This window comes from Fulmarus glacialis, unplaced genomic scaffold, assembly GCF_000690835.1.
Source record: "Fulmarus glacialis isolate BGI_N327 unplaced genomic scaffold, ASM69083v1 scaffold6653, whole genome shotgun sequence".
NCBI classification, from domain to species: domain Eukaryota; kingdom Metazoa; phylum Chordata; class Aves; order Procellariiformes; family Procellariidae; genus Fulmarus; species Fulmarus glacialis.
This window is the reverse complement of record NW_009202194.1, coordinates 1-55,351: the sequence shown is the minus strand read 5'-3', so window position 1 is coordinate 55,351 and position 55,351 is coordinate 1. Positions and strand designations below refer to the sequence as shown.

Sequence of the window (55,351 nt, the reverse complement as noted above, 5' to 3'; positions counted from 1 at the left end):
TGTGACACCCCGTTAGCGGGCCGGGGAGGGCTGGGCCGCGCCGTGCTCCGCGAGGAGGAGGAGGAGGGCCAGGCAGCGCCTTCTCGCCGAGCTCCCTAAATCTCTCCTGAAACTGGAGGGTGTGGGCTGCCGGCTCCTCCTCAGAGACGCCCTGGTAGTACCCCTCCCGCCCAGCCCCAGGCAAGAAAGGAGAGGGGGGTAGTGCAACAGGTACGTTCGTTGTGCTGCTGGGAATGAAACCGTGACAGTAGTGGGGTCCCAGGACTCCCCACAAGAATTTTAACTCACTCAAGATTTTGCGAAATTAAAGGGAGAAAAGCCAAGACTAAAAACCAGGTTTGCCTAAGGATGTTACTGTTGATTTTACACAGATGTTCAGCTATCACAGTTGCTGTATGGACTAAACCTCGTACAGTTAAGAGGCACCCATTTTAGCTCGGCTTACGTACAAGCATTACCATGGAACAGAAGGCGTTTCCATTCCTCCCTCTTTGCTCTTTCTGCAGCTGCAAAGGGTCTCTGGAAATGTTGGGCATGTGTTGTTCAGTACCTACATATTTTCTCACCTTTCTGTAAGAAAGAAGGATTTGAGAATGTTGCTGGATTAACATTTGTATGCATGTAAACATTTTTACTGCCATATTTGGAAAACAGTAATTGAATGGACTTTATCTTCATCATAAATACTTTAAAGTAAATTAATAAGTCTCTCAAAGCATCCTATAGCTACATATTTTAAGAATCTTGAAGGCAGTTCTTTTCATCACAGACGAAAAGTCTTTATAGCAAGCTGCACAGTCACACAATTGTGTAAGTGTAAAGCACAGTAGTTGTTTAAACTGGTTTAGGATAGATATTTATAAGATGCTTTTGTTTATGTTATATACTGTAAGGCACCAACAAGGAGCCATCAGCAGAAAAATTTTTAGCAGAGAAGGCATTCCAGGAAAACTGGTCCTGAACAGTAAATGGGATTGAGTCTTAGTTCTGTGCAAGTCCTGTATCATTTATGTGTATTTACACTGTTGGGTCGTGATACATGTAATCTTTGCATATGGAGGTACAGCACTTGATTCGTGATGGAAACTCTTGAGGCAGTACAGATAATAACGGTAAATAAGAGTTGTAAATATCATAATGCTTCTGTTGCTATTTATAAATTTTTAAATTAGTAAAACGTTTTCCAATCTATGATCTCAACATGGAAGTATAAAGACAACTGCATTTCTACTGTGTGCTGAAGCTCAAGTATAAAATTGTTTTGTTACACCTGGCAACTCCAGACTTCTGTGGGGCTGTTTCCAGTAGCACTGGGGAGCTTCTTGATGACATCTGCAACTGACAGAAGTGGGGTAAGGAATAGAAGTATACAAGGCTGGGGAAAAATGTTTAGGAGGAAAATAACAAAACAGCAATGAGAGGATGTAGATCTCATTTGGTTTTCCTTCTTTCTTTCAAATATTGACCACACATGCTGCAAACATTTAAGTATATAAATGAAATTGTTTTCTTAGATAAAGCTACGCATTCTCCTTAGAGAACCAGGACCTTACATACCAGCAATATGAGAGTTTTTCCAAATACTATATAAAGTTGGGACAAACAGTTGATCACTTAATTTAATCTTTGAAATGATCACACCAGCCCATAAGCTTCATCTTCTATAAGAATGAAAGAGTGAAAACATTTAAGATAATTATACTTTGAGAAATAGTGGAGGATGGGGATATGAATGGTGTCTGTACTACATCAAATCACAAGCTCTTAGAATAGGACCTATATGAAGTCTGAATTTAAGATCAAGTTCATCAGTGTTTTGAAAAGACTTCCGGGTTGTGGTTGTCTGCAAAGGACAGAACTTTATAACTTTAGTATGTTCGTTTCAGAACTATATTCCTGTTCACAGTTTTATGTGAAAAAGGTACTGTTCATCAGCAGCATATTTCAAACCTACCTGAAAGTTTAGATGGAAGAGAAATGTCTTTGCTTTCTGTAGAGGCAAACTTGAAATATGGTTAGTTTGGCTCTTGCCCCGTATAATCTTGAGGAATCCTTATTAAAAGCTCTTTTTAAGCAGGAATTAATGACTTCTAAAAATATTTAGAAATATACATAGTTTAGCTTCGAAAATGTCATTCTTCCTCTTTAACATTTTAAAAGTGCATGGAATGATGTTTCGGTCTTTCTCTGAAAAGAGATTTCATAGAGCAATGTTCGAGTAAAGCACATCGCAAGTTTGCAGACACCAGCAAGTGGATTTTACTCTATATAAGTACTTTATGTAAGTGGAGTAACAGTTTAGAGGTGTTTTTTAAAAATAAAATAAACGGAGAGGTGGTTATTAAGTGGCAATTCATCATGTTTCTTCAGAAGGATCGTGGAGTATACTGTACTTCATGGTGTATAATCTAATGGCTGCAAAGCTTTCTTCCATCATTCCTCTGTTAGTCCAGACAAAGAGCACAGCTCCTGACAGGAGAAGGTGTAGCATTATTTATACCATCTGTTTATTTTGGTACAGCAGGTTGGAGAAACCAGAATATCGGTTAAATAACTTTCAAGCCTGCAACTTGATCCAAATTCAAACCAACTCAACATATAAAATCTTACACGTGAAATCTCTTCAAGTAAAACATTTTCTAATTATCTAGTTAAAATATAGCTTTAACATTCGTGGCAGACTTAACATGGAATGGCATTTCTCTTCTTCAGTCAGCTGTGCTCATGATGTTTTAGATTTTACACTTTTTACTGTAATCAACACAAAATCTTAATATTTACTGGTTATCTGTCCACGTAAGCCTGTATTTCATTATTCTGCTTCTCATTTGTAAAGCCTTGCAGGTCTTTTCCCTAGCTATGTTGTTGCACTTTCAGCTCATTACTTTCTAACACTTGCTGCTTTCAGGTACCAATCTGTCACGTTTGCCCTGCTAGACTTCAGACATAAAGTAAAGGAAATAGTAACATGCCTAAAGAATGTGTTTTGTATGTAGTTGAAACCTTAGAAACTATTTTGAACCTACTTAATATGACAGAATGAAAAAGCAAATCATGTTTATGTATTGCAGCATGTATAATTTGCATTTAACAGAGCCGTTGTTTTTATAAAACCTTTGAAAGATACTAAACTCCAAGGCTAAACACTGAGGTAATTAGAACTCAAATAAGTGACATACATTACTTAAGTCTCCTGGCTTGCCTAGTCTAATACTATTTTACATTATTCTGTATTTATTCTAATGGTAGCATATCAGTCTGTAGTTGTGAATACTAGAAAAGTGATATGATTACTTTTTTTTTTTAACATTAATTAAGAATCCAAGACTATTCTCAGGCAGATTGGCTGTTGATCCCTGAGGTCTGTGTTACTTTTGAAGGTGGCGTGTTAACGAAATCAGTAGTTCCTAAATATTTTGACTGAACTTTATTTCTGTCTTCTTCAGCCACCTACCAGAAAATGGTGCTGTCATCCATCTGTGTGAATTACTTTAGTAGTATTTTAGTATAACCTGGAGAAATATCTAAAATTAAGTATGTGTCATTTTTGGTACCTAACCCAATATGTGTGGTTTATTATGCTTAAAAAACACATAGCAATTCTAAAACATTTAATGGTCAAACCGTTAATGGGAGCACTTTTGCAAATCAGGCCCAAGATATGTCATGTGGGCACCAGGAAATCAAACAGACAAATGACAACACTTACGGAAAGTGTGGATTAAGTGAGCTGCTGTGCAGCACAAGGGAATACTCAACTGCTGTGATCACCGTGCTGGCTGTTCTCATCCTCTTGTCCCATATTCTGCTAAGCGTGTGCGCCTCAACCTCTGCAACCAGGGAAAGAAGGATCTTACAAGAACAATAACCGTTCACTTCTTTGAACAGCATGCATTATGGTATGGTATAAACCAAGCCACAGGAGATGGTATCCTTTAAAGAGATGCTCAGGAATGGTTGAGTTAAACTGTGACTGTTACAGGTCAGAACTTTTTCATGCTCAGACAACTAGCCTTCTCCCTTCTAAGACATGTAATGTAACAATAAGTAAGTAAAGGAAGAGACTAACAGTGCATAATCTGAAAGTGTTTTCATGCCTGAAAGAGATGACCTTGCTTGTCTGAAAGCCTGTCCATTTTTCCCAGGTGTCAGCTGGTCTGCTAAATGATAGCACCGCTCCTGCTCCATTGCATCTGCAACACTGTCACAAAACTATGGGCAGCTGAAATCAGCTTTCTACAATAGTTTTAAAAGTAGGCATTTTTGCCAATCACACTTACAAATGTAATAAGAAATTTTCTTGACTGGTATATCTTGATATATCTCTTAATTTACCACTCCCTGTACATATAGTTTAGTATTCAGAATATGTTTTTATCACAAGTATAATGATATTTAAGAAGTTCTCCTTTAAGAACATGGTAAAAGATGATTTGAAGGTCTCAAAAATAAGTTTACTGATGATCCAACCCATAGTTACATGTACACAAATTTAGAAGCTATCTTAATTGGTGTAGAACTCTCTTTGAACTCTGTCACCAGATGCAGTAAGCCCTAGGAGGTTTTTAAGGTATGGTGTTGACCTTTTAGCCAACTGAGCGCGAATCAGGAATTTTCTTATGTAGCAGTATCAAATGCTATGCTATTATAAACTTGAATTCTTAAAGAACACATCAGTGAAATCAAAACATTTTAAAATCCATTATGTTTTCCTGAAGAATTCCTAATGAATAAAATGTGCTGAACGTGTTGATAGAAGAATAATTAGCTGCTACTGAGTTAGACTTTATGCAAGACTGAAATATTTTTTTCTATAAATTGTCCTGTGCATTTCTTCATTTAAGAATTAGGAATATAAATTTTATTGATGGAATTTACTTCTATGCTAACAATCTTAGGATAGATACAAGCTATATTTTCTATGACTAGCATTTAGGCATACAAACACATAAAGCACTGATGTTCAGTTTAATTATTTCCTATTGTAAACAAACAGGCGTTGTCTTCTATGTTTATAGTAATAGCATGACCTAGAGCAAATACAGTCCAGGGTTGTCTCTGTTGATCATCCTGATTAGTTACCTAATCTGATTACTCTTCTTTGTGTTCCATATGTCAGATTCAAGGCAATAACCAGCACCCATGTATGAGGCCTGCTGTAGTTTAACAATTAAAAAAAAAATTGCCTAATGTAATTAATAGACATACAGTGGGTGTCCTGCCTTTAACTTGATTAATCGTCTACTATGAGGATTTGCTTTTGTTCATTCGTCCTTTCTTCTCCCACGGTGAACTTTCAGCTACTGTTACTTGCATACTGTTTTTTGTAAGGTCATAATAAAGTTATCACGGATATGTTTATGTACATGGAACTTGATTTGAAAAAGCATCTTCAACTGAAATCAGTTATTGGTTCAAGAGGCTGTAATTATTAAGTTTATGCATAAAAATTAATGATACATACAGTGAAGTCATTGTTCCTGGGTAATGTTTTTTCTGTGTTTCTGCTCTTAATCATTTGAAGAGCATTTTCAGAATATACTAATTTTAATATTCTGCATGTATTAAATCATACTCACCTGAAATTAATTGTAGAATGAAGCTTTATTAAAATATAAGGTATGTAATCTTGTTTCATTCCCTCTTCTAGGCTATAAGCATCAGAAGACTTAATTTTTCTAAGTATTTTCGGTCTTCAAATAAACTGACTTTATACATTAACTTTAATTTTAAAATGCCCTCAGTGGATTTAGAGATCTGGGTTAAATCCTTCCTTCATTGCTTTTACAATCTTATTAATTTCAAAGGAGCTTTATATGTGTAAATGAAGAATAAATTTGACCTTTTGTTTTGAGATACAAGCTTACAGGGCAATGCTATTTGTTAATCCTCTCAAAGAAATCTTTATTCGGAATCTAGTTCCAGTGGATTACTTGCCTGAGTAGCAACTGCTGGATCCACCCATGTTAAAATATATTATATTTTAATGCTAGTTTTTGTTGTTCCAGACTTGTGTTTAATGGGAGGGTTCTATCACCTGCTTGAAGGTTATTTAAAATCTTAAGTTTACTTCTAGTCAAAAACTGAAACAATATATTAGAATGTATGAACAATGCATACTATCAGCTACCATTATGAGAGAGCAATGTTTTTAGTAGGTATTATTGGTTAACTCTACTTTTTTCCAAAGTGATGAGGGATGTAATTTCTGAATTTTTTAGTAATGTGAATGCCCCTACATAAGCAAATTTGTTTCATTTTTAAATTATTTTTTAAACTAATGAACAGTGCCTAAAGTAAGATACACATCTGTAACATCAAGGCATTTTTGAGTTAGTGTTGACACAATATTCCTAACCTTGTTCTCATTAGTTACTGTAGCACATATGGTATGGAAGATCACCTACTGCTCTTAAACCATTTTCTAGTACACCATATGTGCTATAACACTCGGACACAATGGGGTGAATAAAATGCAAGCTGAAAGACCTCCGTGTCTTTTTCTTTATTATTTAGAAAGTTAGAACAGTTTATTTTTTAGAAGACGAGTACTATAAATAAAACAACATATTAAAAGAACTTGGAGTTCATTTAATCATACATCTAAAATATAAAGGCAGTTTCAGTGCCTTAGCCAAGCCCAGGTACATCTCAGACAGCTGAGATTAATCCCTCAATTTACATTTAGTTCCATAGAATACTCAAGTTATAAGCTGTGTTATGCATTCTAACACTGGTGAACAAGTTTGAACAATCCTTAAAAGGCCACAGAGATTCCAGTACACTACAGAAGGAAGATGCAAGAGCTTCACCAGTCTTCCAGGTTCCTGCTGTCATGGAATTTACTAAGTAAAAATGCTCAAATTGAAAGAAGTAGACCATGTCTTATACTACAGAGGAAAAGAGCGAGCTTGACCTTGCCATTCTTTTGGTGAAACACGAGCCAGCAGTGTGTGCTGGCTGCAAAGGAAGCTAACAGTGTGCTGGGCAGCTTGGAGGAGACATGGGTGTGATCTAATAGCAGCCTTCTAATACATAGAAGGAGGTTATCAAGAAGATGGAGCTAGGCCCCTCACGGTGGTGCATGGAGTGAGAGCCAGCAAACATAAATTGAAATGAAGGCGGCTTTGGCTTGATATAAGGAAAAACATTTCTCTGTAAGGACAGTCAGGCAGTGAAACAGATTGCACAGGGGCATTATGCGGTTTCCATCCGTGGAAGTTTTCAAGACCCAACTGGACAAAGCTCTGAGCAACCTCAACTGACCTCATAGCTGACCTTGCTTTGAGCAGGGCTTTCGGCTAGAGACCTACTGAAGTCCCTTTCTAGTCGGAATGACTCTAAGGTTCTGTATTCAATCTAATATAGCTAGCTTAACTGTGATAGATTACACAAGGCCAGATATGTAAGAAATTTTCCACTCCTCTAGGAGCAGAAATGATCTGACTCTACAAAAGACTAATAGTGATTTAGAGAAAGTAACATCTACCCCCTAAAGCTAAGTAATACGTTAGGGAGGAAAAATTCCTCCCCAGTCCCTGGGGAGCTGGAGTTGAGCAGCAGAAGCCCTGAAGGATAGTTTAAATGTTATATAAACATGGTAATTACACAACAAATTATGATAAACCTACATTTCCTGTTGTTAGTATTTACTCAATTTTACCTCAAGTTTTCAAGCAGATGCAAGTTCCTGCTTTTTGGCTTGTAGTAACCTTCATCTGGTAGTTTTCCTTTTGTTTATTGGATGGTGCAATAAGCCATTAGTTTGACGTTTATTCCACTTACAGCATTACTGTCCAGAATACAATAAATACATAATTTCCATCATAAAAGTACAAAAATAAATTCAACGTATGCAGAAATTTCTTTTATGTACTTCAGCGGTATCAGTGTGATCACCATCAGCAGCTAACAAAATTGCACAAAGATTAATTTTATTACATAGGCATTCTAAAGCCTGTGGCCTAATAATCTGGTTAACTTTTGAGAAATTGCTTACATCTTTCAAGTTTTTCTTTTTTTTTTTTTTTTTTAAAGGTACCATTTTTCAGTTTAATAATTCTGTAATGTTAATCTAAGATCTGGCCAACATGATCCAGCAGAAGCAAGAAAGCAAAAGGTATCTGAAAAATGTACTTACTGCAAATCTGCTTTCATTGTGTAAAACATAATGTGTGTAAGTTGAGATAATGTAATAAAATGGAAGTTTGGATATATGTGTCAGAGAGAAAATGTTTGTGCAAAATGAGGTGGTCACAGAGTGTAATTCCATTTTTTGTTGTTCTTTTTATTGTTTGGCATTTCCATTCCTCAATTTCTGTTTCCTCTTTTTTCAGGAGCCTGATTCTGAATACACCGTGTTTCAGGTAAAATTCTTTTCATAAATACAATTATTAGATACAATCATTAGGAAGAATTTCTCATACACTGAATAATACTTGTTTTGTTAAATCCTTAACGGCGTAAATTTGTTTTTCATCATTGGTAAGGCAGTACATTTGATAAGGGGTATTTTAAATAGGCAGCTTTTATATTTGATAGAAGTTTATTTCGCTCATATATTTCCTATAGGTTTATTCAGCAGTTCAGTAGCTTAGTGCCTTCTAAAAGCTAAATGGAATCTATTGTGAACTGACTGACCTTCATCTGCTGATGAGATTAGGAAAAAGCCAGTGTGTATTTCACAGACAGAACAACGTTTATGCTCTTAGGGCTCACTTTCATGTTTCATTTAATGCGGTGTAATGGTGGACTGTTACCCATGCCCTTCCTGATCCTACAGCTCGTTCCCACTGCCTACCTTGTGTAGAGTCTGGTAGTCTTGAAGCTGCACCATGATGCTTTGCACAAGTGGTGGAAGACTGAGAGTAATTGATTAGTTTTCACTCTGTTCACATTAGCACTAGATTACTGCAATGGGAAGAATAGTAATGTGCAGGTGGTGGCATCTTTTGGCTACAGCCCACAGTCAAATTCTCTATAGAAAGTCAGCAAGAGTTGAAATTACTGTTAAGAAAATCTTTGAACCTTGCATGAGTTTTACGTCTTATGTGATAAAAGACACCTTTGCCTTATGAACAAAAAAAAAACCAATCAAAATTTCTTGGGAAGGGTCTGTTTTAACAGAGAAATGTACATCTCTCAGGTTTTCTTTTAAAAAGTAAGACAATAGCCATATGCCATAGTTCTAATAAAGTCAGATGTGACTTTTTATGAATAAGTAGCAATATTTTTTATGAATGAAAAGGGTGTCAGAAATTTAATTCAATTCTTTTGAAAAAAAAAATTTTTTTCCTATATCTCCCTTTGTATTTGTGTGTCAGTATACATTTCTAATTCCTTTTCCCACGCCTTGATTTTTCAGATATTCAGCATAACTGTGTGCATGCATAGAACTGATACTTTTGTTTCATATGTGTCTTGTAACTAGTGGTTAAGAATTTTGAATTGTCTTCTTGTCTCTCAAGGTAAAGGTCATCTTTCTATAGTTTAAGTAACGAATTTGACATTTTTCTCTCTCTTGCTGGTTTGATCAGAAGTCCTGCAACAAACGTCGCTGCAGGCAATACTCTAATCTACAGACTCATGTTTGATTAAGCAATAATATGTGATATTTGAATTTTTAGTTGGCAGTCAAGCCTCAGACTAGGAACTTAAGACTGGAAGAGCAGCCTAAGGAAGCTATTTTTTATAACAGTCAAAGAGACATGTTTCTCTTAATAACAAATTATCTCATGTTTGTTATTGGAAAAATCACAATGATATACTTATGTCTATGTTAAGAACTGGCCCCAGTTTTAGCAATTAGTGTGGAGAAGTTGCTACTTTCAATTCCCAGGAAAGGTCATTACTATGGGCAGCTTTTCTTATCCCTACTAGGAAATTAGCCTGTGTTTGGCTATATTGAGAGCTCTGATTTCATCATATTCCCAATATAGACATGGTTATGTTGACTTCAGACATACATGTCTTTGAAAAAAGCAGAGTACCGTCAAGGTGTTAAAAATTCAACAAACTAAATACTTATATAGAATAATGAAAAACAGTTAAGGGTGTTGAACATCTAACTGCAAATCTCAATGCTAATTAAAGGTTGTCACCCTACTACACAAGAAGAAACTAAAAGATAATAAAGCAGATCTGGATTAGATCTGTCTGGCCTAGATTCAAATCATCCTGCCCTGTTCCTTTCTCTTCTTGAACAAAGGTTTCTAATTGTAGTTGAACTGGCTGGCTAAATGCCTCCTTTACTTCTGTTAAAAGAAAACACTTTTAGAAACGGGAGTTAAATATTTCAACATTTTTAGATATACTTTTTTTTTGATAGACAGTTATAAAGTTGCATAGAAATATGAAGGAAGTGTAGAGGATGGGATGGTCTGAGACACAATGAATGAGAAGCGTCCCATTAAATGATTGCTTAAATTATTAAACAAGCCTGAGGTCCAGATCTTCTCCTACCTCTGATTTAAAGAGCAAATGTTTCCATGTGTTTCACCTTTAGTTCTATTAAGAGTAGCATCAGTCTGTTTCTATTTTGAAATGTCTCCTTAGCAAATATTAACCATGCTTTTCCATCAGACTGCTGTACCCCCTGTCAGAAAAGAAACAAATCTGATTGTTGCGGCAGTGATTTTTACTGTGGAAAATTTATGATGATCTGTTCAATATCTGAAGGAAGACAAGTGATTGGTCTTGTGGCTCCCTTTATCATGCCAGCTCTATTAGTACATTACAGGCATATTAAGTTATCAAAGTGATTGGATCTACACTTATTTTATTGGTACTTCTGTATGGCTGCAGCTGGTTTTTCTTCTCCCCATTGATTTGGTGTCTCTACAGTCTACACAAAGCTTGTCACATAATCTAGGATTATGCTTACCTTTCCACACTGCTCATATAATCCTCCAAGACATTTAATGTAGTAATTTGTCAGTTCAGTTCACTAACAAGTACTCCAGTAATCTCACAATCTGAGATGCTTAATCTATGCATTTACACAATTTTTACAGCTGATGCTTTGAACAAAAGAGTTCTAGATTATCTTTCTAAAGACTGTCGCTTGTGGATAGTAATGTACTGTATCTTTAACTGCTGGTTAAAAGCTCTTCCTTCTTTCTCTACAGATGCCTGGGAAGGGCATTACTTTGCATTACAGTGGTTTACTTACCTTCCTCTCCCATCCCAATTTAAATAAGGTGTCTGCCAGTGGTGGGTTTTGAATGGCACTGGTAGCTGGGGATTTCTTCAAAAGCACAAGATCTCAGACAGTAGCCTGTGACCTAAATTAGTCATAACGTTTCTTGAGGCATGAAATTCTGTCCTCCAAACTCAGTGACTATAGCTATTCAACTCCAAAAGGGTTGTCTAAAGTCTTGGTCCCCTTTCCACCTCCATCAGGCAACTGATGGATATACCTAGCTGTTAAGTCAATACCTTATTCAAGCCTACTAAAACTGTAAAGGGAATAATAATAAAAATATGGCAAAATTGCTGATTAGATTATTTACTTGGTGTCTTGAACATATTTTACTTTTTATTTTATCCTTATTCAGGCTGCCTGGAGCCTGAAAACACGAGCTTTGACAGAAATGGTGTACGTGGATGAAATCGATATGGATCAAGAAGGAATCGCAGAGATGATGCTAGATGAAAATGCCATTGCTCAAGTCGCACGTAAGAATGACTTTCACTTAATACATTGAAGCAACAAGAGCTCTTTTAGTCAGGATTCTCATCTAGCATAAAATAGTACATACTGAGGTGACCTAATATGGCTTTCAGCTCTTGATACAAAGAGAGTTTTAGATTGTTTTCTGGTCGCTTGGCAATGCTGAGATACACCATATGTAGTGCATAGGCCTGTCAAATGGGGGTTCGGACAAACAGTGTTTTGTCAGCTTTTCTTCTACATCTGTCTACTCACTAGCTCTTTTCCATCAGTGCATTGATTTCTTTTACTTCTTTCTGGATTCTTTAGGCACTGTGGGAAACTAGAGAAAAATATATGCCCTTGATGTACTGTGAATCCCATCCGTATGCCTGTGCTGTAGGCAACAGTGTGGCCAAATCTGACATCAGCTTTTTGTATCATTTCCCACAAACATTTTCTGAACTGATTTTCTTTCTTCTGCTTTTCTCTACTTCTTTCTCTCTCCCTTCCCAGGGCAGTTATTTGACCCTGTCATTGTTTCTTGTATGCAGCTCTTTTCAGCTTCATCAGTTCCCTTCTAAGTGGGAAGTAATTAGTAGTTGTCCACTTTTTGGCATTATTTCTATTTTGCTCTGTTTCTCTAATACAGTCCACATGGGAATTTTTATGTATCTTATTAGATGTGGCTCTCGACCACCTACCATGTCAAGGAATTCAAGGAAAGAACTAGACGTAGATCAGAACTAATATTTGAAGCATTAAAAGCTTTTCTCATCTGGATAGATTAGGCAATTGCATATCTATCTGATTACATTTTTAAAAATTATCATTGCATGCTTGGTCACATAAAACAGTCAAGCAGTACTCAAATTGTGTTTACACATTATGATAATCTAATTACATGTATCTGTCTTAAAACAGCATAATCATATAATTTAGACCTTTATTTGATTTTATGTCCCCTGTGGTAGACACCAGCTGCCAAGAAAAATAATTTGATGAATATTATTGAGAATTAGGGCATTCTGGAAAAATACATTCATACTATATTTAAACTAAAAAAAGGTGACTTTCTGGATAGCGTGTCACAGATTTCAAAGCCAAAGAAAATCATTATGATAGCGCAGCCTGCGCTCCTAAATCATTGAGATGATACTTTGCTGTTCATGCTTCAAATCCACTAGATGTGCCTGAGCTAGTATATAGTTTTTCAGAAAGTATAAGAACTTTCCAGAAAGAACCCCCTTCAGTCTTTAGCAAATTATTAAATTTGCTAGCTTCTATCAGTGTATGCCATATCTTTAGTGGGAATTATCAACTATAGCTCCAGCTGTTGCTTCTTTGTGTACATTTTATGCCTGATATAAAGTCTTTATTTTCAAAGGTCTGTTTCCAAAGTAAATAGTTAAAACTGTCATTAAGTCATCCAGTGATCTTTTCTTTGATAAGTTAAATAATCTTCTCATTCTGAGATACATCTTTTAATTTTTGAGTTCGCCTTGAAACTCTCTTCTTGACCCTTTCTAATTTATCCGTATGCTTTTTCAGCTGTAGTCACCAAACCAGACAACAGTTCACTGACACATAGAAAATACATTTTTCTTCTACAGCTTGATTTTGCTTTCTTTATACATCTAAATGTTTTTCTGTTACACTTTTATATAAAAGGTAAGCACAAATATCACTAGGGAGGGTGCAAAGAGGATGGAGCCAGTCTCTTTTCAGTGGTGCCCAGTGACAGGACCAGAGGCAGTGGGCACAAACTGAAACACAGGAGGCTCTGAACACCAGGAAACACTTTTTTTTACTGTGAGGGTGACTGAGCACTGGCACACGTTGCCCAGGGAGGTTGTGGATTCTCCCTCCTTAGAGATATTCAGAAATCGTCTAGACAGGGTCCTGGGCAACTGGCTTTAGGTGGCCCTCCTTGAGCCTGGTTGGACCAGATGACCTCCAGAGATCCCTTCCAACCTCAACCATTCTGTGATTCTGTGATCACTTCCACTTTTACACACGATTTAATAAAAATGGGTGCTTGCTGTCTGGGCTCCTTCTTTTGCTGTTAAAGTGTGTTAGCCATAGTTGGTCTTGACTCAGGGTCTTTTACTGTGGCAAATCTTCCAGGATATCCTCCCCCACTATAATTACAGCTTACAAACTTAAAAATGTGACTTAAAAAGTCATGCCTCCCATATTACAGCTGATATTGTCTGTACTTTGCTTACTAAGCAGTTCAAATTCTTTTGCATCAGTTGCATGTCCATTTCAATTCTGCATTTGTCCTTATCTTAGTTTCCAGATTAAACTATCTAAATAATGATTTTGCTCTCAGTCTTGCATTATTAAATAATTACTAAATTTTATCGGGTCCACTGGAAACGGCTACTTTTCTGTGGTTCCTCTATACACATATATAATGAAATCTGTCTTCCACCAGTTTTTAAATTTTTATAATTTTGCTGTGTTAATTTTCTGTCAGTCTTGTTTATTAATAAAAATGTCCTGTAGCATCATTTTACAGAAAATTCCCAGTAGGTTACCTTTGGACTCTTAACACAATCAATTTTATCAGCTAAGGTTGTAATCTTGTTTAAAAGTGTTATCTTGAAAACATATTTTTCAGAAACTCATACTAACTGGCATTATGGATAATCACAGCTATTTCATTAACTAGGGAGTTAAAGGAGTCATCTGCAGTTATCACTAACTGCTGAAATTACACTCTTAAATTCTGTCGCTATTAGTGGCCACATGCACTGCTGTGGCCTCTTGATGCCTGTTCATAGCCAGTTCAGTTGGGATTCTCAAAGTAAGGACTGAGTTGCCTGGGGTGAGATCAGGGGAACTAAATCATGTAAGCGTTCTCCCAGTACACCAAAAGCACAAAAAAAATCATAGTTATTAAAAAACATGTCTGGAAATTTTAGTGTCCTGCCTTTTTTATATTATTGTGCTAGACAAAAAAAAATGCTCAGAAAGTGGAAGTCTAGTTCATTGTCTGCTAGCCTGAAAAGTTGAAAGCCACTTTCTCCATTTCTCAGAAGAGTGCCCTAGTTATCATGTTAGAAATTCTGCTGGGTGGACTGTCCACCCTTTTTCTTGTGGAGTAAAAAATTCAAGATTCACAGGACTATACAGAGCAAGTAAGCAACGGAGATTCTAAGTGCGGCCAGCCAGAAGAGAGAGAATCCTGAGTTTTGGTCCTTATTTCAACATCACTTACATATTTAGTTGGTTTTACCAAGGAGATCATGGTTAATACCTTTTTTTGTATTATTTAACTTTAAATACAGCTGCAGCCAGGTGGCTACTATAATTGGAGTCAGAGGTGCTTGATATCAGTATGGATTAAAAAAGCTAGAAGGTATTTAGGTAGAGTTAGAAGTTACCAATTTGGACAAGTCTGCTAAACTTGCTTAAACAATGGACTTGTATCTCAGAGGTAATTACAGCTTGAGGGCAGGAGAGAGAGAAAACTGAAAAAGGGCAAACTTGGGGTTTATCTTGGGGAAAAAAAGAAGGAAGGAAATTATCTACCTATCAGTGTAACTTTAGTTCTTGGAAACATTTGGAATAAAAGCAGTTCATAAGTATCTAGAAAGTCAGTGGATAATAGTGATTCGTCAAGAACTGGCTGTGTCAACTTAAATCTCATTTCTTTCTGTACGTGGTAACAAGCAGTGAACAGACCAGAAGGTATAGATGTCGTATCTTGCTTTTAACCAAGTTTTTAAAACCATCTCTTAAACATTCACTTAGGAGGTTAGAAAAACTGACTATAATCAAAGTCAGTGAAGGTGATGGAAAATCTACGTGCAGGAACTAAGTAATTCTTAATGATCCACAGTCAAAACAGAAATATGTGAAAAGGGGGACCCTACACCACCTGGGCTCAAGCCAATTCAGTGTTTTCATTGATGACCTTTGGATATGGATGAGTTCGAACTTTACTATGCCCTAAATTGTGGGTGGGGTCCTACCTGAGTATAATGACATGAGATGCCATTCTCCATCTGCCCTGTAGCTGAAGGTTTCGGTTTACTTACTCAAGTCTGGGTGCTATTTTAATCCCAGATAGAAAATGTACCATTTCAAATTAGCATGATCTCATTGTTCCAATAACCTTTCTTACTTAAATGCTATCTGTTGCTCCTAAGATGTCCCTGAGAATTGCCCTGGTAGGCAGCTAAGCCCCACATAGCCACTCGCTCACTCCCCTGCAGTGGGATGAGGGAGAGAATGGGAAGGATAAAAGTGAGAAAACCATGTTCATTGTGGCAGATTTCTTGCAATAGTCTGACAATTTATCAGTTGTACAGTGCAATATTCGTTTCTTGTCTTCTTCGTCTAGTGCTATGTCCTCTCAGTTTGAACAAAGAAATTTCCAGTTTATTGTAAGACACAGTAATTTTTTTAAGTCCCCTGGACAAGGGTGTAGTATCTCATTGTGAAGAGAGAAATTCTCTTATTTTATAGGACCAGGAACATCTTTGAAACTCCCTGGAACTAGCCAAGGTGGAGGCCCCAGCCCAGCTGTTAGGTATGTGATAGTTTATTTTTTTTAAATCTGACTAGTTACAAATAAGTAAATCCTAAATTTAACTTCTAAAAATGAAATGCTTCAGATATAAGTGTTTAAATTCTCTATCAATAAATGCCACTCAACATAAGGATAATGTGCTTAACATCTTCAGGCCAGTAACTCAATCAGGAAGACCTATTACAGGATTTGTGAGACCCAGCACGCAAGGTGGACGGCCAAGTACTATGGAACAGGCTATAAAAACACCTCGAACAGCTCTCACAGCTCGTCCAATTACTAGTGCTTCTGGGAAATATGTCAGGCTAGGAACGGTAAGTTGTTTGACCCTGTTCTCAGAACAATGGCTTTCTTGGTCATAGTATCTGGTACAGTGACATTGTAGTTGACTTAAAAGCTGCATCTATACTCAAGTTTGAAGGAGGTGAGCGTTTTTAGTTTTTTTGTTTAAATTGTTTTCAAAGTAGAGTTTGAAAATGTCACTTCTTGTTAGTTTGCTAGTCTGTTTATATAAAAAATGTGCATAAATTCACAAGTTCACAAAGATTCACATAAATTCCAAATTCACAAATTCTGAGAGACTCAATTTGTTTACTGAAGGCCATGAAAAGACTATGACATGATTTCACCATAAGTATGTTGAAACCTTTTCCAAGTTTTTCAGTTTACTACAAAACAATTACTAATCTTTCAGTGACTGTCACTTCAGAAGATTAGGAATATAAACTACACTAGTTTTATACCGATCTATTGGCAAAATCAATAAACTGCAACTGGCACGAATATGTAATACAGATTAACATCACATTAATGGCAAAACGTTTTATCTTGTCAGTATTGCAGGTATGGACTGATCTTCCTAAATCTTTCTTGAAGATTTTTTTTGTTACGTATTCCAAGTATCTTCAGTCCATCTAATAGTTAGTCCAAGCTACGTGCTTAGGCACATTATGAAAATAGTAGAGAGAGGGAAGAAAAAGGTAGTTCCAGAAGGTAATTCATTTTATTTCATTTCAGGGACTGTATGGGAGTAGGAGAAATTCCTTGCTTTCAGGAAAGATGAAATTCAGTAAGAAGAGTCTGTACTGCACAGTAGAGCAATGCATCTACAAATGCTTTCTTTGTGGGTTTTTTTTGTATACTACTAATATTTTGAAAATTTTCAGGAAAAGTGTAGGGGATCTTCCCACTTAAAAACTTTATTCTCCCCTTCAGGCTTCAATGCTAACAAATCCAGATGGCCCTTTCATAAACCTGTCTCGACTGAATTTACCAAAATATGCTCAAAAACCCAAACTGGCAAAGGTATGTAACTATCTTGGTTAATGTTGTGATATCTTTTTCTTATTTTTGGGCATCATTCTAATGTAACTCTACATGGGATTGGAGATATAAACAATGATGAACTGTGTTGTAGATGTAAAGTTCAGAAAAATAGTGTTATTTATCTTTTGACAGTGGTTACCAGACTTGAAATTGAAAATATGTTTGAAGAAGTTATGTTGAAAGTATAACCTAGGAAAAACATTTGTATAGAATAAAATATTCCATTGGTAAATAACTTTGAACTGTGCATATAGGAGTGATGAAGGGCAACTAAAAAAAAACAAATAGGAGGAAAAAAACCAGCAGAACGCTCCTGAGTGTCTGGAAACACAGTTTTGTGTACAAATAGATGGCAATCCTGACCTAAAAATGTTCAAATCGTTTGGATTTTTCCCTTTGACTTTATGGCATGAGTTAACACTTTTTATATAAAAAGATTTCATCTTTTTGTTCAGAATTCTTTTTAATTTTCGGTTAAGATCTTATGATTGACAACCATTGAAACTGAGACTATGTGCCAATAGAACAGGTTTACCCAGGTTATCTGCCCAACTTACGGGTTTCAGCTCTGAGTGGAAGGGACCTAAAAGTTGTGTAATGATTTATCACACTGTGGCCTTTCACTTGAATCTTTCCCCAACACAACCAGTTAGTTGTATAGATGAAAATATTTTCTGTGCATACTTTGTTCACAAAAAACAACTGTTGGGCTGAGACCAATGACTCATTTTGCACAAGGTGTCAAATGACTATCAGACACACTCTCAGGAGCTGTATTTGGCTTGCAATCTAGAGTTGAAAGAACCCATATGTATTCAGTCTATTTTGAGAAATGTAGTGGTGAACGCTGTTAGAAGACTAGCAGTACCTAATAATCTGCTGGTGGAAATTAGCTCCTCCAGTCCAAAACTTCAGTTAATAATTTTTCATAAACTATTAGCAAATTCCTTTGCTTTTTAAAACCTGATCTAGACTGATGTAGGGCATTTTTTCAATGTGTTTTTCAACAGAAATAAGTTTTGTGTGATTGCACTGTGTTCTTCACCTGCTCCTTACATCTCCATCCCTTGGCATCTTAACCAAATTAGGCAGAAGAATAGATATCAAATATAGTAAATTCTAGCCTGGCGAGATAATGAAAGACTTCCAAACTATCATCTGAGGGCAGTTACGAGCCAGTTCTTTATCAGTTCTGAAAAAACTGCACGCCTTTTGTCCAATTATGTCCTTGCCAGCAATCAGCCAGCACACACATTATTCTAAATCCATCACAGTCTGTAAAACAGGAAGAATGTAAGAAACTTGGGTAGGATTAAGAAACACAAGACACATCCATAAGAAACTAGGCTTAGTTCTTCTGCTTGAAGACAGCTAGCTTTTAATTGTGTTTGGTAACTCCATATACTATTTAAGTAGTAGGTTAGCTTTCAGATGAAATATTTATTCTCAGCAACAGCTCTCAGGAATGAGAAACGTACTTTTTTTAACAATTTTGGTTTTTAATTAGCATTTTCTGGGACAATGGGGTAGCTCTGTCTTCTTTCGGTTTCATATGAAAAGAGGCTTAAGCCAAAAAATGTAAAGCAACAGTCATAGAAACATCCATAGGCAGCAAGTGTACTTGTCAGTATTGTGAAGCTAATACATTATGACATTAACATTTCACACAGAATGTAAGATCTAAGTTTAAATTTGGAGCTATATGGATTTATAACTTTTTTTAAAACAAGACAGCGTTAAGGCTAAAGCCAAAGCAGGAGGTGAGACTGCAGACTGCACTCTCTGTTAAGAATCATTGATTAAAGTTTTAAAACTCTTTGGGCTGTCACCTCTCCCAGGTGGGAAAAGATGATAAATCTTGAAACTATTCAATTTACATAATGAGCCTATGTATTCCTGTTGGTATATACTCCTCCTGTGTACTTCCTTATGTGTTTGCAAAGTATACTCATCACATCTTTTCTTAAGTTAGATTATCTATCTTTTCATTGCTTGACTAGGTCTTGTGGTGTTTTGAAGTATACAGCAATGTGGCTTCTCTCTGACTAGCATCAGCCATGTTAAGGACTATTGCAGGAAACCCCATAGTAGACATATGAGGTGTCACCTATTGCCAGAGAAAGCCTCAGTTAGCAACTGGTTTATGGCATGAAACAAGAAGTTTTATCTTTTTTAGCTTGTGGATTTTTAATAGATTAAGACAACTCTAGATATTTTTATCCAAGTGAATGTTCAGTCATTTAAATCCTTTTGAAGGTCAGAGCCTATAGATAACAGCAGTAAATTCATCGTGCCAGCCATGCAAGGAAATGTACTCACTTTTACTGAATGCTTCCCTGGTATTGAACTAGAGGAGGGAATGTTCCGCTACTTCTTTATTTTCTATTCTTTTGTTATCCACCTATTCTAATCTCCCTATAAATGTGTTTTTATTTATAATTCTTTAATGTCTTTTATTCATCTGTTCAGAGTCTTTTCTGACCAAAAGTAGAAGAAAAGTAGGTTGTGGTTTACTTTCCTCACCAGACATGACAATTCATTAGTAATTCTCTAGTTTCCTTAAGGTAAATCTTTTAAGAATTTTGTCTAAGAAAAGCTGGCAGAAGAGTCACGGAAGCCCTTAGAAGACTGCTGTCTCATTCTTTATTTCTTTCCTCATGGGGCAATATTATCTTTTAGTTTTTTGTAATGAATAATAAGAATTTAGAAAAACATTCTGTTCTTTTGAAGCAATTAAGACCTGGGATTTAGATGCAGAAAAAGATCAAGGTTCAACTCACTTGTGTTACTAGCATCCATACTACATTTCTGGGAATAGAGGCTTCCAGCCTCCGTTTAGTTATCTAGTGTCTTTCAACATCATTTTATTCACTTAAAATACCACCCCCATTACCTATATACTCTTCTATATTCTAGTGCAGAACAGCTACAAGGTAGTATGACTCGCTTAGCTTTATGCAGGAGTAAACAAAGATGCAGTTATATTGCCGTGCAATTGTCGTGGGCTTATGAGCAGTTACTACAGCACAGCTGATGCATGTATCTTCTTTAAGCTTTGGTATTCTGATGGTGTGTTTGAGTTTCACAAGTGCAATATTGTTAGCATTTATCATTTACAAATAAAAAAGAAGTTTTTCCTTTACAAATCCCAAAATTCTGTAGGGTTTTTCCCTAAGGCAAAATTTGCTCAGCTTACATTCTTAATAAACCTATGTTTAATTTAAGTAGATTTTGCACTACATAAGCACCTAACTATACGTTGCAAAAAGTATTTGTTAGATCACTTGCTGATTTTACAGTTAAAAAGTCATGAAAATGGTATCAGGTTTTCAAATCTATATTCACTTTCAAATTATAGCTGCCTTTTTTTTTTAAGTGACTTTAAGGACCAAAGAAAAGAGATAATTCCACTAAACTCTTGCAACAAGTTAAGAATTAAAATGCTTTCCTGTCATGACAATGTAGCACATCTATAGTTTTTGTCTATTCAAGTCTTAATTAAATGTAAATGTCAGCAATTGTGATGTGTGAATGTGATTGCTTTCATAAAGAATTAATTTCTGCCTAATATAATCAAGATTCTGTATTCCTCTAAAATAATATTATCAATTTTATCTTCAGATATGACAATGTTTTAAATATTCTTCTGACAGGCATTGTTTGAATATATTTTTCACCATGAAAACGACGTAAAAAATGTAAGTAATTAATATAATCCATTTTCAGTTTTTATTAAGTATCATTCAGTATTTTGCTACACTAATAATCCAGGTAGTACATCACATCTGAGTACGGAAGTGAAGCATTAAGAGTTGTTTAAGAGAGAGAAGTCCTTTCTTATAGGCGTTACAATCAGGGATGATAATTTGCAAATACCAAGATACGGATTGCTCTTTTTTTTGAGAAGCAAAACATTCTAATGCTTAAAACTAGGTCCCTCCTCTATCAACATGATAAGATCCCTGTATGGAATGATTTCATGCTAGCAGAATTTACTGGAGCCTGAGCAGTAGCTGAAACTATATGTCAAGTAGCTGAACTGCCTAGAAAGTTCAGAGTTCCTGAGGCTTGAGAGTAAGCAATAAGTTATGGAAGACTGTCCGTTAAAAGAAGGTGGTGAAAATTTCTGATAAAATAGTTAGTGATTGAATTGAACATAATTTGACATTTTAAACTACTGAGATTATTGTTTATGCATTTGGGTGATTAGAAAGGAAAGGTATTTGGTGAAGCTGCAGAAAAATGAAATATCAGTAGGACTTTGGACACTTTTTCTAGAAATTTAATTCCATAGTGCTGAGGTGTCTTGTGGCCTCAAGAGAAAGATTATATTGTCCATATGATTGTCTATAACATTTATTCTTGAAAAGTTTTCCTAATTATACAGTTTCCCTCTTACCCTATCCAAGATTTTTCTTCTGTGGTTCTTCATACGTTACTGCACTGAATGGGTAAGATGAAGTTTGGGTACATACTTTTTAACGTTTCAGAAATAGGTAAAGGTTGCAGAACTTTTTTGGCAGTTCACCCAGGGAAATAATTAATTTGTTCAATGAATAAAGTCTCAAAATATTTCATTACTATGTTAGATATATGCACCCAGTTGAAATGGAATGAAAATTTCTGCTTGAAGTTTGTTTGAAAGAACTGTTGGTGTCAATAATGCATAGCTGACTAAACAGTGACTGAATTTTCTGCAATACTACTAACTGGTGTGTGATTAGATCTGAAGTTAAACTCTTCAGTTAATCAATAACACACAAAAAATATTTTTTTGTTGTTGACATAGATCAGAACCGTTACCAAATGTACTGCCATGAAGCATTTTAATCCATTATCAAATGATTATAGTTGTACACTGTCAATTTATTGCATAGCATTTTTTTAAGAGGATTGAATTGCAATGCACTATTAATCCAAAATGGTTGAAACAGTAAGTGCAAGTGTCAGAAATGTCAGAGAGAAGTAGCAATTAACATTTACATATTCTGATACTGAATATGAAGAAAGTGCCTGGGTGCACTGAGTATGAAGAAAGTGCCACTAATAGTTAAAATTTATGTTGTTTGTTACTGAGAACTCAGTTCACTAAAAGGGTCACTTAATAAGATGCCACACGTGCCTGTGACCTACACTTTAAGGACATGCAGGATCTCTAAGCTAGACAGATAATTTCATATAATGCAAGGAATTTTCCAAGCATCCAGAAGAAAATTGTAAGGTGTTTTTACACTGTACTGCATGTATTTTTAAATCCTTACTGAGAATCCCGAGTCACTGTCTTGCAGGGAAAGTTTTGCCTATGGTTTTTTATGCACCCTAGCCATTTGAATAAATATCCGTAAGCAAAGAAGTGTCAGCTTAGTCACCACTAATGAAATCAACATGTTTGGTTAATGATAGCATCTTGTAGGAAAAAAAAATTGCATCACACTTCACAGTACAAGATGTCTTTATAATGTAATGTGTATCTCTGAAGAGATTTTTTTTTTTTAACTGTTCAGTTTGCTTTCTCTTGTTCACTTTCATTCCTCTTTTCTTCGGCACTTTCTACACCATTTTCAATACAATTCCATTCTCCGAACTGACCTTCCTTCCTTTTAAACCTCATCTGCATTAATTTTTCTTAAACAAAAAAAGAAATACTTCAACTTCTGCTTAAACTTGGCTGCATCGCTGTTTATTCACCTCTCCTACCAATGGCATTTCACTAGTTCATTTTCTTGCTTCTCCCTGAAAAGAATTTGGTCACTTAGGATTCAGCAGAGAAATAGCACGTATGTTAACTGTTTAAAAGTGTATCTGGATCTTGCTTTATCACCCATTAGAACATTCACTGACATCTCTTGCATCTTTGTATTACCTGCTACTGTGTGATGTTGCACATTCTTAAAAAAACAAAACACTTCTGCATGAAATGAGATGAAAGAGCTCGGAAGGCTTAGAAACCTGGGAAATTGGCTTAAGTTTGTGACTGTATAGACTGAAAAGCCTCTACTTGTGGACTTTCTGCATGGGTAGAATTGGAAGACCAGTTCATGCAGTTTTGCGAATAAAACACAAAAGTAGTAGTGGCAATATCCGTCCTTTGTCACTGTGCTGGTCTGGAACAGCCTGTACTGTTCTCAACTGCATTATTATTTAAGAAGCAAAGGCAGTTTTATTATTTATCTTCTGTTTAGTATTCAGCCAGTATATAGAAAGGAAAAAAAAAAAGCCTCAGCAATTTCAGCTGAGAAATACCATTAATCAGTGTGCATTCAACTGGACAAATAATGCTAGGAACTCAGTTCAAATTAAAAGTAAATACATCTGTAATCTATCAGTTATCAGAAATGTGGGGATGCAGGAAGAAGAGAGAAGCACGTTTTCAGCACTTGAAAATGTGTTCAAAAGTCTTTCACCTTATTTAATGAAAAATTAAACACTTCTCTGATGAAATTACTATTACCCCGACTTGTTTCCTTTTGAACACATATACTTAATAACTGACTTTCTGTACCCCTTGAGCTATTTCTAAAAGCCATTTTATAGGCTAAATGCTGTAAGAGCAGGGCAGTTTAAAAGACTTGTCCAGAAATAGTTCAGCTGCTACTTTTTTCAGCAATAGACTGTGACTTCGTGTTCTGCCATTATTCACAGGTGGGTAATGACAACAAGTCATGACCTCTGATATTTCCTTAGCTCTTCCTAATACTCTGAAGTTTATACTTTCTGATGGAAATCTATTTATAATGGAATTATGTTAGATTTATAAACTATAGAAATCTGGAAGACACTCGCCAAAAGAAATTGTGTTAAATTGACTATGGCTAATGTCATTTACTCAGCTATCTTATAAAGTATCCTGTGTTGATTTGTCTACAGATAAGACTTTAGTCAATAACTGTTGCTGGAAAAATGACTGCCATTCAACAGCACATGAAAGAAGCAGCAGACGCTTGCTGTTGTTTCCATCTATCTAATTTCTTGGTGCACAGAATGCTATGTATGAAATTACTAAGTTTCAAACAAATGTACATTTACCAATTTAATTTTGCAATACAACAGTAAATTAACACAACCCTACAAGCTGTTTTATACTGAGTTACAGCTGGTAGACAATTTGGAAGTCTTAGTTATAATACAGTTTAGCCAAGGAAAGTAATGGTAAAAAAATGAATCATGGTTACAATTCAGTTACAATGTAACTGAATACAGTTACAATTAAAGAATCTACATTCTTTTTCATTTAAAAACAGCTGTGATTCATTCTTTAAGAAAATTTTTTTTTTTTAAGAACAGAAAACCCACTAAGTATTAGGGGGGTTTATTATTTTTATTTGCACAAATATAAGAACTGAGAATAAAATAAATTTGTTCTGAAAAGCTTCCCAGGGCTAAGACTGTTCTTGAAATGGACTCCTGCATACATGAGTAACTATGCTAAGTGCTCTGTAGAGTAACAATTTCAGCTGACCAGCATTTCCAGATGATGAGTTATATACTAAAGTTTATTAAAACTTTTGGGACAATCAGTGTGAGTTTTTTTCTGATATGTACCTTAGAAGCAAAAATTCTTGAAAGGACATACAAGTATCTGCCAATCCACAATCTGTGCTGGTTTTCCCTTCTAGTTATTAATATGACTGCACTAACATTCAGCAATGCACGGGAGTGCAGGACAGGCATAATACTTACTACTGCTACTATAGATTGGTTTTAAATTAACATACTGTGCAGAATAAACATTGATTTGTACCTAAACTGTGCAATTAAAAAAAAAAGTTTGCAGCAAACTGAAATATGCTAGCAGTTGCTATTGACATGGCAAGGTGAAGGCTTTGACTTTTAAAAAGTCTATTTTAATCAATTTACTAACATTTCAAAGGCGACATTGTCAAAAGATTTTGTTGTAATACCAGCAGAAAGTCTTAACTACTAGCATGCAAAAAGCTGACATTGATATGCACAAAGCCTTTTCAGGCAAACACTTTTTAGAAAAGTTGGTAACATTTGTAGTATTTTTGGATTAAAGTTTTTGTGATCGCTTGTAAAGTATCAGAAACAGGATTTTCCTATTCCTTTCCTACCTCCTTAACAGGAAAGTACAAAAACAGGACTTAATTTCAGAAACTAACTTCAAAATGAAGTCATGCTTTGTTTCTTAATGTTAGTAATAAGATCCCAGTAAGAGTGCAGGATCTGCACTGGCAGATAAACTGCTGATGTTAGTGTCTGCTAAGCCTGAAGCAGTCTTAATTCCCACTTTCCAATAGCAGCCAGAATTGTTAGCCTTGCATAAAATAGTTATCAAAAGTAATTAGGGTATCAGAAAGCAACCTGAATGTGTAGCTACAGAAGGGATCGTTTTTTGAAACTCAGTCCTTCTGCTTGAATACTTGTCATCGGAGCACTCTAAGGAAAGCACGTTGAAGCCCGTTATTTGCAGTATGATCCTTACTCTTTTTAAGTGGCTGCTCATGCTGCATTAGAAGCAGGTGTGGTATTTGACAGACACACGCATTGTTTATACATTTTTAAACGCAACAAAAGTAACCGGTGTTTTAACATCAACTACTTTCCCAAATTTTCCCGGTACTGGGACAAAATTGCTTATATACCTTCAGATGAAGGAAAGTATTTGTCTGGAAGGGAAACCGATAATTTCTGTCTTGAAGCAAGCTTCTTCCCCATTGTAGCTGTAGCCTCCAGAGGCTCTGTTGTGCAATTTGCAAAGCCATTAAGAAACAAAGCGCAACCAAGATAAGAGCTGCCATCTGAGGTCTTCAAGGATTCCACCTAACTGGAAGAAATAGTGACTTCGGAGTTGTAAGCTTTCCTCAGTTTTCTCTTTTCTGTCGCAGAGGCAGGGAATGACAACTGTCTCTTTCTCTTCGAGGATAGCATCAGTGCAACTCCTTAGCCTGAATTGCTACAGAAAACAAATTATTCTTTCTCACAGAGCCAAAAGAGAGCAACTTGTCTAACTTGTCATAGCTCTGCTGATTTTGCTGTACTGTGTCAAAGCTACACCCATTGATTACCTGCAGCCTCATTTTGCTATCGGGAAAAACAGGAATCAAACCCAGAGGGAGATGTCACTAAATTAGACTCTTTCTAGTATTTCAAGTATTCAGATTATGTTTTTCCTGGAAATTACTGGTTCCTTTGCTACTGAGTGGCCGGTGCATGGAACTTTTCCATATTGTTCCTAATATGGAGCTAGTTTCTGATTTCTACGGTCTGCAAAATGTTTATGAAAACAAAAAAAAAATGTCAGTTCTTTGTTATAAAAATACTTCATCAAATCTTTTTAGATTATTTCTGATGGTATCCCTAAAATATAAGTAACAAACGTAGCATGGCTTTGATATGTTCTGGGACAAAATGGAATTTTAAAAAAAGGAACACTAACAATTGCTTCTTTGGTAGGTTTTAGTACAGAACACACATCTATTTGTTTTAACAGATATGTTGAAATTATAGCTAAAATATGAAAAGCCATAGATTCTGTCTGTGGTGGCTGATGGTAGCACATCGATTAGCATATCTACTTTTCCAATACACCAGATAAAAGAGATTTTAGACCTCCACCCTCTTCAATAGCTGTCTATTTCTTAGAATATTTATCTATTTTTCCTATCTGTCATAAAATAATTACTTATGTCATAGACTTTTTAAAGGAAGAAGTATTTCTTGCTGTACAAATCTGAGAGTTCCCAGAAGTGGAGGCAGCCTGATATTAGCAATGCGATGACAATTTTTACAGTACTTAAAACTGGCTGAACTGATTTCTTTATTCTTTATTTCTATATTTTTTCTTGTTTTTAACAACTTTTAGTGAACAAGGATGGGAAGCTTAGAAAAAGTGTGTCGGCTTACACAAATATTCTATATATTCCGAAGCAGCACTTCAGGAGTCTGATCAAATTAATTTTATATTTTCTCTTTGAATTTCTAGAAGCTATTTGGATTACGTATTCTTATAGGGACAAATTATCCTTTCAGCTACTTAATGCATGAAGCTATAAAAATAGTAAACATAAAGAGTGCCCCCACCTCAAGTTTACCAGGACTTTTTGTTCAGAATTTTCTCTTTACAAAAATCTTTACATTTTTCACTTCGTGTTCTTTTTCTTTGTGGAAACATTGAAGCTATTAATGTTAAGATGATGGGTTTGTTTTGGAAGGCTCTAGATTTGGCAGCCCTTGCCACTGAGCACGCACAATTCAAGGACTGGTGGTGGAAAGTCCAAATTGGGAAGTGCTACTATAGGTAAGCCATTGTTCATTTCTTCTGTGATCGGGAGTATGAGTGCAGGACCTGAACTGCTGGGTGTATTGCGCAATGCTGAACACTGCGAAATAGTTCTGTAAATGTTTAGTTGGAGAGCACTGTGCTTACAGTTAAATCTCCTTTAATATACAAAGAGATTATGTTCAACTGCTTAAGGTAAAGGCATCAAAATTGAGTACCTTTAAGTAACTGAATTAGTTGCATCTTCACCTTTGTTAATGTGTTTCAAAGTCATTGTTTGAAAAGTCAGTAAATAAAGGCAAAAAACTATTGTTAAAACAGACCACACAAAATGAATATTACAATATTAGCTTGAGAAATTAACTGTCAATGAGGGCTTCAGATTGATGAAATAATAAAAAATTAAATATTCACGTTAAGACACTTTCTGCCAGAGGTACATTGCCCGAGAAGTACCAGTTCTAAAGATGCCCAGGCCTCAGGGCTGGCACCCGCACCCAAGCATCTGATACAAATGACTCAGGAGTACCCCGACACTGGGCAGCAATGTGCCTCTTTTGGCAACAGCGGGGAGTTGCAAGCCATTTAGAGTGGTTGCTGAGGATCTAGAACTTGTAATAGCCAGTTCTACCAAATCAGGTGAAACTCCTCCTGATACAACCCTGCTTCTCATAATTCAAACAAGTACTGAGGCAGCTCCCCATTTCATTCTTTACAGCGTGTTTGTCCCATGAATGTAAAACGTGGATAACGTATTGGTTGTTAAAAAACTGAAGCATCATCTGCAGTCTTTACAATTCTATAAGCAATTCTTGCATGAGCAAGCTGATAATACAAAGCAGGTAGCCCTTTAAAATTCCATGTTGTATCTTGGCTTGAAACTGTTGCTTCTTTTTAGATGCCCAAACAAATGAAATTCTTCACTATCCTTAACCTTTATTTGACATTCTTTAGAAGATTAGACTGATTTTTTTTTTTTTTTTGAGCTTAGAGGGTCATTCATCATTTTCAGGATTTTTATGAATAGTGTTATAGAGACTAAAGTATCCAAGCAGGCACATGTACTTCCAGGATCCAAAATTACCTGATGTCCCCATTGGCTGTGTTTCTTTGTTTTGGCTGGCTTGTTCTGGCTGTGTTTTGTGCTTCTTCACCAAGTGCTCTTTGGCTGAAGGAAAGAAATATGAGAAGGTGTACCTTTTTGCTGTTGCTGAAATGGTACAATCCTCTTAATTTTGTAGTCTATATAGCATTTATAGATTACTGCAAAATATTCTATGGTAATACTGCAAAACAAATGCTTTTGAGATGAAACAGACTTCTGTCAGGTTCATGTGCCATATAATGCCCCCTCCCAAGTCGGGGCTTGGACTGTCTTAAGCTGTTTACAATGCAGCATGTTTTCAACACACAGTTGAAGATTTTTAATATCAGCAACAGAAGTTTCACCATTTCCCATATAAGGCTAGGAGAAAGTGTTTTATAGATGATTAAGCATTCCCTAAACTTTATAGTGGAGAGTATGATATTTGCCATGAGTGAGGAAATTGTACTCCAAAACCATGTGGGTAGAGGTTGAGGCATGACTTTAATTGCTCATTTTCTACTGTCCATTCTGTACAAAGAGCAGGAAGGGGACCTATGAAAACAAGTACATCATCCTTCAATTAGCACCAGAAGGGTACATGTACATGTGCATGTACAAAAGGGGGCTAAATTTAATGAATTTGCCTTTTTCATAGTTTTGAATGGTTGTCTTTGTAACCTTAATATATTTAACAGCATGTTTTTTGTTAACATGCGCACAAATATGTGACCTTAAAGTATGCTTTTGGGCAGTTCGTGTTTGGTGTGCACTGCTTCATTATTTAATAAACTTAAAAAAAAAAACACAACAGCAAACAAATACTTTCTATATTTATCTGTTGTCTCTTTAGGTTAGGATTATATCGTGAAGCCGAAAAACAATTTAAGTCAGCTCTCAAGCAACAGGACATGGTGGATACAATCTTGTATTTGGCAAAAGTAAGTCATAGATTTGCTTGTTTAAGAATAAAGTGAAATGCCAGACTATCTCTGAGAAGTCCATACACCAGAATAGCTGAGTATTGAGCTTGATACACCATTACATTTAATAGCGTGTGATCTCCATGTAGACCTGAGGCAATACATGCGAACAGTCAAAATTGAAGTCTATAGTTTACAAAAAGATTTTGGAGCTTCCAGATTTCACACACACACAAAAAAAATCTCCTACGTTACTGTATTCTTTGCTCTAAGCTCCAATGAGGATTATGCAGCTAAAGAATTATTGGAGTTCCAGTATGAAGAACAATGTAGCTATATATGGTCTCCTAGGAAACTAATGCAATAAATCAGTAAGTGAAGAGTGAAGCTCAAAATCCTAGTTTCACAAGCAAAATCAAAACAAAGTGAGCTTAAAGAAAGCAGTCAGAGACCTTGAAACAGAGAATGTTCTGTCAAAATAAAGACATTAAAAGTTTTAAAAGAACAAGTGGCACGGCTAAGCCTCAGAATTACTTGTTTACCAGGGTACACATCAGATTCTAAACATTTTCCAAGACGTTAAAGAAAAGGTGGCCTGTGAGAAACTAAAACTGCATTTCTCTTCCTCTTGTCCTAGAAAGAGATGAAATCAGTTGCTCTTTATCAGCTCCCTTTAAGCCAGCTGTCACACGCCTACCCAAAAGTCATCACTACTAGTGGATAATTCAGATATTCATATTATGATACTAGCTTTACCTTTACATTTCTTGAGCAATTTACATTTTGTATTTAAATGATCATCATTGCTATCTGGAGACTTGTCTTCAATGCAGCAGTTGGAGTTAGTTTATGCAATTGAGCTTAGTAGTTTTAGATTTCTGTCACTATCAGGAGTCATTCTGCAAAACACATGAGCTACACAGAGTGATTAAATTGACAGAGTAATTGGATTAACGAACAGTGATTCGTTATGGGAGATATGCATCCCCCTACATCATTACTAGTTCAATTAGGAGCTGCATTTGAACTTCCACCTCCCACTCCATAGACCAGCTCGCTCAAGTATAAAGCATTGCACAACGTGATTTAGTGACTGTGGGTGGACAGGCAATAGAGTAGGGCACTGACATATAGCTCAATCTGACAGTACTGAAAAGATAAGACCTGAGTTAAGCAGCCATTAAAAAAATAAGAGGATTGCGTCAAGTTCTGTGCAAACAGACCGATACTACAGTACCAATTAGTTTTCTGTTTATATTGATTATTACAGCAGCTATCTATTTTTTTAAAAATATTTTCCTGAAAGCTAACTCTCCCTTGAAATGTAATTTATGAAAAGATGAAAGACCAAAAGAAAACTAAAAAAATAAAGAGTCTTTAAAGAATTTGGGGCTGCTGAGAACTTACAAAGTATTTCATGACCGAGAAGAGCTGGAAATGGGATATTTTTACCAGAGGTAAGAGAGATACCAAGAAGAAACTTGAGCCATTCCGCGTTTAGCATCTAAAACTTAATGACTATAGCTGTAGTACTCTTAAATAGCAGGTCTCCCCAAAGCAGCTGCGAGGAGGTGGAAGTTGTCCCACCTATCTTTTAATTTCTTTTGCCACTCATCTGGACAGACGCTCCACAGTATGCAGAGATGTTGGACAGTGTGATATGCCACTGGATATGGGAATTACATAGTAGAGTAGGGTGGCTGTATTGCCTTAGCGTACTATTTGCACAGAGGATCTGTAGCGAGTGCAGCTTTGGAGTGAACCTCCAGATGAAGCAATAGACCAGACTTGAGTCATAATGCTCAGAAAACATACTTCGTAAACAAACATAAAAAGATAAAAAAGGAGCAGATCTAGTGGAGTTTCCTGTCCTCCATTTTTTACATTTTTTGCCCTAAGAATATGAAGATATCTGTGCTTCATAGCTAGATCAGGTCAAAAAACAAGTAAGCAAACAAAACAAAAAACCAGCTAATTAAAATTTTCTCTCAGTTCAAACAAAGAAAATATGAAATTATTTGTTGGTATGGCAGTGTGCACTGGCTTACTACACATATTTAGGATAAATTGTACAAGCCACTCACATAGGTGATACTTGGGAGTAAAACAACCAGCCAAGGTGCTTCTTAATTAAGAAGTCATACCCAGCTGTCGTGTATTCTCTTTCATCTGTGTACTTTGCACTGAAAATCTTTACAGAGTAATTTAGTTGTAGAAGACTGTTGCTAGAAGAAAATAAGGAGCATGACAGTCACAATGGAGACAATTATTTAAAGTTTAAAATTTAATGCAGACATAAAATTCATCAGAAACTGCTGCATGGTTTATAAATGAAAAACTATAGCAAATTACTTGAAGTCTGTTTTAGATACAGCAACATACCCAGATAGAGTGCTTTAGGAATAAATTGTTGATTTAAAGCATATTGATTGATGGTGTCATTAGTGCAGTCCTAGTCTACCAAGTACCACGCCACCAAAAAAACCCAAACCCCTCACTCTTCTATTGCTTTTCAATAGAAGGAATTAGTTTTCTAGCTTAATACAGGAAATGCAAGTGACATTAGCAAAATGACTGGAAAAAAATTCCTGTTTTTTTTTTCTTTTTGCCGGTGATCAACTTGAAATGGCAGTCCCTTTACTAGGAAGGCACTCACAGTGAACAGCTCTGACAATTAAGAATGTCACTTGGGTGGTCATAGGAAAGAATTCTTTGCAAATCCCTACAGCGGTATATGTCTATAGGGATGCAAATAAAGAACTTATGACTTTAACTTGTATTTTGATTGTTGGCACTCAAAAGTCCATAAAGCTCAAGGGCAGAAGCAGAAAATGTGTCTAGAGGTTTTTCAGGTGTTCAGTTAACGTTGATATTTTTCTTACATTGCATCACAAAATGTTTGTGTCAGGATACCAGTCACAGATTCTTTCCCTTTTTTAGTCATATCAAGTATTAGCACTATTTAATGTAATATTTCTCCAACAGAAGCACTCAAAACACTTTTCCACTCAGTGGGAGACAGATTAATCACTCTAGCCATCTAGTTTCCCAAGGTAGGTGTGCGGGGTTTTTTTCCTTTGCTGTAGCTCTATTTACTGTACCCCACAACAGGAGGGCTTTACAGTTGTACACTTAGGCATCTGCAGAGGTGGTCTTTAGCAACACATTGATGTCCTCTATCCAATTCTCACACAACGTTAACCACATCACGCATTGTCATAATCAACACAGAAGCCAAAATCACAGAGACCAAACTGCCCTCTTTCTGTTATGGGATTTTATTGTTTGTGACAGGGGAGGTTGGCAGAGCAGTAAGGAAATTTGAAAGTGTCACTGCTCTGTGCAGTGCAGTCTTATTTGACTAAGTAAAATATTTTGGTATTCCAGCACTATCAACCTGAAGATGCAGTTCTTTCAAGCCTAAACATAAGTTTTTTAAAATACGTTAAACAGGAAAATATTCAAGGTGATACCTTCACCTCAGTGTCAAAGTATATTATTTTGATATGATTATAAATAAAAAGATACTTTTTTGGTTTATTAGTAATGTCTAGATGATATGCATGCAAATTTAATTATCTTAATTAGCCTATTTTATCTTCATTACAGAGATTTATTCAGTATTCACTCCATTATTTTCCCAGTATTATTCACCATCTCAGCTAATGGTTTACTGCATAAAAGGAGGTGTCATCCCTTTTATTTATCTCCCTTGTTAAACAGCAGTAGAAGTATAAAAGTCAGACATTTTACATTTATATACACTTTTTATTTGCTTAAGGTGTATTTGCGCTTGGATCAGCCTGTAACAGCTTTGAACCTTTTCAAGCAAGGGTTAGATCAATTTCCTGGAGAAGTGACTCTTATTTGTGGAATTGCCAGAATCTATGAGGTATGCATCCACTACGCAATCCTTACTGTGGCCACGGTTAGCTGCCTAGGCAATTAAAAAGAGCCAATAGTTGAATATTGAACTGTAAGGTCATCAAAAATTAACTATGCTGATTTTCAGTATCACTAATGCAAAACAGGTAACATTACACAAAGATACCAAAGTGATATCAGGGGAGCCTTGCAGGCTTATTTGTTTAAATGGTTAATCACACTAGTGAGATCCTGTTTACCCTTGACACACAGAAGCAAGTCCACGTTAAGTCAAGTGGTCCAGATGTTGTCCATGTAGCTAAGTCTAGTTTATATATGTTTCATCGTACTAAAACTGCTCAAGTCACCAACAGCCTGCTAGCAGGATTAAACAGCAAAATAGTCCACTCGTCAATGTTGTCTTTATTAGCACTATGTGTTACTGTTAGTTTCTTAAGCCAGTGAGAACAGTTGGAATGTGAATGTTTCTTAGTTTAGGAAGTAGATGTTATTTTAAGTAGGATTAGTTTTTAAGTAGGATTAGTTTTAAAGTAGTTTCATTTTAGCTTGGTAACCATGTATTTTGTATTTTAAAAGTGTGTATTTTCATGTCAAACGGTGGACTTAATACTGTTTTTCACTGAAAGTTGGTAATGATGCTATTCCAGAACAAATGTTTTAAACAAAGTCATGATTTTTTTTTTTTGTCTACATTCATACTTGGCATTCTTTCCTGTTCTCATCATTCTCATCTAACCCCTAAGCATTAATCCATTTTCATATTAAATCCTTTTTGTCCTTCAGCAAGGAAGAAAACAGCTGCATAATTTTTGGAGGCTTTTCTTTCTGAATTGTTAAACAGTTTTTAATATGGGTATTATTTTGCAGAACCATATATAACATTGCATAACCCTTTAAGGAATTATTAAAGAGCAGCATATAGTTGACAGGATCTAGTTTTGCACTGACTGCACTGAGTGCAGGATTATAACTTCATTAGCAAAGATTTGTACTGCAGGACAGGGCTGTTCTCATTACATAGACTCACAAGTGGAATATATGCATCAGGCATCTTAATCAGAGCTTTTCTTCTCTGTCACTACCTTTTGACAGTAGGAAGAGTTGTAGACCTTTTTTAGTTTAAAAAAACACATTATTTTTAAAGGGACTGCTTTAGTACTATTTCCTTTAATCACAGGAAATACATTTTTTCATAGCTAAATACACTGCGGAGGTTAAATAAAAGCTTATTCTTTAGTCACATTGAGAGTACAGTGTATCTACAGCACACAGGTAGAAATTACTCCTCTCTAAACACAGAAATGTGTTTTGATCTTTCAATTTATTTTCTTCTGATATGGGGTGGAGTCCTCTGGTGACTTGCACTCCTCAAGTGTGACGTTGTTTACAGCAATGAGTTCATCCTAATTCATCTTCCAAGTAGCATACATCCAACCATATATTTTCATACAATATAGTTCTCTTAACTGGCATATCCTAGCTAGTACAAGTTTTGGTAATAAATCCATGATTCCTGTTTTCAAAGGCATGTAATAATTCTTCATATGCAATTATATTCTCATTTGTGTTCAGAGCAATTCATGAGTTGACTTACAAAGTTGAGACATTGAGACATTGACTGGGGAAATAAGTCCACTTTATGTTACCATACTGGGAAATCGACTGCACACTACTGTGTATCACAAGTAGCAAATGCCTATTGCACATGCTAAGCTTCTGACCAATCGCTTTTTCTAAAAAATAAAAACCAAATAAGTCTTTTTTTTGTAGCTATGGCATAAAGTTAATGACAGGTAGAGCTAGCACTGATAAATTAATGTGCATTCTTCTTGTGGATGTGTGTGTCGCTTGTGAAGATGCCAATTGGTGATGTTGCATTGTACAATCAGAGGACTGTAAAAGCATACATAATTAATCTCAGTTAAGTACTGTACAGGGCATAGATAAAGCACTCAGTAGATTGACATTTTAATAAGTTTTATGATAAAAATCGGTGATAAAAAGTAGAATTAATCTGAATTTTTTCCAATTGTATAGGAAATGAACAACATCTCCTCGGCTGCAGAGTACTATAAAGACGTCTTAAAACAAGACAATACTCATGTGGAAGCCATTGCATGCATTGGCAGTAACCATTTTTATTCAGACCAGCCCGAGATAGCTCTGCGGTTTTATAGGTATCTACACTTGTGGGGAGGGAGGGGGAACTGAACACGTGGGAGGGTAATATAAAGGCTTGATTTTTGTAATGCTGATAGCAAAAAAAGAACATTAGGAGATTGGCATGGGAAGATGATTGAGCATTTGGACAAATATCACCATAAAATCAGCATACCAACTTACTCATCTTCTCGGCCAGTGATAATTACACCTCTCTCTTAAATAAAACTTGTCATCATTACATGTGGATTATGTAGAAGTATCAACAAATATTATCAAAACCGTTATTATTTGATTAATAAGCAAGAAATGATCTTTCACAGCATGAGGCAGTTTGAGAACACTGGACCTTACTCTCAACATCAGTTGCATTCAGAAGGCACATGGACTTCCTATTTAGCCCTGTGAAAAAGAGTGGTCTTTGAAAAACTCCACCTGAAGTCACGAGCAGTTGTGACCACAAAATCCCTTACTTGAACGTGGGCTGGGGTTCCCCCATGTTTTAACTGAAAGCAATAAAAAGATAGTTGTTAAACGATGCTGCTTGCTTTTTATTTCATTACAGTCAGAGTGCAAAGGAGCCTGACTCATGTTCTTAAGTCTAAGAGCAGATTAAGTCAATATAAGCAGTACCATCTCATTTCTGATGGACCTGAGCTCTTTTATGCTTTAGGTTTAGAAACTCACAGTTGTGCTGCAGACAGCAGCCCTCTTTTTCACTGGCCTCTTAGTGTATCTGTTTTTCCTATAAATATCAATAAACAGAATTTTTATAAAACATCTCCATTCTAAAAGACGCATTAAACAACACAATTTGAATCAAAATCTGAGTTATGCTTCAAATGTAAGATTAATGTAGATTCACATACTAGATGTACTAGTACTGATTAGAGCAGTGCTGAAGGGCAGGAATCAAGCAAAAAATTGAAGTCTGAAAAGTTATAAAAGGTAACTGCAACAAATTACAGCTTGATAGAGGTTGAGGGATTGGAAAGAGGAAAAGGAGAAAGTCTGCATACAACTCTGTCTTACAGTAAAGTCGGATCACGCGGCACAGTCAAAAAGACAGAAGTTACCTAATTTACACGAAGACTGTTTTGCACAGCTTTGATTCTACTTATCAAAAATGCCCTGCACTGCCCTTCATGAAACCTTTACCAAATGTAAGACTGTAACACTTGGTTATTACACCCTCTCAGAATAGGGAGAAAGGAGGAGAGAACTTTGTCATTTAGAATAGAACTCTTATTTGAAATTAATCTAAAAAAAAAAAGTGAAACAAATATTTTCTTTCAATCTAGACGGCTCCTGCAGATGGGTGTTTATAACTGCCAACTTTTTAACAATGTGGGCCTCTGTTGCTTCTATGCCCAGCAATATGATATGACGCTATCTTCATTTGAACGTGCACTGTTTTTGGCTGAAAATGAGGAGGAGACAGCAGATGTGTGGTACAACTTGGGACACGTGGCTGTGGTATGAAAAATTTAACAACCTTTCTGAATAAATACAATTTTACAAAAACTGGGAAAAGAATAACTAGGAAGGAGTCATTGCCCTACTTTGAAATATGAAATCCAGTAGTGTACAGGATAAAGTGCAGTACAGATTAAAGGTTTGTTTGCACTGCAGTAGAGAGGAAGGGGCAAAAGAAAAAAGTTCTGTACATCTTCACAGAATGTGGCTTTCTCCTGCTAAAAGATGCTCCCTCCCCACCGTCTTTAACCTTCCCTTCTTTCTAAAAAAATTGCAACACATACCAGCCCTTGAAGGCCTTTGCTGCAATACAATCTAATCTGACAAAAAATTTGTATTCAAGATATTTTTGTCTGAGCTGTTATTTGTGTTACGTGGAGCATTAGACTGATTCTGTTGTCATAAAAATATGTATTCAGCAGCATGTAGCAGACACTAAAGCACCATGTATGTCATAGCTGAGAAGGCACGTTTCTCTGTCTTATAGGCAGCTATAGAAATATCGTGTAATTGTACGATAAAGTTTGTTAAATTTGTTAAATTGTTTGTTAAATATCTACACTAATTTGCAGATATTCTTCCAGAAGTTGTGTTGGATTTCTGTTTAGCTGCATGCCCAGAATAAGGTTACTGAATAAAGTTTTTGACAGCTTTCTAATATGAGTTGTTTTCAAATGCTGATTATGATTTAACTTAAGCCAGAGAGAAACTCAACTGTTCATCTTGATTGTACTGCAACTAGGAAAAACACATAAATTTATAGTGCCTAAAACATTGAAATTTGAACTGATGTGCCTATATTTTTCAGCATTTGTCACTTTTAATGTTTAACCTGATGCTGTATCAGTGTTGGTCATAATTCTAGAGCATTAAAGAGTAGTCAACTGCTCCATACAAAGAAATTCATCTCACTTATTTTTATCTTCTAAAAACTAGGCTCTCCACACATATTTTTTTTAATCTGTGTAGAGACAGAGAGGCAAGATGACTTCCCCTCTGGAGACATCTCTGTTTTTCTTACCCTGCTATAGACAGTAGCAGATAGTGTAGTCTTTAGATGACACTTTAGTAATCTAAAAGTTAAATTAGATGAAGTGAATATCACTTGGAGCATGGAAGTTTGTGCTAGAGAGAAACGATTCTGTCTGGAGGAAGAATAAGAAGCAAATGAGAGGGTCTGGGAAGAAAGCACATATGGTTCTAATCAGCATGTTTTTATTGTAATTTGTATTCCATGGTAGTACATATGGGTGAAAAGATACTCCAGACAACAAAACAGATGCATGTTGTTTCCAATCTTCTCACAAATTAAAATACAATCTTACTTTTAGGGGATAGGAGACCTGAATCTGGCTTACCAGTGTTTCAAGCTAACGTTAGTCAACAATAATGACTATGCAGAAGCTTACAACAACTTGGCTGTGCTGGAAATGCGAAAAGGTCACATTGAACAGGTTGGTGTTGAATCTCAGCCTAAACAGAATGCTTCCTTTGGCCCTTTTGTAGTTAAGAAACATCTCATTTCCCTGAGGTGGAGGCATCGTATGAATGTCTACCTTACTATTACAGGCAGAAAACATGGATAACTTCTGTGCATGTTTCAGTGTAACCTCCACGTTGTCGTGCCATCTCCCATTAAACTGCTCATTCTTAGGCGTATCCGAATGGTTCATCAAAGACAAACAAGGTTTACAGTGGCTTTGCAGTTGTTGAGATCTTTTTTCTAAATTGATACCCAAAACAAAACCCATCACTCTGTAATCGTCACTTAAATTACAACTTTGACTACATATTCAGTTTATAAATGTAGATAATACACTTCTGTTGGGTGGCAGAAGACAGCAATCAGATCAGCTCTTAAAAGACTTTTTTCAACAAGGAGATTGCTTTAGAGTTTTGTCGCAAAGCTGTAGGTTCTTGATAAATACTTTTGCATCAGTAAGCTTGGTGGTTCGTCTTACCTAATGTGAGTGTACTAAGTTGTATTGCGCTTAGATGTATAATTGACATGCACAGTGGATTAAATGCATTCATTTTTTATACACATGCAGGGAAAATTAATATGCGTTTGTTGGACAGTTTGAACTACTGTGGGCTTGTTTAAATCCTTATGGGAGCAAGCCTATTTTGATGGATTCATGTAGAGAGCTACAATATGATATAAAGACTTGTAAATACCTTTTATAAGAGCAAATTCTCGAAGTTAACTTTATTCAGATAACCTAGCAATTACCATGGAAACACTGGAATGAACTCAGCACTGGATGTTTCCAGTGACAAATAAACTTTAGATTTAGTTTCAGTTTCATAATCGGGAAATTTATAGACATTTAATTCCCAGGTGGAACTTAGGTCCAGTTCTGGAGGTTGTGATTGCTAATAATTAGCAATGCAGAGCCTTTCCATTATAATTGATTGTTTCCTGTCTATTTTAGTTTTTAGCTTAAGATTTTCTATTTTCTTCTTGTAACACATGTATAATTAAAAATCAGGATCATCATGGCAATAAAATTATGCACAGAAGAATAAAAAATGTGAAGATATTTTGCTTATCTTGGATTTTATTTTACAATGTTCTTTCGTAAGTACTGTTGCATATGCTCAGAGATGTCAGATTTAGGGAGTTGTAATAAGTTCTTAACTCTGCCTTCCCAACCCGTTTACAGATACTTTTGTTTTTAAAAGATCAGATTTTTTCCCCAAAAGTTCTCAATTTTTTAGTAAAAGCATTCAAAAGTTGACCTTAATTACAGCATGAAAATGCACACTGTGATACTTAATTTTTCATTAGTTTAAAATGCTACTATTTTGCTAGTCAGAAAAAAAGAGTTAATTTTATTAAAATTTTTGAGTGTGAAAACTGTCATTTTTATTATAAAATTTAGGTTTTCAGGGATGTTTAAGTCAGTGCTGTCAGAGACAACAGATAAATACAGTGGGGTGGGACTTAATACTTTTTTTTTTAATTAATATATTCTGTTCAGTGTTTAGAACTGAATTGCTTAATTGGATAAGTCCCAACATGTTTTTTCTGACTCAACCAAGAGTCTTTTTCATTTCAATGCTATTAAACTGTATTATACCTAAATGTACTATTGGTATAACTCATACATAGCTGAAGATGGCTTTCTTAGTAAAGGCCTAGTAAGAAAGAAAACACAAGATGATTTCTTTTAAGAATTATGAAAATTGCATTAGATTCTTGTTACACTCCCTCCCTCACAGATTTCGGGTTTTTTTTTTTTCTTTCTCTACATAGGCAAGAGCTTTGCTGCAGACTGCTTCATCTTTAGCACCTCATATGTATGAGCCCCATTTCAATTTTGCAATACTCTCAGAGAAGGTAATGCACTATGCTGTTCTTGTAATCTAAAAATTGAGCCTTGGTGGGGCAGTTGGGGTTTTATTGTTATTACTGAGAATTCCAAATAGATAAGACAAAAGAATGCAGGTTGCATAAACTCAAGGAAAACTAAAGTTACGTTTTCATTTTAATACCCAGAAGCTTTGTGTGTAAAAGTAGTCATTCCAATGTTTGCATTTGAGAATAAGTGAGGCCAACTAGCTATAAAGTACTTTGTAATTTTCCAAATGCCCAGAGATGGAACAATCCGTTAACAATTCCATCTACAGTCTTTACAGTCGTTGGCTTTTTCAGAATGTGAAGTGAAATAGTATAATATGATTTATCAGTAATTATAGAAAGAATATAATTTATTCATCCCGTGATCTTACTGATCTCGAAAGGTAAGTCTTCTTCAGCTTTACAACCTTTGAATTTTGTGTGTTAATAATTTCTTTCATACAGAGTGTCTCAGACACTGAATTAACTGTGTCCAACATTCCTGTTAATAAGGAGAAACTTGTACAAGTCCTTATATTTTTCACAAGAAAAAATTGCTCCTTTGCTTGTGCCTACACCTTCAAGATTCTGTTACGAGTCTGTGTTGTGTGGGCAGCCCAACTCCTACAGATACTAAAGTACATGCGTCAAGGAGAGAACAACCCATTAATTTGTAAGCATATCCTCTCCATTGTGAAACATAAAATGGTTTTGAATAATTGCATTCTGTACTTACCGATTAAGGAGTAAATCCTAGTCTGCAAATGTATTGTTACGTAGCTTTTTCACAAAGAACCTGTATAGGTTGTGGGAGAAGACAGATAGCCAGATCAGCTAGCTGTTGATGCAGCATGGTAATGCAATCCTTAGATTTGGTGTAAGGCCATGGTTTACAAAACATAACTTCTCTAGCCAGGGCTCTGGTTTCTTCCCCTTCAGAGAATTCTTGCTGCATGGAAGCTCTGTGTTGACTGAGGTGCAGGCAACAGAGGCCTCCTACTGACACTTTCCATAGCTTCTTCCTTTCCACCCAGGAGCTATCAGTTTTACTAGATGTGTTTCCAAGCATTCGGGTTCTTTTTTGCTGAACCCACTTTCTGAGATGCTCACTTTACATACGCTTCCTCCTTCCAAAAGATGATGGCTATTTAGGAAAAAATAAAGTTCCCTAAGTAGGGAACAATGTGGAAACATAATTCTAAAAGCAGCAGAGGAGCAACATCAGCTCTCCAACACTGTTGTGCCTCTCTGTGAGGAAGCAGGAAATCACATGGGGTTGCAGCTTTTACAGAGACCTGATTGAATGTGTTTTGCATGTATATACAACAGCACTTCTATGGAGTTTAAAAACAAATCTTCCATTTTTTATTCCTCCTCACTTCAAGCACTGGGCATGGTGTACCTTGTTGTCCATTCTCCAAGAAGTCAGGTGGAATGGGATATAAAGTTACTGTCTTGAAGCATCCTTCCCACTAAAATCACATTTCTATCTTTTTCTTCTCATCCCGTGATGTAAGGGGGACATAACCCTGAGTTCAAAAGCCTCCATACTGACTCTATTTTATTTGTTCACTCTCAGGACCAGCTATGTTTAAACATTTGTGAGCATCAGAAATGTACTGCACAGAATACACAATGCAAATACTGCAGTGCTTGGATTTACAAAATTAGTTTGTGTGTTTCTTACAGGTTGGAGATCTTCAGAGGAGTTACACAGCTGCCCAGAAGTCAGAAGAAGCATTTCCAGGCCATGTTGATACACAACAGCTCATTAAACAGTTAAAAGATCACTTTGCTATGCTCTGATGAGCATATTTTTTATTATGTAAAAACAGTTAGCCAGAGCGACTATCCCATACATCTTTTTGAAAATACTAGCTCAAAGTGGATAAACTATACTTAATGCATTCCTGTGGCAAAGCCTGTGTTACTTTGAGTAGCAGGAAAGGTGTGAGAGGCCTAATTAGTTTCTGCCATCTTAAAACATACCACTTACTAAAATGTAGCTAGAACATATGTTGTAACTACATACACGAGAGATTACAGGAATGGCGGGATACTGCCAGTATGACAACTTGGAAATAGTTGTCTGGTATATGAACAAGTAAATCTCCATTTAATATTAATGAACATTTTAAAGGATTTTTTTCTGACTTTTCTGCAGAAAAAACTGCTTCAGACTTGGCTTTTGATAGTACACTTTCTTACTGAATGTTAAGTTTTAAAACTAAAATACCTAAAAATAATTTAAAATACATATGTAAAGCAGAAGTTCTTATATTCCTTGTTGTACTGTATGAATTAAATAAATTCCAGTTTGTATGGTTTGTCTCGTTTGTTTATGTAAGTTAAAACTACACCCTTATTGCCATGAAAATTAGAGTCAGCAATCTTAACGTATTTTGAAATACTCCACAAAACTGGTACAAAATAGCATGAATATGTGTGTTCCTCTCTACCCAAGAGAGAGTTTATTCTTGATCTCAGTGAGAGAAAAGGATATTAGAAGCTTGCAGAGTTAAGTACTAATAGTTGAGAACAAGGCATTGATTGGGTGGTTACCTGTGCTACCACATAAGCACTGTTGCTAAATAAATATTTGGATCATCCTAACTACAACAATACTACTAATAGCAACAAAGACAGACTTTTTCTCTGTCATGTATCTTTGTGTTCTAACTAAAAGGGATAAATTTGCATGATTTCCCAGCTTGACCTTTTTAAAAGACTTTTAAGAAATGTGGGATGTTAAGGCACTCTGAAATGGCACATCCTGAAACAGGCCTTTAAAATCTTTTCATGTTTCTCTGATATATTAAGGGATTATCTTGGTTTAGGGAGCAACCCTAAACATGCTTATGAATATTATGTCTTCCTTTTTACTATTCGTTACTTCCCCACCCTCATCTTTGTATGACTGTTGTAGCTAGTGAAGACAGATGCTGGGGAGCTTAGAGAAGTGTATGCACAGGCTCCCCCACAGAGCAGTCTGTAGGGGACAGAAACACTATCATTAACTGGTGTCACATCATGTTGTGAAATGCAAAAAAAAGCATTATTGGCTGAATAGATGCATCTTTAATGGCAATTTTGTTTTTTCCACATTGATCTTTATATTGTCAGAAATTTGTCACAAACTAATAAAGAGAGAACCTTAGTTATCAGTAATTTTCATTACCTAAATAAGATTTTACTTTCTGCTAAAAAGGGAGAATTTATAGGGAAGTTCCATCCTTTGATCTACTGTACTTACGTCTTTCCAGTTGACAGTGCTAAACTTAGGAAGCTACCAGAAAAGAAAATGTTTGTCTTAGCAGTTTAAACACAACTGTTCAGAAGTTTTGAATGTCATATTATTAACTCAAAGTATTTTTAAAATTGCATAGTAAGTAAGATTATTTCTACATGAACTGGAACAGAAATTAGTAATACAACTTCAGTTTTTAATCCAGTGTGGCAGCTCAATAGTTCCTCATAGGTGCTTAAAAGATCCCACTTACTGTGGTCACTGCTCAAGTTAATGATCTGAATAACTCTTCTTTAGCAAACAGTACTCCTTAGAACATACATGTGACATGATTATTCTTTTAATATTGGGCGATGTGTGGAGATTGAAAGGAAAAGGCTCACGTATGGTAAGGAATCCTTTACACAAGATGCTTGTGCAAATTAATTATAACAAAAAAACCCACCCCACGCACAAAAAGTTCTAAATAAGGATTAAAACCTTTTTAGCTCCCTAATGTGCAGCATCTGCAAGCATTCCAAATTTATCTTACATGGTGTATTTTGATTGCCCCAAAAGGCAGCAGCCATTTGCTTTGTTGACCTTTCATGCCCCAAAGCAAGGGTATGACTATTTTTTTCACGACTAGCACACGTACAAATTAAATCAAATGTGGTAATGAGAACAGCACCACAATGAAACAACAGATGAATGAGCAGGCTGTTTGTTGTGGAAGAATCTGTTGATTTTGTTGTATGTTAATTCGGTGCGAGCTCCAGCAAACCGATGAATCGTCAGGCCCTGAGGCAAACCGCCTTCAGTTAATGGCGAACGACATAGCACAACACAATGCATCAGAATGTGTATTCATCTCTGCGGTAGGATCGTGTTAGGACGGTGTGACCTTAATAGTGCAAGCAGCATTTCTGTTACATAGAAATCATTTTTCCTCTAACCTGTAGCACAGCTCCAGCTATGTCCAGCCAGCATTTATTCTACTCCCCCTTGGGAGCAGAAAATAAAATACAATGAAAAAACAACACAAACAATTTTTTAATCTATAGGGGAGATGGTGTCCACAACAGTGCTGCCTGGAAGCAAGCTCAAAGCAGATTGCTGGGAGGTCTTGAAGTTTCTACGTCCCTGCAGGAAAGGTACAGTTTATGGCTGTTACCACCAATTCCAGCCTGTCTTTTGACCAGCCCTCTTGCTGGGGTCTTTCTGATGGATGAATCCATTTAAAAGTTGATAGTGAAGAGTTAGGTTATTAACGGATTTTGATTGTTTTGCAAGATGTTATAGCAACAGCACCAGCCACAAAACTGTGGCTGAAATTAATCAGAATTCACAGTTAAGGGTTGTGGACCATTTTGGCTGCAAAAAGCGTCCTCAGAGGTCGTTGGGCAGGACAGGAGCAGTTTGCCATTAGGTGCCAGTTCAGTCACTGTAAGACTTCGGATAATGATCCTATTGTTGTTGCTGGTGGTGGTGGTTTTTTTCTTTGATTGCTTCCTATCTTTGTAGGCTAGAGAGAGATATTTTGGGGTCATTCAGTCTGATCTCTGATGTGATGTAGGCTGAGCATTTTAAGCCAGGAGCTCTTTTTAATGAACCTAGTTTGTGCTTGACTAGCAATTACCTGCCAGAGCAGCAGCAAGTTTCCGTACAAAAAAGCTACAGCATCTTCTGTGAAAGATTTTGTATTTAGTCACTCTCACTGCACGTTTGTCTTCTTTCTGATGGATGATTTCAAGCTCATTCGTGTCCTCCCCTTCACCTGCCCCCCAACCAGTGGGTACTCATTATACCCCAGCACCAGCAGCTGAACCGTCATTAGGATCTGCCACAGCTGAGTAGGACCATGGCCATTTTGCCTCCTTTAGGCAATACCTAATTTGCCTCTGTCACCAGAGCTGTCACTGGCACCCGTGATGGTTATTTTTGACCAAACGCACTGTTTCCCTACCATAGAAAGCATGAAGTAGAAAGCTTAGAAGAATCCTTCGCACCCAGCCACTTGTCTGAACTAGGACAGGCCGTTTTACTCCAAACAGCAAGAAGCAGTTGCTGTGAAAACTTGCTGGCAGATATCAGCTATGCCCCTTCAGAAAGGACAGAACTCAACTGTCTGAAATGCAGGTAAAAAATTGGTTCAAGCTGAGTGTAGGGGGAAAGCAGCTGCCTACCAGGAAACTAAATAAGCTGAGTAAAAGGCTTGGTGGGATCCCATCCTGTTCCTCGCCTACTCCAGAGGAAGTCTCAGAATTGCCATTTTAGCATGTTTCCAGGTGAGAAACATTTTATATTGCACACAGCAATATAAAATGTGAGGCATGAAGCCGCTGTTTCTTTCAGACTCAAAGAAAGGGTGAGCTTTCATCAGAGGGCCAGGACAAGAGGCAGCTTGCACAATTTTCTCTGCTTATTGGAATTTACTTAAGGTCTAGGGCTGCTGCAAACTTCCAGTTCCCAGCAGTTGCCTGTATGTACATACATTGTAATTTTGCACCGCCAAGCTCTGCCGGCCACAGAGTAGTATGTTACTGGTACCCCAGCCATCACTGGGAACGAGCGAGCAGATGGCGGATATAGAATGCAAAATGCCCTTTCTCTATAAATAAAAACTAGGTTTCTCTTTGTGCCTTAGAAGATGAATGAGGCAAAAGCCAAGAACCCTAATATTCAAGTTGTAGACAGACTTGTATCTCCAGTCACTTCTCCAACAGCATTTGAATGCCTGCGCCGGTAAGATAGTCATGTTACTAATTTCCCTATTCACATTTTCAGAGTTTAGGAGTGCTCAGGAGCTGCAAATGCTCAGAAGCATCTGTAAGCAGTTAAATCTGGGAGATAGGTCACCAGAGAAAGCAGGTTTTATTGCAAAACTATTTTTTATTGCAAAGTAAACATACCCTGAATTATGCCAAATGATCTGTACGAGTACTATATTTACCTCCTTCTTTCTGTTGGGGTGTTACAGCAATTGCTTAGTGCACAGCCTTCTCCCTTATGTTTAGTTTACAAAAGGGTCATAAAGGTTTAGGTGAAAAAGATTTCCTAGTTAGGTACTAGATCTGTATAGAATATGTCAAAAAAAAAAAAAAAAGCTCAAATCAATGAGTTTATAGTAAGAAGCTCTCTTCCCAACACATAATGAATCATGTTTAATTGTGTATGTGAATATATCACATGTGGGTTTTTTCCCCATTTCCTGTTTGCTTTTTGACAGGTATTGCCAGTGAAACCAATTATATTGCTTCAAAGATAAGTCTTGAAGCCATTAGAAATGCGATGCAAGAAAAAACAGCAGGATGCAAACCTTGTTCAGCACTATGGAAAGGGCAAACTCATTAAGAGCCAGGAAAGTTGGTGCCAGCAAGTGGACCACCCCAGCAATTTCATGTCATTTTCAGCTTGTTCAGCTTATATAGCCATAAAGTAATTGCCAAGATTTTACATTTTAGCTTTGGTATTATTTTATACTACTATCAGTTCCATATTTTGCCAAGTCTATATCCTATAATAATGCCTAGGACCTTTAAAGCTATTACACATGTTAACTAATTAATCCTTACATACAATAAATTTAGATCATCCTAACCAAGGGTCATAAAACCTCCAATGAAGAGACTCTGGTCTATTTGTATATGAGATACCACACAAAAGCTAATTTAGGAACATAACCCTAGACTATTTTTATTCCTGTGAATTACCGTAAGCCAACAGTTCAGGGTTCAGATAAACCCACAATCTTCTAAAATATATGGTCACTGATTTTTTTTTTTTTTTTAATTTGGTAGAACAAAACCAGATGCATGTATCTGTCCTAGCTTTTAAGGATGTAGTTGTTGGTTCTTCCAGATGCGGCAGGCCCAGTAGAAAAACTTTAAAAGCTTCTGACTTCTGCCTGCGATCCTGCAATGTCTAAGGGATAGGCTTAAAATGCTGTGCCATTACCAAGTATTTATTTATTATGGTATTAAATGGTAGCTACTTGGATGAATGCAAGATTTGAAATTCAACATAAATCCTGGGAAGGCAGGCTAATAAGCAGAGGACCACAAGCCATGCCAAGGTCATATACCAAAAATCTCTGCAGTGTAATACAGGGATATCATTACTACATACGTGCCAGACATCCGACAAATAGCCTGTATCTTTAAATCAGGCAGTAGCTGTAGACAGTGAAGTAAATAACTCTCCAAGAGTTCGTTAGACCCCAGTCTAACTGAACACTGGGAAAGGTGGGTGGAATGGGAGATCCTGTTTTGCAGGGGTATATGTATATTTGCAAAATACAGAAAATTAATGGTAAATAATCATAATGTGGCTACTTATAAATGACTGAGGTCATTTATACTTTGCAGCCACACCTATGACAATCTTTATTATCTTTATTAGCAGATGTGTATGTATTTATCAAACGGATTCATTTTTAAGCAATTACAAGCAAAGCTCAGAAACTTTCAAACCCCTGGCATTATGTGACAAGTCTCATACTGTCTACCTGAATACAACATCATCTTTAAAGAAAAAGTTAGACATGCTCAGCAATCTCGGAAAGTGGTTCTAATTCAGCTGAAGCTTCATATGCTCCAAGGCCTTTAAAAACAAAAAAACCACCACCAGAACAGGTGCCTTTTCTGTTGGATCAAAACTTAAAAAAACTTGAAACAAAGCCTGAGTAATGACAGATATTTGATTTTGAGAGGGAGGGAGAGTTGTTTCTTGGCGTAGCCCATGACTCATGTCACATCATCACCTGTAACTTCATATCATGTTATCTTGGTGGACCACACTGTGCTGCAACATAAGCCAATGACACGATGTAAAGTAACATACATTGTAAGCAAATTCCTTTCTGGCTAAATACCTGTCTTTTCTGGGCAAACAAGGTAATTCAGGCACAAATCTCTTGAACAAGAGAGAGTAAGAGAAAACCTGCAAAGTGTTACTTGGATTGGAAACAATATTCTCATGTTATACGAAGAGGCACCTCTGGGTCTCTTGGAGATTTTCACCTAGCAACATAGCTGACTTTTCCAAGGTTGAGTTCTGTTGCAGCACAGTAACATTTATAACCACGTGCAAACAGAGACAAACTTTACCCATGCAAGTCTATTCAAGCACCCTGAGGAAAAATAAACGCTCTTCTTGTTACATGGGACTCTAAGATGTACATACTACAAATAAATTCCCCTTCCCCCTCCGGAAGTCCTACTTTAGCTCAGGTTTAAAACAGCACAGCAGGTAGTTTAACAGGCCTCGAACAGTTTGTGGTTTACCATAAATCTATTGGTCTTCAAGGGGTCCACAGAGCGCAGGGGAACATCATGCTGCCACACTCCTGGGAGCAGTGTCGTCCTTGACTTTGTGACCATGCATGTTTGAAAGTCAGTGCTAGGCACGGTCATAACATTCTTCTGCCCCTTCAGGAGTTCATATCACCAGAGATGCTGAGTATAACAATTTTGTTTTAACAATAGCAAAGGAGCTAGATACAAGAAAGATGAGTGCTTCTTTCGCACTCTTTTTTCCACACATATCCGCAACAGGTAGTCAGTGGTGTGCTTCCCATCAGTTGATTATACCTGTAGTAGAACAACTTTTTTTCAACAATCCTGATTTCGGGGTTTTCATCTCTACTTAGGTGATGAAACTGCTTACAGCAGAGAACCAGTAGATATGATAGCCCCTCACAGCTGCTGAGAAATGAGAGCCCTCTCAGGCTGAGTACATCTCACTGGGCAAGAAGAGACCAACCACCCTGTGGTGTTCCCAACCACAGTCAGAGCTGCTCTCTTACGTGGATAAGCTTCAGTATGAATATAGCATCTCCAGTCAGGTTTTGATTAAGCTTTAAGCAGCTGAAGATACACTTGATAAAAACCTCAACAGACAGCCCAGGACGTTGTTTTAAGGCTTGTCTCACCTTTAAAAGAAAGTTGTTGAGAAGAAGAGGGTGCCCCAGGGCTTTGCATAGCTCCCAAAGGCTCAGGAGGCTGCTTGGCACTTCCCTTGGCTGGCACACTGCTACCACGGAGCTGTAACCCTTTCCTGGGAGTTACAGCCCAGCTGTGTGGCTGGAGCAGGCTGGCACATGACAGCAGATGTAAGAAATACCTCCAGTTTCTGGAATAAGACTTGCAAAATTTAAGTTTTTTTCTTAAAAGTGAGATGAAAACAGGAATCATTCTGATCACTGTGAAATCCATCTCTGGATCCTGACTTGATCTGAGCTACCAAGCAACCTAGGAATCGGTAACGAATACTAAGTGTGGTTTCTCCTCTTTTCTCAGTTTTTATGACCTAGTTTCATCTTTTCTCTCAGGATGTGTTCATCCTGCCACACTGCACTTGCACTTTCCATGACTCCATGTTCTATTTCCAGGCAGTTTGGTCTATATGACCCCAAAAACATTCCTTTCCTCCTCCAGCTGCTGCCTGCATAAGACTGGCTTTTCCCAAAGAAATGCGTTCCTCAGACAAGTTTCAGCTTCATCCGCTTGAGCTGTCACCATGTCAGGCCAGCTTTGCCACACAGCCACCGATAACTCTGGAAGTGGTTCAGATTTGCCATTTGCTTGAAGAGAAACACAGAACAGTCCATTTTGGTTGGGCTTGTCAGCAGAACGCTTTGGGTTTGTCCTGTGCACACATTTGGAAAACAAATTAAATTTCATTTAATTGATCATGACTAACAGGAATTTCATCCTTTTCCAGCCTGATAACCTGTATTTAATCTGATGTCCTTTTCCTATGTACTGGAGGTTTAGGAGAAGATCGCAACAGTAGACATGAGCAGTATTTACTTTTATCTATCTCCACTGCCTCCTGCTCTAACACACTGGAAACTCCAGAACATTTTAAATCTCTGCGATTTCTAAAATGTATGGTGACAATAGAGATTGCTTAGAATAATCTTCCCTCAGATATTCACAGCAGCCCTGTCAAATCGCCCCTGCTAAGCATGCGACATGCTATTTGGACACCTTCCAGACCCGTCTCCTCCGCAGTGCATGTTCATTGTGCATTTACAGCACCATACCGTAGCTTTCCACTTTGTGACCCTACATGTCACAAACAGAAAGCTGGACCTGTTGGTGGCCAGCCCACCAGCTTCGGATGGCATGGGAGGCCCCTGGACAAGCACAAAGTTGTGGATCTGTACCCTGCAGGGGAACTTATGTTGCCCAAGGGTATCCTGTGCCCATTTGCATGAGCTCACACACCGTCGTGGGCCCTGCCACGCTGGACCCAGCACGAAGGGACCCGGATAAGGTGAAAGTTCTGCACCAGTAGCAAGAACTTTGCTTTTGTAGCCCTGCGTGACGGCAGACAATTGAACACAAGCCAGCTGGCAGCCAGGGAGTGCGTCACACCAACAAGCGGCTAAGAACATGGAGGAAGCGATGCTGGGGAGAAGGGATCTTACATGGCACCATGCTGCAGAGGTGCTGGGGGACAAAGATCATAAACAGTATCAGGAAGGACTGAGAGAATAAAGGAAGGAAAGGATTGTACTGAAAATAGGACATAGGACTGCCAAGTTCACAGATAGTGTGTTGATAGCCACGTTAGGTGCCATCCCCACAATGGTCTCCTGCTGGAGCAATAAGACTTGCTGGAGGCCATGTGACAATGAGTTCCCTCTGGCAGGAGGGACCAGGATGGATGATGGAAGGGATGGAGCGTGCTGTGAGCAGTTACAGATGGGCCATGTTCTCAGCATAGGCTCAGCACAGGGTGGGTGAGAAGAAACTGTGGTGACTAAACTCCCGGATAATGTTGGAGGAAGGTAAAATAGCAGGCAGATCTGAACAGAAGTCAGCTGATAACAACATTACTCCACCAAATATCTCCTGGATCTGAAAGAGGACCTGAAAGTTTCTTTCTGATTTCAAATATTGAAGAATATGTGCTAAATATCGTTGAAGTGATGCTTATTTAAGTACTTTGATCTGCCAGAAGTGTGCCCCTCAAGAGCATTAATGAGGACACAGTAAACACAAGAGTCCTTCCAGATCGACCTAAAAATCAGCAGCCTCACCTCCCCATCATATGTACATCCTCCTTAGCTGGCAAAAAGCAAGGGGGAATGGGAAGAGATTATTGAAAACAAGTTGTCATGGTGAAGATTCCCGATTTAACTGTTTGATCTCCCACTGCACACGCACGCCATCTCACTGCTGGCGCAGGAGGGAGGACCGACAGAGCAGCCACCTGCCCCGGGAGTCCCCACAACCCGCACGAGCCCCGGAGCCTGGAGCTTCAGTTTGTCGTTCAGCTTTTACAGCCATGGGTAGTGTTTCTCACAGAGCATATTCGTATGTATGATTTAAATAAAAACATAGGTTTTCCCAGGCTGCTTCCGTGTCTGGTAAAGCCACAGTGTCCGTTCCACTCCTCACATCTCCTTACATTGTGCCAGCCAAGGAGCATGGATTTGTCTGAGCTCATTATCAGGGTGATCCTGGTGAGTGCTTAGTGCCTTCTCAGAGAAGCTGAGTGTCTCTGCTCCTGCTGAGGGCAACAGATGCTGAAGATGCTCAGCACTTTTTCTGATACTCTTAGCACCTTCAACCTTAAAATAACTAGCATCTTTCAGTAACCAACATTTCCTATCATCGTACAGTGGCATAGCGTATTGTCCCTATGATTTTGTCCTTTCCCCCCCACTCCAGGCTTGGGCCATCCAGAAGGAACAGGAGCTAAAATACAAGGTGCCGTTAGCGTGGCAGCCTTCAAACATGTTAATGGGACGCAAAACAGGGCTCAGGTGAGCTAGATCGTACAACACAGCCACTGACCTGCCAGTTGAGGAATGTTCATCCAAACTGCCTGCTGCTCCTCAAGAGGCAGCGCAAATATGACTGAGGGTGAGTGAGGATACATGGACCTCAAAGAGCTGTGTGAGGATCTCCTGACAGGTTATAGTCATGCTTAATAAAGAATATCAGGTAGCAATCACATGTTGGGTTCATGCAATTTGGTCTACTCGTTAGAACAGAGACTTGGAAAGGGGAGTGCCCGCGTCCTGGACCCAGCTGTGCTCCCAGCTTCAGCACCTTGTGCTTTTCCATGCCTCCATTTCCATATGCGTAAAGTAAGGCTAACGGGATTGTTGCTGCTATTATTATTATAAATTAATGCATTTTCTTTGAGCTGACCCCCTTTTTCAATGCCTGCACCCAGTGAGCACTGGGTTTTTTGCGTGAATAATCCTCCTTAAGCGATGATGAGAGGCAGCGTGCAGGGGGGTGACAGGACTGAACTCTTAGAGGATTTTGTCTTTGATTTCCCTCAGTAACACTCACAAGCACCCGGAGAATAAAAGCTGTGCAGGAAGCCGGAGCGCTGCGGGCGCACTGGGCTCACAGCACTTCTCCTCCTCTCGGACAAAGGCAGCATCTTCCCTCGCCCGCTGTCACCTCCCATTAATGTCAGCAAAGTTCACTTGCTGCAGCTTTTGCAAGTGAACAGCTAATATGTTCGTGAGGAGGGAGAAGAAGCTGTTTGTTTGTCTAAGTAAGATAATGCTAACACCACAAATGGCAAGTCAGGATTCAGAAAACAGCATTTCTTTTTAAATCATGCAGGAGGTCCTCTTCATTTTATTTATTCACAGGGCCTGAACCAACAGCTGCCCAGACAAAGATATTTAGAGAGAGCAAACAAAAAAGAGGCTGTTCACCCTGGGCTCCAGATACAAATAGAGAAGAAAGAAGAAAATGTCAAATCTGCATAAACCCTGGATGGCTCCCTGATGGGTATAAAAATACCTCTTTTGAATACTGTCTTGTAACTACAAAAAAGTTGAGGTAACCTTTAGTTATTTTCAGCAAATATTTCCCTTCTAACGCTGATGTCATTTTTCACTAAAAATGCATTTTTCAGTAAAAATGCAGTCAAATCCCAAACCTCTACATCATTCTGTTGTTCAGATCTTACATCCATTCTGTTTATATCTTTTTTACAAAATATGGAATATATAGTCTATTGTGTACTCTGGAAATGTGTAATGCAGAATGGCAAAATAATTGCTGGTAGACTCAGAAAACTCCTGACAAGTGATTATTAATGATGAATTCTGATAGAGTAAATAAGATCGTTGCTAGAAAATGAGAAATGAAGATAAGAAAAAAGCATATTGCCCTAGAGGCAAACTGCATTGTTTCAGGAACTTCTGCTTTCATAGGGATACAAGATTTTTGTCAAGATAACAAAATAGTTTTTTGTCAAATAAATTATTCATATGGCCATTACTCGTCACAGATTTCCTCTCTTTGTGCTCTTCCACATACATGCAGAGATAAGAGTCAACTATTCACCAGATTATTAAGAATACCACAATATTCATTAAATCTTCACATAGTCCATTTTATGGACAGTTTTTGTAGCATATTTAACCCCTAAGTCAGTAGAAGGCTGCAGGACAAGAGCTAACAAAATATTTCCTATGAAAAGGATGGTGTTTTGAGGAAGAAAACCGTATATTTAGTGCAGCTAAAACTCACGGTCACAAAATACACAAACTCTCGTGAGAACCAGAGTTCATCCATCAGCAGCTAGAGTCCTGACAGCCTTTCTACCGCTATCTGAATAGCAAATCACCTGTTTTCACCGTCTGGATCTCACTTTCTGGAGGAAGCCCACTGGCCCCAGGAGAAGGTAGGCATTCATCATGATCATCCTCTTCCCAGACACTCCCTGGGTCCTTCACAGCCCAACGCTGGAGGCAACTTCCACCCATCTCTTGACTGATACAGGCACAACAAGCCTAAATAAAAGCAAAACAAGAAGGAAGCAATGATAATTTGCCAGGATCTTTATTTTCAGAGATCTGAAATGGAACAGGTTCTTCCTACCTGTCTCTTTATCAAGAAAGCCCACCACTTTCTGGGGAAGTGTTTTAAATGCAGAAATTCATTGACTCTTTGAAACATGACTAGATAATAAACACAATTTTAGGAAGAGGGAAAAGAGGTACACATTTAAAGTACAGAACCAAAAATAGCATTTTTCTGCCTCCGGGACCTCACTGCTGCTCCCTGCGTGACGCAGTGAGCAGGTGCAGAAGGTACCGACCACAGCATACCTTCATCTGGGCAAGGATGATAATACAAGAAAATATTTAGATGTGTTCTTCCACAGAAAGATTGCCATTGCCCGGTGAGGAACACAGTCATAGGATACCACATGTACAGTGCAGTTTGACTCAATTGCCAATGAGAAATAAAATAAGGCTGAAAGCTGGGAAAAAGAAACATCTGCCATTTGCAAACCCAAGCAGCACAGGGGAAAGGAGGGCAAGTCACACTCTCCTGGGTTTGTGGGGCTCAGATTCTCTAACCATGCCACTTCCCGAAATACTGGTTCCCACAGCACTCCCTGCAATCAGTCTACAAAAGTGGAAGTAATCTGGGCTGCACAGCTGACTTCAGCTCTGATAAAATACTCAGTTGTGTTATAGAATCATAGAATCATTTAGGTTG

At 37.3% G+C, this 55,351-nt stretch overlaps 1 protein-coding gene across 1 annotated transcript; it reads left to right on the top strand.

The window, feature by feature from the left end:
* Positions 1-11,555: 11,555 nt before the first annotated feature.
* TTC8 (tetratricopeptide repeat domain 8) lies at positions 11,556-42,511 on the top strand (the record flags this gene model as incomplete). The annotated part of the gene is made up of 13 exons (XM_009574187.1): positions 11,556-11,676; positions 16,130-16,193; positions 16,348-16,507; positions 17,409-17,498; positions 21,173-21,217; positions 27,692-27,777; positions 29,697-29,784; positions 33,548-33,658; positions 35,689-35,828; positions 37,113-37,287; positions 38,619-38,741; positions 40,547-40,630; positions 42,320-42,511. Coding segments are annotated over 13 exons (1,404 nt in total), but the record flags the coding sequence as incomplete, so codon positions are not given.
* Between the last annotated feature and the right edge of the window lie 12,840 nt (positions 42,512-55,351).